The sequence below is a fragment of the Scyliorhinus canicula genome, chromosome 2, assembly GCF_902713615.1.
Source record: "Scyliorhinus canicula chromosome 2, sScyCan1.1, whole genome shotgun sequence".
Taxonomy (NCBI): Eukaryota; Metazoa; Chordata; class Chondrichthyes; order Carcharhiniformes; family Scyliorhinidae; genus Scyliorhinus; species Scyliorhinus canicula.
In genome coordinates, this window is record NC_052147.1 from 89,446,012 (window position 1) to 89,511,715 (window position 65,704).

The 65,704-nt window shown below is 50.2% G+C and overlaps 1 long non-coding RNA gene across 1 annotated transcript; it reads left to right on the forward strand.

Moving 5' to 3' along the window:
* The first annotated feature begins 11,973 nt into the window (after nucleotides 1-11,973).
* LOC119962384 lies at nucleotides 11,974-42,273 on the forward strand. Its single transcript, XR_005459854.1, has 3 exons — nucleotides 11,974-12,103; nucleotides 31,793-31,884; nucleotides 42,059-42,273. It is a non-coding gene; the product is annotated as an uncharacterized LOC119962384 (long non-coding RNA).
* The last annotated feature ends 23,431 nt before the right edge of the window (nucleotides 42,274-65,704 follow it).

Genomic DNA, 65,704 nt, shown 5'->3' on the forward strand with positions numbered 1-65,704 from the left:
CTTAGTGTTGGGTGGGGTTACTGGGTTATGGGGATAGGGTGGAGTTGTTGACCTTGGGTAGGGTGCTCTTTCCAAGAGCCGGTGCAGACTCGATGGGCTGAATGGCCTCCTTCTGCACTGTAAATTCTATGATCTATGATCTATAATGAGAGTGGTACTGAGCCATGGCTGACAGGATAAAGAGAACGATGGACTTGTTAAACCAGGAGCACCGGAAGGAAAGTATGAGTGAATTAGGTGACAAGTCAATTGCCTGCTGAGTTTTCACTTCCTTATAAATAACCTTGTTGTTCTGACTGACTGGGCACCATTTTGAGAATTGGTTTCGGTCCCTGTGCCAGGACTGAACATTCCACTCTGATTTTTCTGTGGATAATGAAGAGTAGCTGCGTTCAATTGAAGCAGTCGGCATGTCCACATATGGAAGAAAAAGTCTTTGATAAAAGTTATTTGTGATGGGAGTTGCCCAATAGAACCCTGGCACAGAACAAAATAGAGTCTCGAGTGGGTTACAATAATAATAATCTTTATTGTCACAAGTAGGCTCACATTAACACTGCTATGAAGTTACTGTGAAAAGCCCCTAGTCGCCACATTCCGGTGCCTGTTCGGGTACACAGAGGGAGAATTCAGAATGTCCAAATTACCCAACTTTCGGGACTTGTGGGAGGAAAGCGGAGCACCCGGAGGAAACCCACACAGACACGGTGAGAACGTGCAGACTCCACGCAGACAGTGACCCAAGCTGAGAATCGAACCTGGGACCCTGGAGCTGTGACACAACAGTGCTACCCACTGTGCTACCGTGCTGCCCTCATAATAAGCCTGATCAAAGGCTTGGAACATAAGAACAGTGATGGACAGGTAACAATCTCTGCTCCATTCAGCCTGCCCACACAATCATGTAACCCTGTCTGTGGACTCAGCAGCCCATCTGAAACCAGGCCATCTCTTAGGAGAGCTGAAAAACTAAATTGAAAACATTCATGCTGAAAATTTTCTCTCAGAACCCTTGAAATGATTATAAATTCATTCATGTTGTTCTGGCTTTTCTTTTATACTTGGACTTAGGAGGTGAGTCCTCACTCCCAGTTTCACTTCCAGAAATCTAAATAAATTTGTTATATGCTCAGTGGTCAACCAGGAACCCTATTCACCCTAAATAAAAGCAAATTATTGTGGATGCTGGAATCTGAAACGAAAGGGAAAATGCTGGAAAATCTCAGCAAGTCTGGCAGCATCGTTAGGGAGAGAAAAGAGCTAACGTTTCGAGTCCGATGACTCTTTGTCAGCACTCTTTCCCCTTGGTTTCTGTGACCATTAGCACCCGGTTTCCCTGGGTTTCTGTGGCTATGACTCATCTTTCATTCACACTCCACAGTATAAATATTTCCCACTTTCTGTCTGTTAGCTTTGACAAAGAGTCATCGGACTCGAAAATTTCGCTCTTTTCTCTCCCTACAGATGCTGCCAGACTTGCTGAGATTTTCCAGCATTTTCTCTTTCCTATTCATCCTAATCAAGGCCTACTAAATTAGGAATTTTTATTGAACCATCATGATCTTCCTCGACTTCCGAAGGTGGTAAAATAACGCTTGACTAAGTTTGCCAACTCTGGCTGGACGGGTTCATGGAGGCTTCCTCTCATAGCTCCCTGCGCCCCAGCAACCTCTCCACCCAGTCAAACATTTCTCATTCTCTATCTCCAATATTCTTAGAATAAACAAGAGTTTGGAAAGGAAATTTAAAAAGAGGCTCAATTTCTTTCAATACTCCTGCGATGTTTCAGTTGGGTTGCTCGCTAGCATCCGGAGAATTAATCTTCAATTTCTGGAGGGTCTATAATACTAATTTCAACAGGTTGGAGCTTGAGCTTCCCCTGCCAAACAAATCTATCGAATGATAATGTCAGGCCACACAATGTGCACAGTTTTGGTTTCCATATTTCAGACGGATATTGAGGAAGCACAAAAAATATTTTCAAGAATGATATCAGTGGTTTGTGATGCAGAGCGAAGCCAACACTGTGGGTTCAATTCCCATACCGGCTGCAGTTATTCATGAACCTTCTCCAGCTTGCCCCTCGCCTGAGGCGTGCTGATCCTCAGGTTGAATCGCCACCAGTCAGCTCTCCTCATCAAAGGGGAAAGCAGCCTATGGTCATCTGGGATTGTGGCGACTTTACTTTACCAGAACTGAGGGCCCTCAATCCAGTGCTTCAGGATAACGTTGAGGCCCTTCCCCTACAGAACCCTTACCTACACGCTCAGAAGGAAGAAAAGAACAGTAAGACAGGGAAATACGAATACTGGTCTTGTATACTTTAAAATGGAACACCAGTAAAACAGAGGAGTGGAAAATTCAGGTCCAACCTGTTTTTTCCTTCTGTGTAGCTACAGCTGTGGCTGCAGATCACCCATTTGAGTAATTTCCCCTCCACAATGAAGGTCTGGCAACTGAGGCCATTTTTAATTTCTATCTTTAAAATGTTGAGAGGGCACCTCAAGATGGAGGCGCCCTCTCTCTCACATACCTGCAACAGTAGGCTGCCAGCTCCTTCCGTGCTGGAGGCCCCCCTATTGGCCCTCTAGCTTTGAAAGCCCACTTTCTGTCCTTGATTTGATGATGAGTGTACACCCTGGCCATTAATTGGCCAACCCAGCAAAAATCAAATGAGCTGACTGCTGCCAACATCAGGCAGAGTCGAGGCCTACATCTTAGGTCCCAATGCAAAATGGAAAATCCTGTCCTGGGTGTCAGCACAATCCAAAAGCAGCTGCAAGGCTGATTCCTTTTTGGTAGCTGGGATATTAAACTGATGTTTGTCTCCCAGAAACAAGACTAGGCCAATGAAATAGCATAGTAGGAGTCAGGAATGTGAGACTAAATTCAATTCGGCTTTGGCATAACTTGCTGATAGAGGAATGTGACCTGATGTAAATGTAACTCATGGAGACCGTCAAAATAGTTCTGGAAATAGGTATCTGCACAGATTTGTGGAAAAGGAAGACTCGCTCTCTCCGAGTATGTGTACTCTGGTAGCAATGAATGCAACATGGCTCTGTCATTTGATCAGGGCTGTTTTTGGAGTGGTGAGAATCCTCTTTTCTTACTTTCTCCCTTCATTGCTGCACTATTCCACTCTGTCCCTCAGTGCCTCAATGGTGCGTTAAACCCGAGGATTAGTATAGCTGATTAATAGTCTGCTTCTCTGTTTTGTATAAATGCAACTACGTTACCCGAGGTTTCTCTGGACACAATATGCTGGAATTACTGCTGGCTGTATCTGCAGCATAGTGTATCAAACTCTGATTGTACATCCTTCAAATGTTAATGACTTATGGACTGTGGCAGATAATCAACCATACTCGTATTGCTTCCATTTATTGGCATATCTCATGGAATTATACCTGATAATTTGTGAATATGCATGTATGTTTGTACATTCATAGGGTTTTGAATTAGTCTGGCCTCCTTATAACCTCTGAGAACTCTGCACTCCTGCAACCCTGCTCCCTTTTCCAACTCCCCCCCCCCCCCCCCCCCCCCACCCCCCACTCATTGCCAAGGCCCTCAGCCCTGGAATTCCCTCCCTAAACCTCTCTGCCTCTCTTCCCTCTTTTAAGGCGCTTCTTAAAATCCTGCGTCTTTGACCAAACCTTGGTCATGTACCCTATTATCTCATTGGCTCAGTGTCAAATTCTGTCTGCTTACACCACTGTAAAGAGTGCTGGGATGTTTTCCTATGTTGAGGCTGTATAAATTCAAGCTATTGTTGTATTATTCAGTGTGAACTTTCATCCGGAAACACAATGCCAAATGGTGATCAGTTGTCAGGTTTCCACCCCAATTTGCAGTACTAAGGAATGGATTTCCTGGTTTTACTCGGTTTGTGACATGGGACAATAATTTAATCCATGTTTACAAACTCAGTGGAAACCTCCTGGCAGGAAGCTGTTCCTCACTTTTGCCGGCGCTTTCTACAAGGAAATACTGAACCAAAACTGAGTCATAGAGTTTTACAGCAGCAAAAAAGGCCCTTCGGCCTATCGTATCTGTGCCAGCCATCAAGCACCTATCTATTCTAATCCCATTTTCCACTGTTGGTCTGTAGTCTTGTATGCTATGGTATTTCCAATTCTCATCTGGGCTGGGTTAGCTCACTGGGCTAAATCGCTGGCTTTTAAAGCAGACCAAGCAGGCCAGCAGCATGGTTTGATTCCCGGACAGGCGCCGGAATGTGGCGACTAGGGGCTTTTCACAGTAACTTCATTGAAGCCTACTCGTGACAATAAGCAATTTTCATTTCATCTAAATGTTTCTTAAATGTTGTGAGGTTTCCCACCTCTACCGCCCTCCCAAGCAGCGGGTTCCAGATTCCCACCACCCTCTAAAGGTTTTCCCTCTCATCCCCTCTAAGTCTCCCATACCTTAAATCTGTGGCCCCTAGTTATTGACCCTCCCCACCACCACTGCCCCCCCCTGACTAATGGGAAAAGGTTATTCCTATCCCCCCTATCTTTGTCCCTCATAATTTGTACACCCAAGTCATGCCCCCCCCCCCCCCCCCCCCCCCCCCCTCAGCCTTCTCTGCTCCAAGGAAAACAATCCCAGCTTCTCTTCATAACTGAAATGCTCCACATCAGGCAACGTCCTGGTGAATCTCCTCTGCACCCTCTCTGGTGCAATCACATCCTTCCTACTTTTCCCAGTTCTGATGAAGGATCATCAACCTGAAACATTAACTCTGCCCTTACCTCAGTTAAACACACCAGGAAAGATCGAGCAGAATGGGACATTTTCCAGAAAATAAAAGACTGAGGGTTACCGACCATGGAATGGATAGAGAATAGAGGAAAGACCTTCAGTGCATTGTGTCCATGCTGGTTCTGTGCAAGAATAATTCACATTGTCCCTCTCCCAGCCTTTTCCCTGCAGCCCTGTAACTATTTTCTCTTCAGGTGTGTCAGGAGATAAGAACGTAAGAACATAAGAACTAGGAGCAGGAGTAGTCCATCTGGCCCCTCGAGCCTGCTCCGCCATTCAATGAGATCATGGCTGATCTTTTGTGGACTCAGCTCCACTTTCCGGCCCGAACACCGTAACCCTTAATCCCTTTATTCTTCAAAAAACTATCTGGGCGAAATTCTCCGCACCCGCGGAAAATCGTAAAACCGTCGTAAAAATCGGGAGCGTTTTACGACGGTCGCGAAGGCTTCATTTCCCGACGGATTCACTTCCGGGAAATGGGCTAGTAGCGCAGCCGCGTCAATTACGTGCGTGATGACGACGGAACGCGGCGACGACACGATCACGCCCACGTGACGCCTCCCGACGCCGTAAAAAGGCAGGACCACAGGGCAGGATGTCGGAGCCGAGGAGAGCTGCTCCTCGCTTCGTTGATGCGGACGTCGAGGCGCTGCTCGATGCCGTGGAGCAGAGGAGGGGCATCATCCGCCCATGGAGAGGGCATCGCCAACCTGCCAGCGTGGTACGCCAGGTCTGGCGTGACGTGGCTGCTGCCGTCCGTGCTGTGGGGCAGACCCCTCGCTCAGCTGAGCAATGTAGGAAGAAGCTACACGACCTCACCAGGGCTGCCAGGGTAAGTGCCATGAGGGAGCCCCCTAGTCACAACCATCCCTCCCCCTTAACTTAAGCCCCCCCCCCCCCCCCCGCCCCGGCACGGGAGGGGGTGGAGGGGGATTGGGGCAGAGTTATTTGAGGGTGGTTCACAAAGTTGTCGCAGACCCAGCGCTCTTGCCCCGAGGAGAGATGCAATCGTCTTATGATAACTTGACCCCCCCAAACTGTGCCAGTATCTGAACGGACTGCTGATACCTTCCGTTTTGTAATGATCTACCTATGTTCCCTCCCCCAACAGGCCAAGGCCGCTCACAACCACCGTGAGCGGCACAAGACTGGAGGGGGTTCGCCCAACCTGCACCCCCTCAGCACCTTTGAACAGAGGGCCCTGGACCTTGTTGGGGGGTCTGCCACCCGCGATATCGCGCTATGCGTGGTTGGCGGAACTGCAGCAAGTGAGACAACCCTCCCTGACAAACACTCACCCCTTCCCCATCCTCTGTCCCTTCACACACCCTGCCCACTGGGACACCTCCCCCATCCTCTGTCCCTTCACACACCCTGCCCACTGGGACACCTCCCCCATCCTCTGTCCCTTCACACACCCTGCCCACTGGGACACCTCCCCCATCCTCTGTCCCTTCACACACCCTGCCCACTGGGACACCTCCCCCATCCTCTGTCCCTTCACACACCCTGCCCACCGGGACCGTCCAGCGGCCTGCCGAGCAAATCTAAATAACCCGTCTCATTCTCTTCCCTAGGACGTGATGCCGAACGACCAGGGCCGTCTGCCTCCAGACGGAGACAGGAATCTGCCGCCACCTCACCCGGGGCCTCACAACAGAGGGTGCCCGATCAGCGGGCAGCCCTATCCGCCCCAACCCAATCTGCGGACCAGGACGCACAGAGGGTTCGAAGTCCACCACCACCACCAGAAATGGCCAGGGACAACCCTCCTGACGCTGAGCAGCCCCACACCCTGGAGGAGGGCCTAAACATTGAGAGCGTTGGGCTTGCGGCACTGCTTTCTCCCACCACATCCATCATCCCAGAGACACACACCCCGGCGGGCCTATTTAGTGATGAGTCTCCTGGGGCACAGTCTGGTTGGCACATCACAGCTGAGCAGGTACAGCAGGTGGAGGTCGGAGCAACAGAGGGCCCGGACTCGCGGAGAACAGACCAGGCCCAGGATGCAGCTGGCTCCCAGACGTTTTCTGAGTTCCTGGAGTTTATCAACCCACCCGCACAGCCGATGCCTCAAGAAACCCAGCGAAACAATGACGGGAGGAGGGCAGCCTTCCTGGCTCTGCAGACGCTGTTAGAGGAGTCGAACCGCATCCAAGAGCAGGGAGTGGTGCCGCTCATGGCAGAGACCCAGTCCGACACCGCACGGGTGGCATCCGCGGTGGAGGCAATGGGTCAGGTTATGCAAGACGTTGGGGTTAATGTGCATGCGTCATCCTCGGCCCTGGACAGGGTTGCCCTCTCACAGGCAGCAATGTGCCAGAGCCAAAACGACATTGCCGGCGCCCTGCGGGCCATGGCCGAGTCTCAGCAGGTCATGGCCCAGTCGCAGCACGCCATGGCACAGTCCCAGCAGTCGATAGCACAGTCCCAGCAGTCGGTCGCGGAGACCATCAACCGCCTGACACATGTGCTGGATGGCGTCGTGCACACACAGGTTGAGGTCGCACAGTCCCTGGTGGGAATGTCTAACTCCCTGGACTCCGTCTCTGCAAACCTTCGGATCCTGGTGGATACCGTTGCAGGCCTCCAGGACTGGCAGCGCCAGGTGTCGGTAGTGCGACGGGGCACCTCCCCGCTCGCACCTCTGTCCCAAAGTGAGACCCGGGGGCCACCGGGCTCCCCGAGGGAGGAGGAGGCTTCGGGGTCCGTCCCATTAAGGCCATCACGGGACGTCCCGGAATTCTCGGCCTCCCCCCGTCCCATCCATGGTGCATCGGGTGGGCAGCAGGCAGAGCAGGGTGGCACAATGTCACCCGAGACGCCCGCAGTGCAGCCTGGCCCATCAAGGCCGGGTCGCCCCAGGAAACGCTTAGCCAAGGAGAAACGAGTCGAGGGGGGCGATTCACAGCAATCCTCCTCCACTCCTGCTGTATCATCTGGGGAGTCACTTAGACGTAGTGGTAGGGCCCGTAAGGCAACTAAGATAGACACTGAGTAAGTTGGCATGGGTGAAGGGCACAGTTTAGTTGTAGGGGCTAGGGCACCTGTAAATAATTGTTAATATTAAACGCACTGTTCCACCTTACTTGTAATACCGTGTGATTGTTCCACAGCCACAGGAATCGTGATGGTGACCGAGTGTCGCTGGGGTTGACGGGTGGTGAAACCTCGGTGCCGGGTGTGCAGTCCCTGCCCCTACCCCCTCCCACAGCTAGCCCACGCGGGCACGCGATGGAGTGTCAGTGACGAACTCAGCGGCCACCAAGGTGGATGGTTCAGCTATTGCCATGGGTCAGACTCTCTCTAACGATTCTGAGCTCACAGCTCTTCGCAGAGCGGGCTGTCATCATTCCACATGGCACTGATCACACCCGCTGACACTGCCATCAATGTTGTACCATACCGTCTGGACCCAGTGGTAAGGGTGATGTCTAAGTGGAGCAGTGTACACTGAGAGGGGGGTTGGGGGGGGGGGGGGGGGGGGGTTGTGGTGGTGGCAGTTGTGTGGTGACCCTCTGCATGACTAGCGATGCAGGTGGTGGTTTGGTGTTCATCGGGGACGTCACATGCGATGCGTGAACCGTGCTGCCACCAGGGCGTCGCGTGCCCGCCGTCCTTGCCGGGTCCGTCGTGCTGCCTCCTGGACATCACCAGCACCTGGGTCGTGTCTGCGTTCTGCGCCCGCCACTCCGCCAGCCTCCTCCTCCTCCTCCTCCCTCGCCTCCTCCTCCTCCTCCTCCTCCTCCTCCTCCTCCTCCTCCTCCTCCTCCTCCTCTGTGCTGGCACCACTGCCACTAGCTTCTCCCTCCGCCTCCTGCAGCAGGTCATCTCCCCTCTGCATCGCGATGTTGTGCAGCGCACAGCAGACCACAACAATGCGAGCGACCCTGTTGGGCTGGTACTGCAGGGCCCCTCCGGAGCGGTCCAGGCACCTGAATCTCATCTTCAGGAGGCCAAGGCAGCGCTCCACCACACCCCTGGTTGCTGCATGGGCCTCGTTGTATCGTGTTTCCGCATTGGTCTGAGGCCTCCGTATAGGCGTCATCAGCCAAGACCTCAGCGGATAACCCCTGTCGCCTAGCAACCAGCCCCTCAGCCGGGGGGTACGTCCCTCAAACATCGCAGGTATGAATGACTGCGCCAGTATGTAGGAGTCATGCACACTCCCTGGGAACCTTGCACAGACGTTCATGATCCTCATGTAGGGGTCGCATACCACCTGGACATTAATGGAGTATGTCCCCCTTCTGTTTGTGAACACTTCCTTGTCCCCTGCAGGCGGGCGCATGGGGACGTGAACACAGTTGATTGACCCCTGAACCCTCGGTATCCCGGCCACACTGGCAAATCCACGAGCTCGTGAGTCTTGAGTTGGTCGGTCCTCGGGAAAGGTGATGTAGCGGTCCGCGATGGCATAGAGGGCGTCGGTCACATCCCGGATGCACCTGTGCACCGATGACTGGGAGATCCCAGAGACGTCCCCGCTCGGAGACTGGAAGGAGCCGGTAGCATAGAAGTTCAGAGCGACCGTCACCTTGATGGCAACCGGGATCGCGTGTCCTCCCCCCGTTCCACGTGGGGCGAGGTGCGACAGGAGTTGGCAGATATGAATCACCGTCTGCCTACTCAGCCAGAGTCTCCTCCTGCAGGTGATGTCCGTCATTGTTAGGAAAGAGACCCGGATACGGTACACCCTCGGCCTTGGTCGTCGCCTCTGGCGCCGTGGCTGCACCCTCACTCTCTCCTCTTCCTCTTCCTCCTCCTCCTCCCCCCCACGCTGCTCGACGACTGGCAACTCCTCGGCCCTTCCCCCTGCTGCTGCAGCTGGCCCTGCATCCACTGCGGGTTGTGGCTGTGGATGCTGCTGCATCTCCAAATCCAGTAGAGCGGCCCCAACCACTGCGCAGAACATAGCCGTTCTGTTCACAGACATTGTGCTAACCTACAGAAGGGTGGTGGGGGGCAGAGAAACGGGACATGTTAGACGGAGGTTAGTCAACACCTCGGCAGCCGCCAGCCACGGGATACCTGTGTGTCCCGGTGGCCTGGTCGCGCTGCTGACACGCGGGCAGCCTAACCCCTGGTCACTTTCTGCATCCAACGGCCAGTAAACTATGTCCTCCTCACGGGTGCGTCAGTGGCCTGTGGCCGTAAGCCACAGGGCAAACAGCGGCCGTGTCCTCGTGACCGGCACGCCATGGCATGGTGGCAGACATTTTGTTACGGGGTTGGACGGCTCACTCTCGACCTAACCCCCCCCCCCCTCCGTCGCCCCCCACTGCCTCCCCCGTCGCCCCCCACTGCCTCTCCCGTCTCCCCCACTGCCTCCCCCGTCGCCCCCCACTGCCTCCCCCGTCGCCCCCCACTGCCTCCCCCGTCGCCCCCCACTGCCTCCCCCATCGCCCCCCACTGCCTCCCCCGTCGCCCCCACTGCCCCCTCCGTCTCCCCCACTGCCCCCTCCGTCTCCCCCACTGCCCCCTCCGTCTCCCCCACTGCCTCCCCCGTCGCCCCCACTGCCTCCCCCGTCGCCCCCACTCCCCCCGCTCTGGACCCCCTCCCGTTCTCAGGGATGCCTTCCCCGTTGTGGCCAGACTCGAGCGGTGCGCTGAGCGGTGCGCTGAGCGGTGCGCTGAGTGGTGCGCTGAGCGGTGCGCTGAGCGGTGCGCTGAGTGGTGCGCTGAGCGGTGCGCTGAGCGGTGCGCTGAGCAGTGCGCTAACCTCCTCCAAGCTGTCGTCAGCCAGGCCGACTGGTTGACGAATTTAAAAAGCAGGTGTGTTTCACGACGTGCAAACAGGGCGCCATGACGTCGGGACTTCGGCCCATCCGGGCCGGTGAATAGCGGGGGGGGCTATCAGTGGCGATTCTGGTCGTGTCAGGGGCGGGAAGGAGGCGTTTGTCGGGAATGGCGACTTCGACATTTTGCGGGGTTCGGAGAATAGCGGGAGGGCGTCGGAACAGCGTCGCCGTAAAAATTTCCGACGCCCGCTATTCTCCGAACCGTCGTGAGTCCGGAGAATCGCGCCCTCTATCTTTACCTTAAAAACATGTAATGAAGGAGCCTCAACTGCTTCAATGGGCAAGGAATTCCATAGATTCACAACCCTTTGGGTGAAGAAATTCCCCCTAAGGTCAGTCCTAAATCTACTTCCCCTTATTTTGAGGCTATGCCCCCTAGTTCTGCTGTCACCCGCCAGTGGAAACAACCTGCCCGCATCTATCCTATCTATTTCCTTCATAATTTTATATGTTTCTATAAGATCCCCCCTCATCCTTCTAAATTCCAACGAGTACAGTCCCAGACTACTCAACCCCTCAACCTACTCAAGATGTTTAAGATGATGGAAGGATTTTATTGGGTACACATCGAGAAAATCCTCCTGCTTGCGGGGCAGACCAAAACTGGAGGCCGTAAATTGAAGGTCACTAAGAAATCCAATCAGGAATTTAAGAGAAACTTCTTTCCCAGAGAGGGGTGGGCATGCAGAGCTTATAAAGTGCAAGGGGCGTGATCTTCCCAAAAGGGAACAAAGTCCCTGAGCGAGCGCGTTTTACCGCGTGTTTCCCGAGTGCTGAGAAACACTATTCAACGTGACTCACTTTGAATAAGAGGCCTCAATGGGGAACAGGTGGCCGAGGTTGCACATAGCCCTGGTTTTACAGTGGGGAGCTCCACTCACCGGAACTCCCCGTTGGAGATCGGGACGCCGTTTTTAAATGCGTCCCTATCTCCAAGGCCCCATAAAAAGTCCCTGACCTCCCACGCCGAGTCCAAACACAACATGACCCTCCCCCCTCCCCCACACACACTCATGCCAGGCACCCCGGTCCAATCGCATGCGCGCACAAAATGCCAGCTTGGCACCTTGGCAGTGTCAACCTGGCAGTGCCACTTCCAGCTGGCAGTTCCACCTGGGAACCTTAGCAATGCCAGGATGGCAGGCCAGCACTGCAAGGTGACCAGTAGCACTGCCAGTGTACCCAGGTGGCCACAGCAGTGCCTGTACACCATCCTGCCCAAAGGACATGCAGATGGGGGCCTCCACTCCCAAAGCCTCAGGTACCTCGGGAATCTGCACATTAGAGTGAGGCTTACTGCCTCGCTTTGATATGCAGATTTGCCAAAATAACTTGCCAAATTGTGGGCGGGATTCTCTTGCAATGTCTCGTGAGATTCCGTTGAATCTTGCGAGGCTTCGCGAGCAGGGATGATCTCGGGAGCGTGGTCTCCCGGCTTTCACTGGCCACGCTGTGCCACAACAAGCTGCTTTCCGGTGAAGCGTAGCCGGAAGATCGCGCCCAAGGAGTCATTGGCTCAAGTCGCATAGGTACATTTATGGCGAAGTTAGATAAGTACATAAGGGAGAATGGAATAGAAAGATATGCTGATAGATCGAGACGATATACAGCAAGGAGAGGATTGTGTGGAGCATAAACGCAAGTTTAGATGAATTGACTTGTCTCTGCGTTGTAAATTTAACGTCATTCTGTTGTATAACAAATGTAATCCTTTAATCTAAAGTACAAAGGATGGTTATGACTGGACATGGTATCTGTGCTGAAGCTGAGCCCTGCATGACCCCAGTAAATAGCAAGATAACCACAGACTTTAGAGTAGTGAAAGCGCACAGTGACTAGCATGGGAAGAATTATGTGATGGGTACTTCCCAGAGTCTTGATTATGCATGATATTTGTATTTCATCTATTATGAGTGTTCTCTGAATGCATAGCATAAACAGAACCGATGTTTGCATAGGGATGATGCCAACTTTACAACGAGGCCCGTTCTGCCAAAGGCATTTTCAGAACGCATTTTTCCCTCCAGAGATTAGTTTCAACGGCACATTTCTGGAACAATCCTGAACTTTAATCATCCCACAAGTCAGCTAAACACTGATAAATGTTATTTATACAGTGGCTTTGAAGTGGTAAAACATCTTCACAGCAGCCCAGTCAAACAAATATTCATTGAGTAAGTGGATGTTACAAGCTTTAATCAAAGAGGTAGGTGTTACGTTTTTTTGACTATTTTTTCCAACAAAGGGGCAATTTAGCGTGGCCAATCCACCTACCCTGCACATCTTTCGTTTGTGGGGGGGGTGAAACCCACGCAAACACGGGGAGAATGTGCAAACTCCACACGGACAGTGACCCAGGGCCGGGATCGAACCCGGGTCGTCGCCGCAGTGCTAACAACTGCGCCACCCTGCCAACCTTAGGTTTTAAGTCTTAAAGCAGGAGTGAAAGGTGGAAGGGCTTCAGGACGGAATTCCAAAACTTAAGATCAAGACGGCTGGGTTCCAACTGCCGATGATTGGGTGGTGTGAGTGAAGTGGGGGTGGAGGGGGCAAAGAGAGCAGAATGGGAGGAGTCAGCTAACTTGGAATGTTGGAGGGGTTATAGGTTACAGAGATAGGGAGTGGGAAACCAGTGGGGGAGGGAGGGGGATACCAAAACCAGGGGGGTGGAGGAGGGAGGGGATACCAAAACCAGTAAGGGGGGGGGATACCAAAACCAGTGGGGGGAGGGGGGAGGGGATACCAAAACCAGTGGGGGGAGGGGGGAGGGGATACCAAAACCAGTGGGGGGAGGGGGGAGGGGATACCAAAACCAGGGGGGGGGGGGGGAACTTGCACATTCTCCCCATGTCTGCGTGGGTCTCACCCCCACAACCCAAAAATGTGCAGGCTAGGTGGATTGGCCATGCTAAATTGCCGTTTTGTAGGAAAAAATAGTCAAAAAAAACGTAACAACTACCTCTTTGATTAAAGCTTGTAACATCCACTTACTCAATGAATATTTGTTTGACTGGGCTGCTGTGAAGATGTTTTACCACTTCAAAGCCTGTGTATAAATAACATTTATCAGGGGGGGAGACCAGTGGGTGGGGTGGCAGTGGGTATGGGGGACAAGTGGGGGGAACCAGTGGGTGGAGGGGGTGAGGGGGGAGAGAGGAGGGGGTAGGAGAGAGTTGGGAGAGGGAGGGGAGGAGAGGATTGTGTTTTCCAGGAAGTTTTATCTAAATATAAAGATGCATTCCGGAATTCATTGGGTCGAATAAAGGGAGTAAAGACATGAGACCTGTCTCTTATGCCTTATGCCAAAAAGTAGAAGCTGAACCTGAAAGACTGGAAGAATTGGGAATTATCAGACCTGTGCAGTTTTCTGAATGGGTGGCCCCATCATCATCTTTGCTAAAACCGGGGAGCTCAGTTAGAATATGCAGGGATTACAAGCTTGCAATAAACCAACCAGTCCAAGTAGACAAATATCCAATTCCACCATATGAAGACCTTAATGGGGAGTTGGCTGGATGGGCCTCATGTTCATCACCTCTGTCATGTCTACTTGCAGTGAGAACTGGGTGAATATTCTCGAAAGTGTGCAACAATAAACACATAGGGCAGCACAGTGGCACAGTGGTAGCACTGCAGTCTCACGGCGCCGAGGTCCCAGGTTCGAATCCCGGTTCTGGGTCACTGTCCATGTGGAGTTTGCACATTCTCCCCGTGTTTGTCTGGGTTTTGCCCCCACAACCCAAAGATGTGCAGGCTAGGTGGATTGAACACACTAAATTGCGAGTCAACCAAGCCTACGTCCTCCATGTGGAGTTTGCACATTCTCCCCGTGTTTGCGTGGGTTTCACCCCCACAACCCAAAGATGTGCAGGGTAGGTGGATTGGCCACGCTAAATTGCCCCTTAATTGGAAAAAATTAATTAGGTACTCTAAATTTTTTTTTTAAACAATAAACACACAAGAAGGCCTATTTTAGGGCAGAGCGGTGACGCAGTGGATTAGCCCTGCTGCTTCACGCGCCGAGGTCCCAGGTTCGATCCCGGTTCTGGGTCACTGTCTGTGTGGAGTTTGCACATTCTCCACATGTTTGCATTGGTTTCGTCCCCACAACCCAAAGATGCGCAGCTAGGTGGATTGAACACACTAAATTGCCCCTTAATTGGAGAAAAATGAATTGGGTACTCTAAATTATTTTTTTTTAAATGAAGGCCTATTTTAATACACAAGATTACGCTTTGGCACCTCCTTGGCCTGTGCGATATTCCAGTGGACAATTGTGAATCTGTTCCAGGACATTGTGACGGTTGTGGTCTACCTTGATGACGTTCTAGTAGCCGAAATATCACACGAGGAGCACCTAGCACCTCGAAGAGGTCCTGAGAAGATTTAGAGATGCAGGAATCTGACTGAAGCATGAGAAACACATTTTCCAAGCTAGTGAGGTCACTTCCCTAGGGTTCAAAGTGGACTCAAAAGGCCTGCACCCACTCAAAGACAAGGTGAGAGCCATAAGTGAAGTCCCAATACCTTAGACTGTGGCAAAATTTAAGTCCTTCCTGAGGATGGTAAACTAGTAAATTCAGTTTGTCCCCAAACAAAGCAACAACGTTGGCGCCATTACACTTGCTCTTCAGAAAACACCAGTGTTGGAATGAGAAGGAACCATGGGAACAGCCCTTCCAGCACGTCAAACAGGCCTTACAGACATTGAGCCTATTGGTTCACTTTGACCCGGGTAAGCCAATCATTTTAACTTGTGATACGTCGCCATTTCAACAGGTCTTCACTCTCTGGCTCCAAGGTCCATTCTGCCCAGGACCCAGCTCTCAGGGCCCCACGCTTTTTCCCCATTGGCTGAGGCCCACACACTGCTGTGCGATAGGCTACAACAGAGGGGAACTTGCATGTGGTGGTTTTCCCATGTGTCTGCTGTCCCAGTTCTTCAAGTTTGCAGAAATTGTGCGTTTGGCAAGTGCTTTCAAAGAATTATCATTGAGTTGCTGCAGTGCACCTAATAGATCAGGGTATTTCAAACAGCGGGTCACGACCCGCGAGTGTTGGGTCATCGGCGGGTGTCGGGAGGGTCATGGAGCGATCGCGAGAGAAGTGCCCAACAGCCACGACCAGCTTCTAAGAATGCCAGCCGCAACCGACCTTTAAACGTGAACAATCAGTCTTCCCGCCAGAAGCGGCGGCAGAGAGCAGGTCACGTTCTCGGCACGTACACTGACATCACGCACTATGTATATCCGTGCTTTGGGCGTGATATAACGGAGGAGAGATTCCTCCATATTCTACCCGTGAGTAAGCAAGCAACAAGACTGAAGATGGATAATCTTGTTATAAGGAATAGAAGGCCAGAGACACAAACAGGCCAGGACATCACAACTGAATCTGCTGGAGAGAGCTGCACAGCAGAGTCCACAGCAGAACAAAGCAGTACCAGTGTGAACTGCTCAGGAGAGTCCACGCCAGGACAAAACAGTGCTAGCGTGAGCTGTATACAGAGCTCCAGGGTCTCTGGTGAACAGCCTACTGGGAAGAAACTGAAATCAGGAACAAAGCAGTATAATGATAATTTCCTCAGGTATGGCTTTGTTAATTGTGCCAATGCAAATCAGGATGCAATGCCCATGTGTATTATATGCAGGGATGTGCTAGCAAATGAAAGTTTAATATCCTCAAAACTTCAAAGGCATTTGAAGACTAAGCATGGTGAGTTTGAAGACAAACCTCTTGATTTTTTTCAAATGATGCAGCGAGAAATTAAATAATCAGCTGAAATCCTGAGCAGAAATGTAATATTGAATGACAAAGCAAGTGAGATTATGAAGATCAAGCAAGCTGACCTGTCGCATTAAGGGTAAGCGAAAAGGCCGGTGTCACAAAGGTCAGCTGGCATGGGTCGTAAAGGTTGGCCAGCATAGATCCCGAAGGTTGGCTGGTTGGTAAAAGTGGGTCCCGGGGAAAAAAGTTTGAAGAAGGTACACACTGCTGACACTGGACGTCAGCTGAATATTTAAGGTGTTGGATGGGCTGCTTAGTGACAGCATCGAGCTTCTTGAGAGTTATTTGAGTTGCAGTGATCCAGGCAAGTGGAGAGTATTCCATCACACTCCTGACTTGTGCCTTGTAGATTGTGGACAGGTTGGAGGAGTCAAGAAGCTAGTTACACCCCTTTCAGTTTCTGATCAATGCTTACCCCAGGATGTTGACGGTGAGGGATTCAACACTGGAAATGCTGTTGTACATCAAAGGGAGATGGTTAGATTCTCTCTTAATGGAGAATTTAATTGTCCAACAGTTGTGAGGCATGGGTGTTACTGGCAACTTATCAGCCCGAACATGAATGTTGTCCAGCTCTGGCTCCATGTGGATATGGACTGCTTCAGTACTGAAGGAGTTGCGACTGGTACTGAACTTTGTGCAATCATTAGCGACCATACACACTTCTGACCATATGGTGGGAAGGGCATTGATAAAACAGCTGAAGAGGGCTGAGCCAAGAGTATTGCTTGAGGAACTTCTGTTATGATGTCTGGGGCTAAAATGATTGTCCTTTTCACCTTCCTTTGTGCTAGGTATGATGCCAACCGTAGAATCATAGAATCCCTACATTGCAGAAGGAGGTCATTTGGCCCACTGAATGTGCACCGACCCTCTGAAAGAGCGCTCCTTTGTGGCCCACTCGCCCTTCCCAATTCTGCAACCCCACCTAATCTTTGGGCATTAAGGGGCAATTGTAGTATGGCCAAACCATCTACCCTGCACATCTTTGGACTGTTGGAGGAAACCAGAGTACCCGGAGGAAACCCATGGTTGTAGGGAGAATGTACAAACTCTACACAGTCACCCAAGATCAGAATCAAACAGGGATCCCTGGAGAAATTTCCCCAATTCTTATTAACTTCAATTTTGTTCTGGGTCAGAATTTTGTCACACTCGGGGAAAATGGTTGTCTTGATCTCAAGGGCAGTCAGTCTCCCCTCAGCTGTGGAATTCATCTCTTTTAGTTCATCTTTGGAGCATGGTTGGAGCTGTGTGACTTGGCAGAACCCAATCTGAGCATCAGTAAACAGGTTATTCTCTCTCCGTTCCAAAGAATGGAGTTATATGCAACTTCAAACAGAACTCTGTTTCTCTTTCCACAGATGCTGCCAGAGTTGCTGAGTTTTTCCAGCATTTCCTGTTTATAATTTCAGATTTCCAACAACTGCAGCTGTTCCCTTTTATTTTAGCTTCTGCTCTTGTTGAGCTTGCCATTTTATTTAATTTTTTTAAATTTAGAATACCCAATTCAATTTTTTTCCAATGAAGGGCCAATTAAGCGTGGCCAATCCATCTACCCTGCACATCTTTGGGTTGTGGGGGTGAAACCCACGCAGACACGGAGAGAATATGCAAACTCCACACGGGCAGTGACCCAGTGCTGGGATTGAACCCGGGTCCTCAGCGCTGTAGGCAGCAATGCTAACCACTGTGCCACATGCCGCCCCTGAGCTTGTCGTTTTAGACAGTGATGGTTGTATGAGTCCCAGCTGCAATGCAACAGCTAAATGACAACTCAATATTCAACCAAAGAAGGAACCGCCATTTGTAGCCGCCTGGGGTGGCCACGTCCCGATTCCAAAACGGATACTCGCAAAGAGTACAGGGAAAAATGGACAGCACTAGAAAAACAAGAAGGTGCAATGTTTCCTGTGGATTGGAACCTGCAGAACCCAGACAGAACTGAAACTACAAACCATTAGCATAGTAATGAGCTATCTCCGGGGACAAAAAGAAACATTGAAACAATCGGTACCAGGACAGACACCCCGGCGCCAGTGGAGGCTAAAACAAAGGCAGGCTAACGGTTACCTAGAGCCCGACCAACGATCAGGGAACAACTCCGGTATTGGAGAGAATCAATACAAACGATTGGGACATGGTCCAATTAATTGGCACCAAGCCCAGGGTTCCGCCCAGAAGGGCGCGAAACCCTGTGGACTATAAAGCAGAGTCTCCAAGGTCAGAACGCTCTTATTTCTCCATCTGCACCTTGGCATTTGGCTCTCAGCGACGAGAGGCCCGCCAAGCACCAGCCAAGTAAGTCTAAGGTCAATGCACGCTACGAGATAGGCGCTCCTAGCTACTATTCCATACCAGTTCGAAGCCAGCAGTATCAGAACCGGACAACAGTGGGCCACTCGAAGCTAAGTATAGGCTTTTAGTAGTAGTTGTAGTTTAGCGAGTAGAGCTTATGCATGAGTAATAATTGACAGTGTGTGTAAATAAACGTGTATTGATTTCAAACTTACTAACTGGTGTGTCGAGTTATTGATCAGTACTTGGCTTTGAACCCTGTGGTGGTATCAGAAAGATACCCGGCGACTCTTGAGCAAAGGTAATTAAAACAGAGCAAATTAAGGGAAAGCATAACGAGCAACACATTAAACCTGACACGTGTTTCACCGACAAACACACACATTCCCAGGCCAGCTCTATGGATAGCAATCAGGAGTGAGAAGCAAGGTTTATTCCCGACAGCCCGCCCTTTCTCTCCTATCTCGGGGACACAGAAGCAAATTGACCAGTGCGCATCTCAGCAAGAGTAGACCGTTCACCATATCGAACTGTGATAAACCCAATCACTGGGGAAGATGCCTGTCAGGGTTAGTTGACCAGCATTGGCAGTTCAGAACATTGACAATAGGCTGTTGGACATCAGCACCTTCAACAATATCTGTGTGTATCATTTTTAAATTTTCTTCCTTATCTTCTCTTCATTTTTATCATGATTTTATATTTTCTGTTCTATTTGTTTTTTCTACACTTCATCTGGCCCATTTCCTCCATTAGTGTAACTACTTTGAATGTACTTGAGTGATTATCAAGTCTCTTAGTGATGTCCTGGGGTTGTGAAAGGTGATATAGAAATAGTCTTTCATATTTCCTTCTGCAACTTTTACTGCTGTACCTTCTTAGTTTTAAGGTGTCAGCCCGAGCTCACTGGGTAGTACTCCTCTTCATATTCATGGGTCTGCTCCAGGGTTTCAGCACAGAAATTTAGGCGTACATTTCAGTGTTTGTTGAATCTGCGGTAAGCAGGATACAGACGCAATAGTAGAAATTACCGAACAAGATTTATAACAATACAATTCAAAACACTCCTCCACTCCCCTAAGGGTCTCGTTCCCCCAAACTACAACCAGGCTGGGGTTTTATGCAGCCGCCGCTCTCCTTGTTAAGGGGATGCCCGTTCCCTTAAAGGAGAATTTCATATTCCAGGAAGATCATGGAAAACCGTAGGGTCCTGATCCCGGGACCTCCATTTGGGTTATAACACCCCACCCCCGTCAAGTCTCGAGCAACGCCCACATCCATGGATAAGTGCGCTGGGCCTTCCGACCTTTTTGCCTGTGGACCCGGTTTCCCGGGTCACTGTCCGTGTGGAGCTGGCACATTCTCCCCGTGTCTGCATGGGTTTCGCCCCCACAACCCAAAGATGTGCGGGTTAGGTGGATTGTCCACACTAAACTGCCCCTTAATTGGGGCATCAGGAGGCGTATAACAGACCGGGAGTGCCGTTTGTGTGACGTGCGGCGGCGGCATTACAGGTGCAGTTAGAAGAGTCGAAACGGTGCCTCCGATGGTGGCAGAACGTTCTTCTCAGTTTCCGAGTTGGAGCTAGGCGGTTCTTCATGTGGCATCTCGATGTCCTCAAAAATGACCTCTGTATCCTTGACAACCGGCGGTAACAGGGCTGGCAGTGAAGATGTTGGAGCTGGAACGCCCAAATTAATCGGCAGTATGACTGGAGTTTCTGGCATGAGGCTTCGGAAAACTCGGTCCGTTTTCGCCAACACGGCACCCGGTATCGAAACGGCCCTGTCGCTAAAGTTCCCGACGTGTACCGCGACTCCTGGGTGAACTCACGCAGGGGTCTGCGGCGACCTATTTTGCTTCGGTTCAGTCCTGAGCACGGCGGACCTTCCCACCAATATCCAGAAAAATGAGACTCAAACGGAGGAGGTGACCCTCAACATCTCGGCCGGCACAATTCCCGATCATGGCACGCAGGGTTGTCCGAGAGCAGAATAAGAACCTGGCTAAGTGGCTCTCCCAGAATCCCGATATTTGCTTTTTCATTCCGAGCTTAAATGTTTGCACCGCCCACTTGGCCAAACCATTCAAACTTGGATGGTATGGGACAGTCCTCATATAACAGATCCCATTGACAGACACGAATGCTGTAATTTCGTCACTCGTAGCCGCCGTACCATTGTCTGATACCAGCACCTCGAGTATGTCGTGGGTGCTGAAAACGTGCCGGAGTTTTTCTATGGTGGTGTGGGCCGCCCTCACCTGTATCTTGAGTACCTCCATCCATTTGGAGTGGCATCGACAAGGATGAGGAACATTGCGCCCTGAAAGGGAACCGCAATGTCCATATGGACGTAAGATCATGGATGTCCTGGTCATTCCCAGGGGTAGAATGGAGCTGCAGGTGGCAACATCTGTTGTGCCTGACACTGGATGAAGCGCTGGGCCACCCGCTTGATGTCTGCGTCGATGCCGGGACACCGTGAGCTAACATTTTCATCTTGAGTCTCTATTGGGGAGATCCAATAGGAGCAGGCTGTGTCCACGTTCAGAGACCACCACGTGAGTACCCCAAAGAAGCACGCCGTCCTCTATGCTAAGCTCCTGCACTTTTGTGCTGGAGGCCTTCAGGTCCTGCAGTAAAGCCCTGTGCTGAGCCCCATACTGCACCATGTGGTGGACGCGGGATAGCTGGGAGTCAATCTGTGTCCACCTGTGGATGCGGGACATGGTGACCGGTAACAAGTCCATAAAACAGAGGGTGGCAATCACCTCGCCGGTCCAGCCGCTGGTGTAGGTGGCCTGGCCAGCAAAGGTAGGTGGATTAATGTGTCGGCGTGGGGAATCTTGGCCCTGGAGCAGTGCTCACAAAATTAGACATATGCTGCGAGCAGCTATGCCCACCGCTGGATGCGGGCAAAAGCAGTGGGGAGAAATTGCTTGATCTCCCTTGAAGAGGCCTAGGCTTGTGGTGCATGAGAATGGTAAAGTGATGTCTGTAGCCATATTGATGACATTTATTGACCCCTATATGACAGCCAAACCGTGCTTCTTGATCTAAGCATATCGATCGTCTACATTGGCCAACGTCCTTGAGGTGAAGGTGATGGGACGTTCAGGTCCGTCATCCATTATGTGGCCAGCACAGCGCCAATGCTGCATGGAGAAGCGTCGCAAGTCACCAGGAATGGTCAGGACAGGTAGAAGTGGGTTAGCAGGGGCAGCACAGTGGCGCAGTGGGTTAGCCCTGCTGCCTCACGGGGCCGAGGTCCCAGGTTCGATCCCGGCTCTGGGTCACTGTCCGTGTGGAGTTTGCACATTTTCCCCGTGTTTGCGTGGGTTTCGCCCCCACAACCCAAAGATGTGCAGGCTAGGTGGATTGGCCACGCTAAATTGCCCCTTAATTGGAAAAAATGAATTGGGTACTCTGAATTTAAAAAAAGAAGTGGGCAGCGGCCCTCCCGGTAATTCTCCGGGCCCCGATGGGCCGAGCGGCCATCCGTTATTGCCAGTCCCGCCGGCATGGGTTAGGCATGGTCCCACACGGCGGGACCTGGCAGGTACGTCGGCTGGGGCGGTCTTTAGGGGGGCGCGGGGGATCCAACCCCGGGGGGGCCTGTCCCGCGAACACTCACCAATCTGCGGGCGGGCCTGTGCCATGAGGGCACTCCTTCCTTCCGCGCCGTCCCCTGTAGGGTTCCGCCATGGTCGGCACGGAGAATATGCACCAGAATAAGCCGGCCGGCCTGCGCCTGCGCGGAAGCATGCCAGCGGATCTGCGCATGTGCAAGATCACGCTGGCCCTTAGGCGCATGCGCAGTCCCTTCGCCACCAGTTGGAGCCGCGCCAACCCCTCCAGCGTCCACCTAGCCCCCGGAAGTGCAGAGAATTCCACACTTTTGGGGGCTGTTGACGGCGGAGTGGTTGGCACAGGTTCTCCCACCGGCGTGGGGACTTAGTTCCCGGAAAGGAGATTCCTACCTTAGAAAATAGTGGCAGGATTGGTTTGAGTCAGCATGGATTTACAAACTGGAAATCATGCGCGACAAATCTACTGGAATTCTTTAAGGGTGTAACTAATAGCGTTGATGAAGGTGGGCCAGTGGATGTAGTTTATCTGGACTTGCAAAAGGCTTTTGACAAAGTCCCAGATTTTTTTTAAAGTTTAGAATACCCTGTTATATTTTTCCAATGAAGGGACAATTTAGCATGCTCAATCCACCTAACCTGCACATCTCTTTTGGGTTGTGGAGGTGAGACCCACGCAGATACGGGGAGAATATGCAAATCCACACGGACAGTGACCCAGGGCCGGGATCAAAGTGCTAACCAATGGAGCAGTGCTAACCAATGCGTCACCGTGCTGCCCTGACAAAGTCCCACATAAAGAGGAGGTTTACCAGACTGGTTCCTGGGCTGGTAGGACGGATGTATGAGGAGAGATTGAGTCGGTTAGGATTATATTCGCTGGAGTTCAGAAGTATGAGGAGGATCTCATAGAAACATATAAAATTCTAACAGGACTAGACAGGGTAGATGCAGGGAGGATGTTGCTGATGGCGGGTGTGTCCAAAACCAGGGGTCACAGTCTGAGGATACGGGGGTGACCATTTACCAGAGAGCAATGAGTATGTGGAATTTGTTACCACAAATGTAGTTGAGGCCAAAACATTGTGGGCTGGATTCTCCGATTTTGCGGCTTTGAGGAAGCGTCTAGTCTTACTACCAAAATGTCAGCGCCGTCCTGTACCGATGCTCTGCCGGGTGGGGAACCAGCAGCCGCGCCACGTAAAGCCCCCAGCTTTACCTGCAGACATGGACGGATAATGGTCGGGTCCGTGGGCGCACATGCACACGGCGTCGACCCGCGCCGGCCGTGCCGTACAACATGGCACCGGCCGCGCGTGGACCTGGCCTGCCAGAACGTGGGTTGCCCCCGTGAAATAGCCCCCTGTTACCCTCCTCGCCACCCCTGACCCAGCCCCGCAGTTCCCCCAGCCCCCGCCGAAACCCCCCTTGCCAGCGGAATGCCCCCCCCCCCCCCCTACTGTGGCAGCACTGGACACAGTCCGCAGCCGCCACGCCAGGTTCACGAAAGTTGAGAGGACAGGTGTCCCACGCCATCGGGAAGTCGGCCCATCGGGGGCAGAGAATTGGGGGAGGGCCTCAGGTGACGTCCTGAGGCCATCGCAACGGCGTGTGGCGTACCCCTCGAGTACGCCGTTTTTGAGGGGGTGGAGCATCCAAAAAATTTCGGCATAAAACCGGATTCTCCAGCCAATCGCCGAACACGATTCCGGCGTCGGCAATCGAAGAATCCCGCCCTGTATATTTTCAAAAAGCAATTAGAAAAGGCACTTGGGGCAAAGGGGAACAAATGATATGGGGGGAGGTGGGATTAGGCTATTGAGTTGGCTGATCATCCAACTCAATAGCCTAATCCTGCTTTCTCCCCATAACCTTTGATCCCATTCTCCCCAAGTGCTATATCCAGCCGCCTCTTGAATATATTCAATGTTTTAGCATCAACTACTTCCTGTGGTAATGAATTCCACAGGCTCACCACTCTTTGTGTGAAGAAATGTTTCCTCATCTCTGTCCAAAATGGTTTACCCTGAATCCTCAAACTGTGACCCCTGGTTCTGGACAGACCCATCATTGGTAACATCTTCCCTGCATCTACCCTGTCTAGTCCTGTTAAAATTTGATAAGCCTCTATAAGATTCCCCCAGATCTTGCTGTAGGATCCCTGCATCCTCGTCACAGTTCACCCTCCCATCCAACTTGGTATCATCTGCAAACTTTGAGATGTTACATTTTGTTCCCTCATCCAAATCATTAATACATTGTGAATAGCTGGGATCCCAGCACCGATTCCTGTGGTACCCCACTGGTTACTGCCTGCTAATTTGAAAAGGACCTATTAATCCCTACTCTTTGTTTCCTCTCTGCCAACCAGTTTTCTATCCACCTCAATACATTTTCCCCCAATTCCATGTGCTTTAATTTTACAGAATAATATCTTAGACGGGACTTTGTCAAACACCTTCTGAAAGTCCAAATATGCCACATCGACTGGCTCCCCCTTGTTGACTGTATTGGTTACCTCTTCAATGAATTCCAATAGATTTGTCAAGCATGCTGACAAATCCATGCTGACTCTGACTGATCCTGCCACTACTTTCTAAATGTTCCGTTATAAAGTCCTTCATAATGGATTCAAACATTTTCCCCACTACCGATGTTAGGATTATTGGTCTGTAATTCCCTGCTTTCTCTCTACCTCCCTTTTTGAATATTGGAGTGATGTGAGCTACCCTCCAATCTGCAGGGACAGTTCCAGAGTCTATAGAATCCCGGAAGATGACCACCAATGCATCCACTATTTCCAGAGCCACCTCCTTAAGCACTCTGGGATGCAGATTCTCAGGCCCTGGGGATTTATTTGCCTTCGATCCCATCAATTTTCCCAGCACCATCTCTCTACTAATGTTGATCTCCTCAGTTCTTCCCTCTCATTAAACCTTTCATTCTCCAACATTTCTGGTATCTGATTTGTGTCCTCATTTGTGAAGACAGAACCAAAGTATGTATTCAATTGCTCAGCCATTATGTTGTCACTTATTATGCATTCCCTTGTTTCTGTCTGTACATTTCTCTTTACCAATCTCTTTCTCTTCACATCTATAGAAACTCTTAGTGTCAGTCTTTAAGTTGCCTGCAAGCTTACTTTCGTACTGTACTTTCCCCTTCTTAATCAATCCCTTCGTCCTTCTTTGCTGAATTCTAAACTGCTCCCAATGCTCAGACCTATTATTTTTCTTGGCCAATCTGTATGCTTCTTCCTTGGATCGGATACTATTTCTAATTTCCTTTGTAAACTATGGATTGGCCCTCTTACCCCCTTTGCTTTTGTGCCAGACAGAATAAACAGTTTGCAGTTCCTCCTTGCTTCCTAATTACTGAATACCTTGCGTTCCTTGAATGTTTGCCATTGCCTATCCACTGTCATCCCTTTAAGTAACTCTCCCCAATCTATCAAGGCCAACTCATGCCTCATATCCTCATAGTTTCCTTTATTAAGATTCATGACCCTAGTCTCCGAATCAACTACTTCACTCTCCATCTTGATAAATAATTCTATCATGTTATGGTCGCTCATCCCCAAGGGATCTCGTACAACCAGATTGGCAATAATTCCCTTCTCATTGCACAGTACCCAGTCTAAGATGGCCTGCTCTCTAGTTGGTTCCTCCATATTGGTCAAGAAAACCATCCCGTATGCACTCCAGGAATTCCGCCTCTATGGCATTGTGGCTAATTTGATTTGCCCAATCTGTGTGAAGATTAAAATCACCTATGATCACCGATATTCCCTTATTACATGCATCACTAATTTTGTATTTAATGCCATTCCCAACATTACCCGTGCAGTTTGGGGGTCTATATATGACACCCACTAATGTTTTTTCCCCCTTGGTATTTCTCAACTCTACCCATACAGACTCCAAATTGTCAGAGCTAATATCTTTTCTCACAACTGTGTTAATTTCCTCTTTAACCAACAGTGCCTCGCCACCACCTTTTCTTTTATACCTGTCCTTCCTAAATACTGAGAACCCTGGGACATTCAGTTCCCATCCCTGTTCATCCTGTAGCCATGTCTCCGTAATCCCAATTGTATCACACCCATTTATACCTATTAGTTCATCCACTTTATTGCAAATACTCCGTGCATTAAAGCACAGAGCAAGTTTGCCTTTTTCATATTGTTTGTCTTGCTCCCAATATTTTTCTCTGCTGCCCTGTTTGAATTTTGTCCTTGGTTTCTCCACCTATCACTTTTCTTATTCACTTTTCTACTTTTGTTTTTGTCCTTGCTCCATCTTTCTCTGACTCCTTGCATAGGTTCCCATCCCCCTACCATATTAGTTTAAACCCTCCCCAACTGCTCTCAATCTCCCCGTGGGCTTCATGTGGTATGAGTTCCCATGGTAACAGGCGGAGGCCCACCCAGGAGTTTAGCTCAGTTGGCTGGATGGCTGGTTTGCGATGTGGAGTGCTGCCAACAGTGTGGGTTCAATTCCCATACCAGCTGAGGTTATTCATGAAGGCCCACCTTCTCAACTTTGTCCCTCACCTGAGGTGTGGCGATCCTCAGGTTAAATCACCACCAGTCAGCTCTCCCTCTCAAATGGGAAAGCAGCCAATGGTCATCTGGAACTATGGCGGCTTTACTTCATAATACGCACATATTCCAATGTCACTCCTTATTCATCTATCGGCCAAAAATACTCCCTTCGTCCTTCATGGGACAAACAGAGTATTTTCAAGTTGGCAGGCTGTAACTAGTTTGCCCCAGAGATGCTGAGGCCTCAACCACTTATAATCGATATCAATAACTTCGATGAAGAGACAGATGGCCCGATTCAATAGAAACATTTCGGTTCTAGGCGCACTTGGCGGAGTGTTTCACGTCCCTGAATGCACAGTGCCAAAAATGAGCACCCACGTGATTCTCGCCATTCCTGGCTCCCTCGCTGCCTGAATCACCTGACTTGCACTCAGCAGCTCACCGCTAACAAGAGGGAGCTGCTTTTGAACGCTCCCTCACCACTCACTCCCAGTCAACACACAAACATGACAGCGCACAGACCTGCTCCTCACTTTGGGGATGCCGACCTCACCAGGCTTCTTGACGCTATGAACGAGAGGCAGGGCACCTGTTCCCACGAGGGGGTCAGAGAAGCAGCAGCAGAGTCAGCAATGCCACCTGGGAGGCAGTGGTAGCAGCAGTCTGTGCGGGCAACATGACCAGGAGGACCACCATCCAATATAGGGAAAAGACCAATAATCTCCACCGAGCTACAAGGGTAAGTTACCACCTCTCTCCTGGCATCATTTCCACCTACCACCCTTCAAATTCCCAACCCCCCCCCCACCCCCACTCTCCAATTCACTGGCTGACACCTTGCACCCTCCCCACATCTGACCTTCGAGCTTGTTCCTCAGCACCCGCAGACACAACCCCTTCATGTCCAGGCGCGGTGCTCACACATGCCATCTGCTATAGATGCCTCAACCCATCAAGCAAGCGGCTCATAATGCACTCTCTTTGTCCCTGCAGGAGAAGATATCCCATAATAAAAGGACCAAGATGTGGGGACAGAGTCCCAGAGATTCGAGTCCTCACTCCCTATGAGGTTCGGGCCCTGGAAATCGTGGGGTTGATCACGGAGAGAGCAGTGACTGGCACTGAGGTTGGCCTGCACCACAGAGGTGAGCATCCACTGCCCCTTCACCCAGATGACCTGTCTCAAGTGAGTTATTCGTGTCAGACAAAATAATCCTTCCCTCTCATTGACCACATGTCAATTGTCTCGCAGGATCTCCACTTGATGAGGCCAGGCCACCTGGAGTCATTCCCCCCACCCCCACCCCCAGCCCCATCCCTCCCGCCTCCACCACCACCACCACCCAAGAGACCATGTCGGAGGAGAGCTCCGACAAGTCAACCAGCAAGACATCACAGCTGTCACCTGAAACTTCCACCACTGCAGAGACACACACCTCGGTGGGTGACATGACAGGTGGTGCTCACCACAACCTGGTGAACACCACACAGCTGCCGATGCACATCAGGTGAAGGCAGGAACATCCAAGGGAGGCAGCAGTCGGAGGTCTGCTGGACCCAGGACTCAGTTAGATGTCGAGCCTGTGGACAAGGTTCTCCCAGAGCTGATGCAGATGATAGGACACAGCCGTGAGATTCAGGAATGGGGGTCAGTGACATTCCAGCGACGGCAAGGCCGATTGGAGGAGACAGGACCGCTGCTGGGGGCCGATGCCAACTCACCCGTGTGGCCCGGTGGAGGTCGTTGAGCTTCTGGTGGCACTGGCTGGCGGTCCGCCGGGTGACACTCCCTGCAGACGACCATTGCCACTGCCTCCCAAGCGGCACTGGCTGCCCTGTGGCTGACCCTCTGAGATCCTCGGGGGTACAAGCTATCCCACCTGGACTCCACCCCATCCAACCGTCTGGCCAGGTCAGCATCTCCGAATCGTGGGACTGGCCTGCACGGTGGCATGGCTGTGTGCTGTCTGGGGTTAGCTCTCCAGGATCAGATTAAGTGCTGCTCCCCTAGTTAGCGGGAGGTCCAAGCGAATCAGCTAGCAGGACAGTCTTTTCTGGCATGAAGCTTGTAGGGCATCATTAAGTGTCCTAATTAACGTTAGATAGCGGTGACAGCCTCACCGGTTCGGCCGCCAGGAAACACCCGGCTGTTCCCGCTCACTCCCACACTGAGAAACCTTTCCGTTAGATCGCGCCCACTGTTTGCAATTTGGGTCATCATATTTAAGGAAGTTATTGCATTGGAGATATGACAGCAAAGACTCATTAGACTGGCCTCTGGGGTGAGAGGGGTGTTCTATGATAAGAGGCGGAGTAAATTGAGTTTATACTCTGGAGTTTAGACGAATGAGAGGCGGTCGCACTGAAATATACAAGATTCTCAGGGTACTTGACAGGTAGGAACTGAGAGGTTGTTTCACCTGCCTGGGGAATCTCTAACATGAGGGCACAGTTCCAGGATAAGGGGTTGATCATTTAGGACTGAGATGAGGAGCAATTATTTCACTCAGTGTAATGAATCTTGTGGGTTCTGGATGCACCATTGTTGAATATATTCAAGGCTGAGATAGACAGGTTTTTGGTCTCTCAGGGAATTAAGGGGACAGGAAAGTCGAGCTGAAACTGAAGATAAACCACAATCATATTGAATGGCAGAGCAGGATTGACAGGGCACATACTCCTGCTCTTATTTCTTGTGCTCCTATGGTCGAATGTAATTTGTCCAGAATCAATAATACAAGCCTTAGGATATTTTGAAGCTCCTTTTCCTTTGTTTGACTTTGAAAGGAAGGGTGAACCTTTGCAGAATGGAGATGGTAAGGAAAGTAGGTTTAGTATAGTGTGGAACAAAAGGCTGAAATGGCCTTTTGTTTGTTACTGTATTGCCATCTCGTCTTACAATGGGATCTTTCATTAGTAACTGAGGGAGCTAAACAGAAACTTAGCTCTAGGCAAACTGTACACAATAGTATGATTAAAACCATCTTGAATTGTAACCTTCCTGGAAGAGCTAACCATACTCATGTTAACAATGGAGCTAGGCTATTCAGGAATGAATTTAGTAAACACTTGTTTACAGTCATAAAGAATAGTGGAAATCTGGAACTTTCTCCTCCAAAAACCTGTGGATTCTGGCAGTCAATATCAAAGCTGAGAACACGATCAGGAGAGGAGGAACGAAAACAAGGAAGATTGAACGAATCGGCACCTTTGGGAGTGGTGAGGAAACAAGACCCGTGTCTGTGTGGGTTTCCTCCGGGTGCTCCGATTTCCTCCCACAGTCCAGAGATGTGCAGGTTAGGTGCACTGGCCATGATAAATTGCCCTTGGTGTCCAAGCATAAAAAAGGTTAGGTGGGATTGCTGGGTTACGGGAATAGGGTGGAGGCGTGGCCTTAAGTAGGGTGCTCTTTCCAAGGGCCGGTGCAGACTTGGGCCGAATGGCCTTCTTCTGCACTGTAAATGCTATGATCTATGAAGTCGATCTGGATTTTCTCTGGGTGAAGATCCGATGCAGAAGTGGGGGGTGGGCATAGCCAACTATTAACCCAACCCATAAATCACTCTCACACGCAGCGATCAATCAGGGAGTGGGAATTTGGGCATGACGCACCCCTTTCTCTCTCGTGGCAAAAAATGGAGCATAACTTGAAGCTGCAGGATCTAACCCAAGGGGAAGAAGTTCACCTGCATGTTATAAACCTCAAGGTGAAGACAGTGATGGCCATTATGAGAAAGACTATTGTTGAGCTTGTGGGCCACCATGGGGCTGAAACCATTGAAGATGAGACTGTCTCTCCACCTGATCCTCCTCCTGACATTCCGTTTCTCTCTCATCCTACAATGTCCTCTCTCCTGTTGGCGTAATCAACACTTCAGATTTCCTGCTCTTGCCTCACCACAATTCAAACCTTGTCCCTTTTTCATTTTAAAGCTGCAACCTGCCCTGACAGTAGAGGATGAGTACGAAGGATGAGTACAATGAGCTGCTTCACAGCTCCAGGGTCCCAGGTTCGATTCCCAGCTGGGTCACTATCTGTGCGGAGTCTGCACGTCCTCCCCGTGTGTGCGTGGGTTTCCTCCGGGTGCTCCGGTTTCCTCCCACAGTCCAAAGATGTGCGGGTTAGGTGGATTGGCCATGCTAAATTGACCATAGTGTCCTAAAAAGTAAGGTCACTCGATTTTGCAGTCACAGCCATCAGTTCAGATTCTTGCACTGTCCATAATTTAGAGAACAGGATCGAAACAGGGTCTGCATGTGGTGAGACGCCAGGTATGGTGGGTTTAATAAGGACTGAGTGGAGTAAAGAACAAAGATTTATTTACAATACTGCATTTATACTGCCCGATAGATCCCTACCGGTGCTGCCCAGTCTGCGAATTTAACCAGCCTGATCATCCCCAGGTCTTCTTTTTAAAAAAATTTAGAGTACCCAACTGCAAACCTAAACATGTTTGTTTACTACCCCGAATTTCACCTCCATTCACTAATTCTTCACAACCACTTTTACAGGACTGAATCTGCGACTGCACAGGGCTTTCAACAGCGCTGAATATCACCCAAAATAACTGTAGCTAAATGAGCCATTGCATTGGCAACCCTCATTATGCTTGTCCTGCGCCAAGGCTTTGAACTCCTGGATGTCCGTTTGATGTCTCAAAGCATTTTGCCTGAGCATATTCTACCACTCCTGTCCGCTTTTAAAATTCCTTTTCTTCTGCAGGAATGTCCCTCATTCACTTCATACTCCTGAAGTCAGCTTATCAAAGAGTTATCTGCACATTCTTCGACACTATTGCATGCACAATGTTCTCCAGCTGAGTTCAGAACATGTCAGGACAAAATCGTAATCTTGTGAGCTCAGAATGTTCTGTAAAATTTGTCTATTTCGTGTCATGAAAAATTGGGAGTACAAAGTAGCCAACGTACAAGGATTTGCCAACATCATTTCACAACTTGAGACTAATTGTATATATTTGCCTTCCTTTTATCTTGTTAGTGATGCATCTCGCTGCTTCCACCAGTATACTGTTTCTCTTGGGCTGGACTCCATACAGGTCCATGATTGTCCAGGTGCCAGATGCCCCTTTGGTAAGTCATCTGTAATACTTTGTGTCTGAGCCTGGACGGTGAATATTCTCTGGCCATTTAAACATGGGGAGGGGCAGAGAGGAATGCCGGGAGAGCCAGTATGTATTCCAGCTAACTTCCCAAAGAGAAAGCAAAGCTTGCACTCCAAAAGCACCTTTCACAACACCAGGATGCCCTAAAGCACCAATGCCAAATATTTGAAGTGTAGTGATGGTGTCAATTTTTTTTGAAAATATCTTTATTCAGTTTTTTACATTTTATACATAAAACCAAACACAAAACAAAAAAAATAACAAAATCCACCCCCCCCCCCGCCACCCCCCCCCCCCCCCCCCCCACATCCTACCAACCAACCCATCTATGACTCAAGAAACCCCCCATCCCTGCACCGCACTCCCCCAAATCTCCCCCCACCCCCTTGGCAAGCAACTCTTTAAAGTGCAGAATGAACAGACCCCCATCTCTTCTGGAACCCCTCAGTCGCCCCCCTCAATGTGAACTTCACTTTTTCAGTATACAGGACCTCCAGCAGGTTCCCCCCCAGCCACACTGAGGCACCAGGTGGAGAAGCTGACCCCCACCCCAACAGGACCTGCCTGCGAGAAATCAGCGAGGTGAAGGTTAAAACATCCAGCCTCGCCCCCAGCTGCTGCTCTGGCAGGGCCAACCCCACCCCCAGGGGACTCGACACCAAGTCCAGGAGCATGATCGCCAACATGGTGCTAAAAAGAGACCTCCAAAATTTCTCCAACTTCGGAGAACATATGTACATGGTTGGCTTGACCTCTCCCACACTGCTTGTAGATATCTTCCACCTCTTCAAACAACCGGTCCATCCTTGACCTCATCAGGTGAGCCCTGTGCTTCACCTTTAACTGTATTAACCCGAATCTCACACAACTTCACCCTCCGCAACACGTCACTCCACAACTCCTCCTCCAGTGCTACCCCCAGCTCCTCCTCTCACTGCACCATATCCTCCTCCAGAATCCTCCCATAAATTGCCGAGATGACCCCCCCCCGCACAAACCCCCCACCACCAACAACACCCCCTCCAGCAATGAGGAGGACAGCTTCACCAGGAATGACGGGGAAACCTTCTTCACAAAATCCTGCACCTGCATATACCTAAAGGCCTTGCCCCGTGGAATCCCAAACTTCTCCGCCAACTCTTCCAAACTCACAAACCATCCTTCCAAGAATAAGTTCTTCACTTATGCCACCCCACACTCCTCCCATCCCCAAAACCTAGCATCCAATCATGCCGGCTCGGACCAGCATGAGCCTCAACTCCGCCTCTAACTTAAAATGTTGCTCGCAATTGCCTCTATATCTTCAGCTTGGCCACCACCACCGGACTGCCCAGATATTTCCCTGCCAGGGCCCGCAACCTTGGCCCCTACACAAACCTGCCTCCACCCTCGCCCTCCGGCTCCCTACCCCAACCCCGCACCTTCTCGGCACCCAACAATAATACATCAGATTCGGAAGAGCCTGACTGTCTCCCTCTCTGAAGCACCATTTTCCGAATCCTCGCTACTGAACCTGCCCAGACAAAACCAAAATCAACCGTTCCAATACCATAAAAAACGCTATCGGCAAGAAGATCGGTAAACACTGGAATAAAAATAAAAACTGTGGCAAAACCTTTACCACCTGCACCCGGCCTGCCAGTGACAGGGGGAGGCTGTCCCACCTCAACAGATCGGCCTTACCCTGCCTACCAGGTTTGTAAAATTCAATTTACAGAGTCAGACCCAATCCCAAGCCACCTGCACCACAGACACCTGAAGTGAGTAGTCACCACCCGAACCGGCAATCCTCCCAAACCCGCTCCCACCCAATGGCAGGGAGACCAAAAAGCACTCACTCTTTTCCAAATTCAATTTGTATCCCGAAAAAGGCCCAAATCACTTAACCAGCCCCATTATATTCCCCACGGTGGGACCCGGGTTGGAAATATACAACAACAGTCCTCAGCATACAGGGACATGTGGTGCTCCACTCACCATCCCCCCCTCGCCTCACGATCCCCCTCCACTTATCTGAATTTCTCAGGGCAATGGCCAAGGGTTCTATTGCCAGCTGCCAGCACAAACAAAAGGGGGGAAATGGGGCACCCTTTCCTCGTTCCCCTATGCACCTGAAAATACCCGAGTTCACCTTATTCATATGAACACTCACCTTTGATTCCTTATTTTGTTTTTATTCGTTCATGGGACATGGACGTCGCAGGCTGGGCCAGCATTTATTGCCCATCCCTCATTGCCCATGAGGGGGCAGTTAAAAGTCAACCGCGTTGCTGTGGGTCTGGAGTCACATGTAGGCCAGACCAGGAAAGGATGGCAGATTTCCTTCCCTAAAGGACGTTAGTGATCCGGATGGATTTTTACGACAATCGAATGTGGTTTCATGGTCTTTTACTTTTACTTTCAGATTTTTTTAAAATTGAGTTTAAATTCCATCACCTGTCATGGTGGGATTCGTACCCGGGTTCCCAGAGCATTACCCTGGGTCTCTGGATTACTAGTCCAGTGACAGTTCCACTATGTCACTGCCTCCCCATACAGAACAATTTGACCCACGCCACAAACTTAGGCCCAATCCCAAACCGCTCCAACACTACAAAAAAATAACCACACTCTACTCAATCAAACGTCTTCTCCCCCCCCCCCCCCCCCCCCCCAGCTACCACGTACTCAAACATCTCCCTCAACAGCAGCAGCAGCCTATACAAAAACTTCTTATAAAATTCCACTGGGTACCCATCCAGCTCCAATGCTTTATCATTTACATCTTCTCTACCGCCGGCCGAATCTCCTTAATCCCCACTGGCTCCTCCAACCCTATCCTATCTTTCTCTTCCACTGCGAGACACTCCAGCCCCTCCAAAAACTCCCTCGTATCCGAATCATCCGCCGGAGGCTCCGAATGAACCAATCTCGTATAAAACTCCTCAAATGCCCTATTCACCCGCTCCGGCACAGCCACCAGCTCCCTCACCCTGTCCCGAACCTGACAATCTCCCAGGAGGCCGTCTGCCGACAGAGCTGTTCCGCCAGCAAGCGGCTGGTCTTCTCCCCGTACTCTTAAACCACAGGCTTTGCCTGCCTCACCAAGTGTATTACTTTCCCTATAGACAAAAGGTCAAACTGTGTCTGCAGTTCCTTTCTACTGGCCAAAGGTTCCGGACTGGGATCTTCCACATACTTCCCATCCACTTCCAGAATTTTGTCTACTAACCACTGCCACTCCTCACTTGCCTTCCCATCCACCTGCACCTTAAATGAGATGATCTCGCCCCTTACCACCGCCTTCAGCACCTCCCATACCACCGACGGTGAGACCTCCCCATTTTTATGAACCCCACATAATCGTAAGTCACCTTTGCCATCCTCACACAAAAACCTGGATCCGTGGGCCGCCCCACATCGAACCTCCACACCAGCCTCTGTGCAAAAGGCCCCTTCTCCAAGACCAAGACCACATCCAACCTCCATACTGGCCTCTGTGCAAAAGGCCCCTTCTCCAAGACCAAGACCACATCCAACCTCCATACTGGCCTCTGTGCAAAAGGCCCCTTCTCCAAGACCACATCCAACCTCCATACTGGCCTCTGTGCAAAAGGCCCCTTCTCCAAGACCAAGACCACATCCAACCTCCATACTGGCCTCTGTGCAAAAGGCCCCTTCTCCAAGACCACATCCACACCTGCCTCTGTGCAGGTGTTCTCCTCCCCAACAATTTGCCGAACATCCCCAAAACGTACCCGGCCTTGGGCCCTCCAACCCCTCAGGCTGTCCCACCATCCAAAGATTCTGCCGCCGTGACCTCCAGGTTCTCCAGGTCCTCCATTTTGGCTCTCAGTCCCATGTTGGTCTCCTCCACCGTCTGCAGCTCCTCTCCCATCGAGGCGAGCTGCTCACTGTGCCATGACAATGCCTCCTCCACCCCCTTCAACTCCTCTTCCTGCTCCCGCACCGTCTCCGATATCTTTCCAAGATCCTCATTTATCGGGGCCAGCGTGTCGTCCACCAACTGTTTGAGCATTCCCATCATCTTCTTCCGATCTTCTCCCGATGCCTGTCAAAATGCTTGGCAAACTGCCACTCAAACTCGCTGCCATCGCTTCAGCCAGCGTGACCACCATAATTGACGCAGCCCCGCCCGGCGAGCTTGCTCCCGCCATCTTTCCTCCCACAGAACTCCGCACTGAACTCGATCCCTCAGGTAGACTAGCGCTCATTCCTCTTCATTTCGTATTCTTCCTATGGGATTTTCATTTCCTCTAATTCCCACAACTTTACTGCGGACAGCTCAGGTTAGTGATGTTAGTTGAGGGATAAATAGGAGACCGCGGAGAACTAATTTTCTCTTCTTCCAATACTGCCAAGGGATTTTTAGCATTCACATAAGACGGCAGATAGGGCCCCAGTCAAACATCTCAACCGAAGGACAACACCTCCAATAGTGCAGAGCCCTCTCAGTATCGTGCTGGAGTGTCCACCTGGATTTTGCATCTACCATCCTCGATGTGCTTAGCTTTCCTAGCTCTACCGCTGCATCTAGGTGGTTCCCCAGGATGCACATCAGAGGTGGAGGCAGTCTACTGTTTACCATGTCCCTTGATGCACATCCTCTGGGGCTCTGGGGCCAAAGGACCCCGGCGTACTTGCTGGCGGCTCATGCACAGCTGTGTCGCATTGTACTGGGTGCTGCCTGTGATACGCGGCTTTGTCAACTAGGGGGAGTTGGTGGCCACCATTGCCACTCCATAGGGTGTGTCCAGGTTGGCAACCAACACCCCTTCCTCCCGGTCGGTGCACACTGGGCCTTGGGGGTCACCTCGGGACAGAGGGGCAGCTGGATTGAGCCTCCGTCATCTGGCCCCACCAGCCCTGGCGGCTCCCCAATGTCTGCAGCATGGTGTCGACGCCCTCGGCAATGCTCCTCAGTGACTGGGACATGCTCGCCAGTACCTCGGCAGGAGAATGGACATGTGATCAGTGGGAGGGATGGGTCAGTCTGTATGGCATTAAGAACTCATGTGGGGAGAAAGCAGGAGAATGGGGTTGAGCAAAATATCAGCCATGATTGAATGGCGGAGCACACTCGATGGGCCGAATGACCTAATTCTGCTCCTAAGGGCGTGGAATGCCCTGCCTGCAACAGTAGTGGACTCGCCAACACTAAACGCATTCAAATGGTCATTGGATAGGCATATGGACGATAAGGGAATAGTGTAGAGGGACTTTAGAGGGGTTTCACAGGACGGCGGAACATCGTGGGCCGAAGGGCCTGTACTGCGCTGTAATGTTCCATGTTCTATGTCTTATGATCTTATGGTCTTATGTTTGACAGCCCATCTGGGTGGGTCCGGTAGATCCTCACCTCTGCAGCGTGGGTTGATCTTCACTTTGGTGACCGCTCTGTCCACGGCCACCCCTGTAACCTCCAGAGCTCGGTCCTCGAAGGTGGTGAGGATTCGGATGTCCAACACCAAGCCAATGGCAGGGCCCTCTCCCGACGGATGTGGGACAACATCTCCTACGGGGTCACAGATAGGGCATTATTAGCCCACGCATGGTTCTCCGCATTGGAGGGAGTTTGGAAGGTGGCAAGGGGTGAGGGGGATGGTTCACATGGGGGGGGAAGGTCTGCGGGGGGGGCGGGGCAGTGTGGGCGGCATGGGTGGGCCAGGGCATGGTAGTGCCAACTCATCCACGTGGCCCAGTGTAGGTCATTGACCTTCTTACGGAACTGGGTGCCGGTCCTCCTGGTTATGCTGTCCAGGCTGACGGCTGCTGCCATTCCTCCCAGGCGGCACTGGCTATGCTGTGGCTTACCCTCCGGGACTCCCAGGGAAACAGGACATCCCTTCTGGCCTCGACCGCCTCTATAGGAGCCTCCCCAGGTCTGCACCCTGAATTTTGGGGCCAGTTGTCTTGGCGCCTTGGCTAAGAATGGCTGTGCCAGAGCAGTTTAAGTGCTGCTCGCCCTTGTTGGCAGGGGGCTGGCGAGCACAGCCCCGGTGAATCAGCTGGCAAGCCATGATTTGCGTCGTGAAGCCCGTGAGGCCTCCTTAAGTGGATTGCAGGGCTGGCTCTGCCGGGCCGAGCGCCGGGAAGCTCACGGCAGTTCCCACTCGCTGCCACACTTAGAAACCTTTTAATTGCATCGTGCCCATCGTCTCCCAAATGGAGAATCCATCCCACCATTTTAGAACTTTAAAAAAATTAATTTATGGCATGTGGATGTTGCTGGCTAGGCCTACTTGCCCTTGAGAAGGTGGTATGAGATGCCTTCTTTAACTGCCGCTGTCTATGAGGAATAGATACACCCACAGGGCTGTTAGGGAGGGAGCTCCAGGATTTGTACCCAGCGACAGTGAAGGAAGGGCAATATAGTTCCAAGTCACGATGTTGAGTAACTTGGAGGGAACCTCCAGGTGGCGGTTGCAATGATCTCTATATGTGCAGGTACACTAGGGATTAATGCGTAATCAGTAGCACTACATAATCACTAGAGGGCTGGACCAACAGGGGTATAAAAGGCAACCACATTGTGTCTCTGGCTCTCTCGGGGGTGCACTGTGACCAGGGCAATAGCAGAGTAGTTCAGATGGCTAGTGGAGTTATGTATAGTTACCGTAGTTAGATCTTGTTAACCTTATCACTAGTATCAAAGTTAAAGTAAAGAACTCATGCAATTATTGTTATAGTTATTCAATAAACCTTTTGTTACTACTGGACGAGTTTGAGTCTTCTTCATCGAGATTCAGAAGACCTCTGTCTTGTTATGCTCTTGACGTAGCATAAGCGGCTTCCTTGATGTGCACTCTGACAAAGGAAGGTTCAGACGTGGAAATAACTTCAACACGTTTATTGAACGATTTACAATTCTCCTACTCGGGTTCGCCACTACTGTTAATCCTTCTATAGCTACACAGACTGACAAACCAGTCTGCTACAATCCACGTGGTGGGTGTGATGTTGAATCAACCCTGTGTCTGTACTCACTGAGTGCCTCCACTGGAAAGAGGAAGATCATGTGTGCTGTGTCCTTTATATATGGGTTGGTGTAATGCCACGCTGTGGTAGTGTCACCTCTGTGTGTATCGTGAATGCCCATTGGTCGTGTCCTATCTTACTGACCTATTAGTTGAGTGTCTGTGTGTCATGTCTCTGGTGCTCCCTCTAGTGTCTAGCTAGTCTATGTGTACTTACATTAACCCCTTGTGTATTTACAGTGATGCATGTCACCACATCCCCCCTTTTTTGTGTTACATATTTTCTCTACACTTAAAGAAAATTGAACAAAAACAGGTAGATAAGTGATGCTATGTACAAGTCATGAGAACCGTGATTAAACAATAAGTCCAAATCATATGTGTGAGTCCAAAACCCATTATCATGGTTGAATGTCTTTCTTGTTGGGTTGCTGAGTTCCTGATTTTGACGGTGGCATGTCCTTGTGAACGCCATCAGTGTCCCTGTGCATAAGGAACCAAGAAGTGGTCAAATCACTTTGTTTTCTGATTTGGAGACTTTTTTTCTTCCGATGCTTGTGATAGCGATAATGGATAGCATCTGTCCTGAAAGCCAGGTTGCCTGTTGGTAGCGCAGCACACGTGACTTGGGAAGATGCATCTTCCAGCCATGGTATGTCATTGTACTGAAACCTCTTCATTAACCAAGGATTGAGTAGCACATGTTACCTACCACACAGGTAACAAAATAGTGGTGTTCCCAGGTATCTGCTGCTCTTGTCCTTCTTGATGGTTCTGTGGAGTGGGTGAATGTTTGTGGGAGGGGGAGCAATAAAGCGGGCTGGTGTCAAGCTTCCTGAGTGATGTTGGAGCTGCACTCATCCAGGCAAGTGGAGAGTATTCTATCACACTCCTAGCTTGTGCCTTGTAGATGGTAGACAGTTTTGAGGAGTCAGGAGGTGAGTTACTCGCTGCAGGATTCCTAGCCCCTGACCTGCTCTGGTAGCCACAGTATTTATATGCCTAGTCCAGTTCAGTTTCTGGTCAGTGGTAATCCCCAGGATGTTTTTAAAAATATATAAATTTAGAGTACCCAATTATTGTTTTCAATTAAGGGGCAATTTAGCGTGGCCAATCCACCTACCCTGCGCATCTTTGGGTTGTGGGGGTGAAACCCACACAAACATTAAGAGAACATGCAAACTCCAGATGGACAGCAACCCAGGGCCGGGATCGAACCCGGGTCCTCAGCCCCCTGAGGTGGCAGCGCTAACCACCATGGCACCCTACTGGCCAATCCCCAGGATGTTGAGAGTGGGGGTTATAGTAAAACCAGAAGACAGGTTAAAACTTTATGAATCACTAATTTGGCTAAGGCCACAAACCTCTACCACCACACTGGCACCAAATCTTCTTCATCCACCATGTCCACGTTCGCTTACCTAGGCTGATTCCCAGTCCAGCAATGCCTTGATTTTAAAATTATGACCCTTATTTTCAGATTGTTCCCTGGCCTTTCCCTCCCTCTCCCTGTAATCTCATTCAGCCAAAAAAAACCACTCCAGGCAGTCTTCCCATTTTGGCTTCTTAAACATTCCTGAATTTAATTGTTCTGCCATTGTTGCCGTGCCTCCAGCTGCCTGGGCCCTAAACTGTGGAACTCCCCGCGGAAGCCTCTCCACTTCTTTTTTCTACTCTAGGTGCTTTTTAAAACCTGTGAGCAGAATCTAACCAGATGTTTTTCAAAGTGTCAGTTCCAGTGAGAAAACGAGTCTGAGTCCGGCCAATGCCAGTGGTGGGAAATTGCACGTAATACTGAGCCATTTTAAAATAAATTATAGAACATAGAACATAGAACAGTACAGCACAGAACAGGCCCTTCGGCCCTCAATGTTGTGCCGAGCCATGATCACCCTACTCAAACCCACGTATCCACCCTATACCCGTAACCCAACAACCCCCCCTTAACCTTACTTTTATTAGGACACTACGGGCAATTTAGCATGGCCAATCCACCTAACCCGCACATCTTTGGACTGTGGGAGGAAACCGGAGCACCCGGAGGAAACCCACGCACACAGGGGGAGGATGTGCAGACTCCACACAGACAGTGACCCAGCTGGGAATCGAACCTGGGACCCTGGAGCTGTGAAGCATTTATGCTAACCACCATGCTACCCTGCTGCCCCACGTGAATCACACCATCCTCATGGAGGCTTGCCGCTGATTTGCTCGCCCTTGGACAACTTAGTCCCTGCAATCAGTGGGCAGCTCCATACAATGCTTCCCCAGCACTTGTTCCAGATCCAGTTGGGCAATGGCTGCCAGGAAGCCAGCGCCAAGATTCTCCGAGGGAGCCCTGACCAAACTCCTGGGTGGAGTGCAGCAGAGACAGGATCTCCTGTACCCACTCCTGTCCCTGCCTGGGGGGCTGTGCTGAGTGCCAGCTCGTGACAGAAGAGGACGGGGCAACAGTGCAGCCAGAAGATGAATGTCCTTCTTCGTGCAGCCAGGGTAGGTCTGCCTGCACAAGGCTGTACCCTTTAGCACTCCCTTCACACCTCCATGGTGATCTCCCGCCCAACCACCTCATAGGTTCCCAATACAAGTCATGCAGGCCTCTCCCATCAGTCCCTGTCCCCCAACTCCCCCAGTAGCTAATCTGCTCCTCACATCCCCGCTCACACTCATGTCCCACGCATGCCAGATTTCAGCACTATCTCAGCTGGGAGAACTCCTGCCTGCGCTCTCTCTGTGGTATTTGTAAAGGATGGGCTTGCAGACCATGAAGGTACAAACAAACAGAAGCTTTATTGGAAAGGTGTTTACTCCACAGACTGTTGGGATAGACTGCCCATTTGTCTGTGCAAACGGCTGATGATCTCATCAATATGTCATGTGGACCCTTAAAGTGGCCTTGTTCCAATGAGGAAAACACATGCCACCATGAGCAGACATAGCCAGCCAGAGTCTTGTCCGAGCTCAGATGCTTCACGTCCTTTGAGGAAAGACCCTTGAGTTGGTCAGCGAGGAACAGCGCCGTGCCTGTGCAGAAGATGAAGTGGGGGCACAGACAAAACTGAGAACCCTTAAGACACGCAGTCATAGTTGAAGGCCCACATGAGTAACCTTTCTATGCTCAGTTACCCCCAACAATGCACTAATGCCATCTCCATTCCCTTGCAGGGCAATCAGTCAACCAGGCCGGATCATCCTCGTGCCCTCTGGACACCACTGACCCGAGCAGCTCCGAGCAAGACATCTCAGAGATGAGTATAGAAGAGGCATTGCATCTTACACCCACGCCCTTCACCCAGTGCAGATGCTCATTCCTCAGTGGGATTCCTGGAGGTCACCATTACCAACAGTCTGTCCTGGTTGATGCAACAGTCAAGAAAGACCAACAACGTCTCTATTTCCTACGGAAGCTAAAGAAATTTGGCAGGTCTACATCGACTCTCACAAACATCTACAGATGTGCGATAGAGCACCCTATCCAGCTGCATCACAGCTTAGTCTGGAAACTACTCAGTCCAAGATCACAAGAAACTGCAGTGTCGTGAACTCAGCCCAATGCATCACACAAACCTGCCACCCCCACATTGATGCTGTATACACCGCCTGCTGCCTCAGGAAGGCAGACAGCATTATCAGAGACCCCTCCCACCCAGGCATTGCCTTCTTCCAGACCCTTCCATCAGGCAGAAGGTACAGAAGTCTGAAGACCCTTACATCCAGACATAGGAACAATTTCTTCCCCACAGCTACAAGACTCCTCAAGACTCTCCCTAGGACTGATCTGTTCCCTGTAAGAACACTATTCACGACGCTCTATGCTGCTCGTGCTCATGTATTTGCTTTGTTTGGCCCCTTGTTCCGCACTGTAACCAGTCACTGTTTGTCAATGTACTCTGTTGATTATTCTTTTTATCTACTATGTACGTACAGGTTCCCTCGACCGCAGAAAAATACTTTTCACTACTTCAGTACATGTGACAATAAATCAAATCAATCAATTAATCAATTAAATAATAGTCAGGCTTCTGGGTCATTCACTGGTGAGCACCTCACACTTGATTGTCCGTAGCTACAGAGGCAGGAATGTCCCAGGGAACCAGCACTCGGAGGAATGTTGGAGCCCAGGACTGCTGAGTCCAGCCCGATGACGTGCCCCTGTGTCCGGTCATCCCAGAGCTGTTGGCGCTGCAAAGACAGAGTGACGAGCATCGGGAAGGGGTGACAGCATCCATCCTTAGACTGGAGGAGTCCCTCACCTTCTATCAGACCAGATGGTGCCGTCACTCCCAACACAACAAGGCCACAACTGCAGTGGAAACCTTGGTGCAGGACATACACTCTATGGCAGGGGCTGTCCGGCTCATTGCCCTGCATGGAGGGCTTGAACTCCATGGTGCAGGCACTGGTGGGAATCCATGAGTGTCAGCGCCAGAGGACAGCAGAGCACCTGAACCTTACTCCAGCTACCCCTCTATCCCATGGAGGAGCACAGGAGCCCTCAGGCACCCAAAGGGAAGAGAATCGCCAGGAGTGCAACCAGACGACCCTGGGGGTGTCCAGCCCGTCTGACATCTCTCTCCCTATGACCGGCACACCTCCAGAGCGCACACCGAGAAAGGTAGCACTGCAACACCCGTACAGCCTGAAAGTAGGCCCAGACTCTCAAAGTCCGAGCCCCCACAGGGGATGCCTGCCAGGCAATAGGGCATGGAAGTCAGCAGATCACCTCAACCTCAGCTGTGAATCCTGGGAAACACCTGGATGTAGCTGGAATGGAGGGTTTACCCCTTATTCTCAAACTATTCTAGTTCTGGACTCCTCCACCATCGGGAACATTCTTTCTGAATCCACCCTGTCTAATCCTGTTCGAATTTTATATGTTTTTGTGAGATCCCCTCTCACTCTTCTAAACGGCAATAAATATAATCCTAACTGACTGAGGGCGCGATTCTCTGGAAAGAATTCCAAGTGTTGTAGCGAGCGGGAATTGCCGCGTGTTTCCCGGCACTCGGCCCGGCGAGGCCAGCAACGCTGTTCAACGTTAATTGGTCCACTTAACGAGGCCTCACGGGCTCCCTGACCCGAATGCTGGATCACCAGCTGATTCGCGGGACCGCGCCGCCAGCTCCCCCCCCCCCCCCCCCCCCCCCCCCCCCCCCCGCTAACAGCGTCAAACTGCACTTAGGCTGCAGTTGCTCAGCCCTCCCCAGCCAGCTCGCAATAATGGTGCTGAGGGGACCAGCCCCACGATTCGGGGATGCTGACCTGGGGAGGCTCCTGGACATGGTGGAGGCCAGGAAGGATGTCCTGTTCCCCTGAGGGTCCCGGAGGGTGAGCCACAAAGCGGCCAGTGCCACCTGGGACGGGGTGGCAGCAGCTGTCAGCCCGGGGAGTGTGACCAGGAGGACTGGCCTCCAGTGTCGGAAGAAGGTTAACGACCTGAGTGGACACCAACGTCCCACTCCCCAAGGGAGCATCGCCTCAGGCAATTCCCAACCTTCCCTCCATCCCCTTCCCCTTCAGCTTTTCCTCCACCCACCCCTTCAGCCCCCCCCCCCTCCAACCCCCTCCCCCTTCAGCACTCCATCCACCCACCCCTTTAGCCCTCCCTCCATCCCCCTCCCCTTCAGCACTCCCTCCACCCACCCCTTCAACCCTCCCTTCACATACCCCCCTCACAACTGTGAACCACGGGTGTGGCTAACGATCCCCTCTCTGTGTCCCCTCAGGAAAAGCTCTCCCATAATCGGCGGGAGAGGGCCCAGACTGGTGGTGGGGTGCCGGGCTTGAGAATCCTCACCTCCTTCAAGGAGCGGGCCCTGGAGGTGACTGGTGTGGCCGAGGACAGGGCGGTCACCAACGCGGAGGTTGGTGGATGCCGCAGAGGTGCTGGACCACCAGGCTCCATCCGGAGGACATGTCAAACATGAGTAATGATTACCTTACTGATTGACCCATCCCTCCCACTGACCACATGTCCATTCTCCCACAGGTCCTCCAGCCGACGGTGCCGGCCCATCCCGGGCGGCACCCTCTCCTGACCCCGAGGAGACCACCTCGGAGGAGAGCTCCGAGGATGCCACCATAATAGTCGCGGCACAGCTGTCATCGTCACCCTCCACCAGCGCAGATACACACACCTCGGTGGGAAATATTAGGGGTCAGGCTTCTGGGGCACAATCTGGTAATCACCACACTGCTGCTGATGTACATCAGGTAGAAACAGGAACCCCCAGGTGAGAGTCGGAGGTCTGCTGGATCCCAGGACCCAGCTGGGTCCCAGCCTGATGTTGAGCCTCTGGAAGGGAGTTACCCGGAGCTGATGGAGATGTTAGGGAGTGGTCGGGACATTCAGAGGGAAACGTCAGTGTCGCTGCAACAGATCCATAGCTGATTGGAGAAGTCCCAGAGGCTAAGGGTGCAGGAGATGTCACCGGCAGTGAGTGACACTGAGGCCAACACTGCCAGGGTGGCGACCGCAGTGGAGAGCCTGGTGCACGATGTCGGCACCATTAGTAAAGGAGTTCAAGGCGTTGCGCGGTCGGTGGCAGCCATGGCTGAGGGTCTCGGCAGTATGTCTGCCTCGCTGGGGGATGGCACCCAGTACCAAGCTGACCTTGATGGGGTTCGGCAGGACATGTCCCACTCTCGGATGGGCATGGCTGAGGCGCTGCAGAGCATGTTCCAGTCACTGAGGAGCATCGTCGAACGCATCAACGCCAAGGTGCGGACCAGGGGGAACCACCAGGGCTGGCAGAGCCAGGCAATACAGGAGCAGCTGGGGCTCAAATCAGCTGCCCCTCCATCGCAAGGACTCCAGGACCCTAATGCCTTTGATCGGGAGGAGAGGGCGCTGGGTGCCAACCCGGACTGCAATGAAGTTACTGTGAAAATCCCCTAGTCACCACATTCCGGCGCCCGTTCCGGTACTCAGAGGGAGAATTCAGAATGCCCAATTCACCAAACAGCACGTCTTTCAGGACTTGTGGGAAGATACCCGGAGGAAACCCACGCAGACACAGGGAGAACATGCAGACTCCGAACGGACAGTGACCCTGGGATCCCGGAGTTGTGAAGCAACAGTGCTACCCACTGTGCTGACGTGCTGCCCATCCTGGGGAAACACCAAGACGTGGTAGTAGTAGTGGTAGCTAGGAAGGCCAGGCACATTGGGAGATCCATGGGAGTGAGTGCTCTTCCGGTTAAGCGGAGGATCCCGCCAACGGAGAATCCAGCCCGTGGTCTGTGCGGTGCCCTGTATACCATGCCAGATATATGTGGTGTGCGATGCTCTACGCACCATGGTCGGGATTCTCCAAAGTCTCGGCTAAGTGTTGGCGCCAGCATAAACACCGAAGTGTTTTACGCCAGCGTCAACAGGCCTCTTGGCAAAGGGATGCAGTGGCCCACAGGGGGCCAGCATGGCGCCGGAGTTCTCCACACGGCTCCGGCACCGACAAGCGGCCCTGCAATGCCGGCGCGGGTCCGCCCATGTACGTGGTGGCTGTTTCCGCGCCAGCGCCGCGCAATATGGCATAGCGACACAGCAGGCCCATGCGGAAGGAGGTAGGCCCCCCCCCCCAGATCGCGCCCGCCGGCCGATCGGTAGCCCTCAATCGTGGGCCTGGTCGTTGTGGAGGTCCCCCGGGGTCTGGTCGCCCGCCCGCCCCCCCACCCCCAACCAGGACGCCCTCGTGGCCGCGGGTCCGAATTCCCGCCAGGTGATACCATATATGAACCACGCCGGCGGAACTCGGCCGGTCGATCGCGGAGAATCGCCGCAGGGACCTCTTTCAACGGCCCCTGACTGGCACCGCGCCGACTGACTGGCACCAGCGTCGGAAAGGCGTGGCGGGAATTTTCGGCATCAATGCCGATTTTCCGACCCGGCGCAGGCCCGGAGAATCCCGGCCGATGTCAGGTATACGTGGTGTGCCATGGCTGTGTACCATGTTGGGTATGTGTGGTGTGCGGTGCCCTGTGTACCATGTCAGGTATACACAATGTGCTGTGTACTATGTGGGCTATTTTATGATGTCTGTGGATACCGTGTGGATACACGATACCGTGTGGGGTATGTGGGGTTCTATGTCCTGTGACGCGATGACAATGTGTGAGTGCATCGACCAATATAATTTGATGGCGAGGTTATACCTTTCTCAACCTTGGCCTAAACATACTGTCCAACCAAGCAGAGAAATTTGCTAGCTCTGTAAGCTTTAATGTCTTTATCTTCATGCCTCAGGGTCATAGTGGATTGATCCTTCATTTTGAGGTCTGTACTCCCTGGGCCCTGTAGTTTTATTTTAGACAGCTGAATTTCAACTTCCTTAAACCAGTCCTGTCGCTAATCCAATTTGTCCAATAATACCCCAGCCCCTGTGAATTATTCCAACTCTGAGATCAGAACTGCTAATTGAGATCTTTAATTTTTCCTATGAAATGTTGCATTTCCAATACCCTGCACTTCAAAGTGGCTGGATGCTTGCTCCATCCTTGTTCCTTCAAATTAAACTTCTCTGCAGAATTGTTCAAAATGTCTGGACTTGCCACGAAGAAAGCATTCAGCTCCCCCTGCTGGGCATTCTCCACGGTGCTGCTGCTTTTTGGTGCTGCATTCGGATCATTTAAAAATACCTGGAAAGGTTCTTCCTTCCCCTTAGGCAGTTTTGGCAGGCTTGCTCATTATTTTGGGCCTACATTCTGAATTAACCCCTGCAGAACCTTGATGTCTCCCCAAAGTACCCATGATGTGGCGATGCCGGCGTCGGACTGGGGTGAGCACAGTAAGAAGTCTTACAACACCTGGTTAAAGCCCAACAGGTTTGTTTCAAACACTAGCTTTCGGAGCACGGCTCCTTCCTCAGGTGAATGAAGAGGAATGAGGAGGACTCTTCATTCACCTGAGGAAGGAGCAGTGCTCCGAAAGCTAGTGTTTGAAACAAACCTGTTGGACTTTAACCTGGTGCTGTAAGACTTCTTCCTGTGCTCTCCAAAGTGTACCTTGATTCTGCTGTCACAGCATCACTGCCTTGCACACTGTTCCACCTTTTCCAACATTAAAGCCTCCCTGGTTTGCAGGAAGTCTGACCGCACACAGACTGCAATACGGTTGCGAATTAACTCATGCTTTGAAGATCCACAGGAGCAATTATTGCCAGTTGATACAAGTTGTTAATAAATAAATCCTTGGATTCACCCATCTTTGATTCCTGTGATTAAATGTCACCTTTTCAATGGCCAGATTCTTCTTAGAGCTGAAGTAATGATCGAAGGCCTTCAAATTCTCATGGGACACTGAGGTCCCCTTGACTCCTTGCCTTGCCAGGACATAATCAGCATATCGCCTCGATAGAAGGGTACTGACCTGATGTTCATGTGTTGTTTCTTATAAGCCCGAAACTGGTCAATACCTTTCAAACTCTTGGCTTCAGAGCTCTCACCTTTGCCCTCGCTTTGACCCTTGGAAGAGCTGTGGATGGGGTAGCGACAGTTCAATGGCTGCTGACATTGTCTCCATAAAGTCAATTGTATCGTAACCATTTAATTCTATTGGTGCTATCAATTCATCCATCTTATTACAAGTACTGTGTACATTCAGATAAATAACTTTTAATTCTGTTCTTTTACCGATTTTGCCTACTCTGAACTTATTTGGTGGTGCATTCTTGTTTATGTGTTTTGTCCCTCCCCGTCGCACTCTGTTTATCATTCCCTGTATCGCTACCCTGCACTATTATATTGTCCTTTCTTGTTAAAAGTTGCACAGTGGTTAGCACTGCTGCCTTACAGCTCCAGGGTCCCTGGTTCGCTTACAGCCCCGGGTGACTGTTGGTATGGAGTTTGCATTTCCTCCCCGTGTCTGCGTGGGTTTTCTCCGGGTGCTCCGGTTTCCTCCCACAGTCCAAAGTTGTGCAGGTTAGGTGGATTGGCCACGCTAAATTGCCCCTTAGGTCAAAAAGGATAGGTTGGGTTATGGGGAAAAGGGTGGAGGTGTGGGCTTACGTAGGGTGTTCTTTTCCAAGGGCCGGTGCAGACTCGATGGGCTGAATGGCCTCCTTGTGCACTGTGGATTCTCTGAAACTCTCTTCGCTATTTATCCCAGGTGCTCGCGGGAGTTAGAAACATGCCCACAGACAATTAAGCAGACAATTAAGCACATTAAGAAGGCAATTGAACAGAATTTTAAACAAGCACAGAGGATGCTGGGTAAACTCAGCAGGCCTGGCAGCATCTGTAGCGAGAGAAAGCAGAGGTAACGTTTGAAGTCCGCACGATACTGTGCTCGTTGCATGGGCAACATGAAGAGGCAGTCATTCTGTTATGTTGCACTTTTCATCCAAGGGTGGAATTAACAGAGGCCAGAGAAATAGCAGTGTGAGTGGTTAGGGATTCAGGTAAGATTTTGCTGCTGGTTTATTGCTGATATTTCTCAGCTTCTCCTGTGGTTTCTGCTGAACTCTGCATTGGAGCTTTTTTTTGAAGACTCTTGGCCGGGATTCTCCGCTACCCGGCGGGGTGGGGTGTACCGGCGCCGAGGAGTGGCGTGAACCACTCCGGTGCGGCGAAGGGCTTGGGGCCGTGCCAATCGGCGCCAAAGAACGTCCGCCGGCCGGCGTGGGTTGGCGTATGCGCGGGAGTGCCAGCGTGTACTGGCGTCATCCCAGAGCATGCGCAGGGGGGTTCTTCTCTGCGCCGGCCATGGCGGACCGTTACAACGGCCGGCGTGGAGGGAAAGAGTGCCCCCACGGCACAGGCCCGCCCGCGAATCGGTGGTGGCCCCCGATCGCGGACCAGGCCACCGTGGGGGCCCCTCGCGGGGGCCAGATCTCCCCTTCCCCCCCACCCCCGAGGACTCCACAGGCCGCCCGCTGAGCCAGGTCCCGCTGATAAGGACCTGGTCTCATTTACGCCAGCGGGACCCGCCAAAAATGGGCGGCCACTCGGCCCATCGCGGAGTGGAGAATCGGCGGGGGGGGGGGGGGTTCGCTGCCAATGGCCCCCGACTGGCACGGCGCGATTTTCAGTCTCGCCGAAAAACCGGTGCCAGAGAATCCGGCAGCCGGCGTCGGGGCACCGGGGCGGGATTCACGCCCCCCCCCCCCCAACGGCGGGTCGGAGAATCCCGCCCCTTATTCTTCCAACTCTCTAGGAGGATTTCTGCCAAGTGCAGAAATTGGAGTGGAACTGATAGGTCACCGTACCCCCCAGTTAAGAACAAAGGACAAAGAACAATACAGCGCAGGAACAGGCCCTTTGGCCCTCCGAATATGTACCAGTCATGATACCAACCTTTGCCAAAACCCTCAGCACTTCCTTGTGCCGTATCCCTCTACACCCATCCTATCCATGAGTTTGTCGAGATGCCTTTTGAACGCCGTTAGTGTATCTGATTCCACAACCTCCCCTGGCAACGCATTGCAGGCACTCACCACCCTCTGCGTAAAATACCTGCCTCGCACATCTCCTCTAAACTTTGCCCCACGGACCTTAAACCTATGCCCCCTGGTGACTGACCCCGCCACCCTGGGAAAGTGTGCCTGCCCATCCACTCTCTCCATGCCCCTCATAATCTTCAAATACTTACTGGTTTTGCCTTAGAATCACATGACTTAAACTTTTAAGATGCACATTTGGAACAGCACAAGTTCATTCTAAACCCCTGCGGATTCCTTAATGAACAGCCGACTCAATGATTTGACTCTTGACAGGTATAAATACGCCCCGATTCCAAATCCACTCCCTACCCTGAGGTGCGCATGACTCTTGTTCACGGTAGAGAATCCAAAGCATTTTTATGCTTCTGGGGAAAGACTTATTGGGTTCAGTCTGGATTTGGGAAATTGAGCATCTATCACCCTTGCTTTTTCACAATTTAGCTCTTGCATCAATTTATGGTAGCGATCCAGTGGATGTCTGCACCTCTTTTAAACAATGGCTTCACTGGTGCCACAGGATAAAACGAGAAACCCTGTTATATAATCTTTATAATCTTTTGATTATTGTCACAAGTAGGCTTACATTAACACTGCAATGAAGTTACTGTGAAAAGCCCCTAGTCGCCACATTCCGGCGCCTGTTCGGGTACACAGAGGGAGAATTCAGAATGTCCAATTCACCTAACAGCATGTCTTTCAGGACTTGTGGGAGGAAACCGGAGCACCCGGAGGAAACCCACGCAGACACGGGGAGAACGTGCAGACTCCACACAGACAGTGAACCAAGCCAGGAATCGAACCTGGGACCCTGGTGCTGTGAAGCAACAGAGGTAACCATTGTGCTGCCAGCCATGATTCTCGGTAAAAATGTTGCCGGGTAACCCAACCCCCTTTAAGGAAACTATTAGTTGGGGGAATCCAGTATATGCCACTCAGTAAAGCTAAGTATTGGAATGATAAAATACATCTGTGCTACTCATACATGGCACATCCGGTGCACATTTTAAATATAGTAGCTGTAAAGAAATTCAAAGGGCAGGATTTTCCCACCTGAAAATGAAAATCGCTTATTGTCACGAGTAGGCTTCAATGTAGTTACTGTGAAAAGCCCCTAGTCGCCACATTCCGGCACCTGTCCGGGGAGGCTGGTATGGGAATTGAACCGTGCTGCTGGCCTGCTTGGTCTGCTTTAAAAGCCAGCGATTTAGCCCAGTGAGCTAAACCAGCCCCTCCCTCTCACGCCTTGTTTCTGACGGTGGAGGTGGCTCGCCGTTGGCCGCAGGCAGGATATTCCTGTCCTACCGAAGTTTACGGTGCTCTGTGTGGCTCACCTATCCCGTCGCCATGGAACCCACCACAGCGTGTCACCTTCGGCAGGACCGGAAGATCTCACTGGTAGGTCCCACCCAAAGGCTTTATATCGGAACGCATGTCGCCTTCATAACAAAGTAAATGAATTGATAGTGCAAATTGAACAAAGTAAATATGATCGGACAGCCATTACAGATACATGGCTGCAGGATGGCAAGGATTAGGTCCTGAATACTGAGTGGGATATGACATTCAAGAAGAATAAGACGCTAGGTAAAGGTGGAAGGGTAGCTCTGTTAATCAAGGATGGCATTGGTGCAATAGTTACAGATGACCTTGGTTGAGGAGGTCAGGTTTAGAAGTGGTTCGGGTGGAGTTGAGGAACAGTAGGGGAAGGACGAGTGGGAATGGTCTGACAGTAACATAGAACATAGAGAAATACAGCACAGAACAGGCCCTTCAGCCCACGATGCTGTGCCGAACTTTTCTCCTAGATTAAGAACAAATTAATCTACACCCCATCATTCTACCGCAATCCATGTACCTATCCAATAGCCGCTTGAAGGTCCCTAATGTTTCCGACTCAACTACTTCCACAGGCAGTGCATTCCACGCCCCCTGGGTAAAGAACCTACCTCTGACATCCCCCCCCCCCCCCCCCCCCATACCACCATTCACCTTAAATTTATGTCCCCTTGTAATGGTTTGTTCCACCCGGGGAAAAAGTCTCTGACTGTCTACTCTATCTATTCCCCTGATCATCTTATAAACCTCTATCAAGTCGCCCCTCATCTTTCTCCGTTCTAATGAGAAAAGGCCTAGCACCCTCAACCTTTCCTCGTAAGACCTACTCTCCATTCCAGGCAACATCCTGGTAAATCTCCTTTGCACCTTTTCCAAAGCTTCCACATCCTTCCTAAAATGAGGCGACCAGAACTGCACACAGTACTCCAAATGTGGCCTGACTAAGGTTTTGTACAGCTGCATCATCACCTTACGGCTCTTAAATTCAATCCCTCTGCTAATGAACGCTAGCACACCATAGGCCTTCTTCACAGCTCTATCCACTGTCATAATATACACCAGTATATCATGGTGCAGACACATACTGATGGACATACACTGGGACCAATCAACATGCACAAACACCGCAGCCAATCACCAGTTAGAATACACACACTATAAAGGCAAAGGGCACCACGGTTCCTGCTCATTCTGGGTGCTGCCTCTCAGTAGAACAAGAACTCATGAAGTATAACACAGACTCACACCGTGTGCTGAGAGACTCAACTGGTTCGGACAGGCTTAGGTCTCTAGTTTAAACTAGCATCGTTTAAACCCGCAGTTCTCGTATATCGATTAGTTAATAGTTAGGTAATAAAATAGAGTTGATCCTTCCTCAGTGTTGGTGGTATATGTTCACCTCGCAAGCCTCCACTATCCAACACTTCATTCACTTGAGTGGCAACTTTCAAAGATCTATGAACATAGACCCCAAGATCTCTCTGCTCCTCCACATTGCCAAGAACCCTGCTGTTAACCCTGTATTCCGCATTCATATTTGTCCTTCCAAAATGGACAACCTCACACTTTTCAGGGTTAAACTCCATCTGTCACTTCTCAGCCCAGCTCTGCATCCTACCTATGTCTCTTTGCAGCCGACAACAGCCTTCCTCACTATTCACAACTCCTCACATTCCCTCTAAACCTCCTGCCACTTACCTTAAATCTATGCCCCCCGGTCATTGATCCCTCCATCAAGGGGAAAAGTTAGTTCCTGTCTACTCTATGCATACCCCTCATAATTTTATACATCTCAATCATGTCCTGCCTCAGTCTCCTCTGCTCCAAGGAAAACAACGCAGTCTATCCAATCTCTCTTAATAGATAAAATTCTCCAGCCCAGGCAACATCCTGAAAAATGCTGAGAAGGAAAGATGGCTAACATTGTGCTGTGAGGCATGATGGTAAAATAGAACAACGTATTTATCCATGTGAAAAACTGCCACACTGCAGAATGAATTTTGTGGGAACAGACAGAACGACAGTTTACAACTGGACATTTTGCTGATAACACTGTTGCTTTGAGAACAAGGCTCTTTCAATAAGGCCTGTGGTTAGTGTTTTGTTGTGCTCTTGACATAACATAAGCTGCTTCCTTGATGTGCACTCTGACAAAGGAAGGTTCAGACTTGGAGATAGCTTTAACACATTTATTAAACTGTTAACGACCCTCCTACTTGGATTCCACTCTCCTGTTAATCCTGCTATAGCTATTCAGACTGACTAACCAGTCTGCTACAATCCACCTGGTGAGTGTGATGTGTTTCAATCAACCCTGTCTGTACTCACTAAGTGTTTCCACTGGAAAGAGAAAGATTATGTGTGCTGTGTCCTTATATATGGGTTGGTGTAATGCCGCCCTGCGGTAGTGTCACCTCTGTGTGCGTGTCTTGAATGCCCATTGGTCGTGTCGTATTTTACTGACCTATTGGTTGAATGTCTGTGTGTCATGATGTCTCTGGTACTCCCTCTCGTGTTTATCTAGTCTAAGTGTATTTACATTAACCCCTTTTGTATTTACAGTGATGCATATCACCACAGATACAGGAGGTGCAGAGAAGTGGGGCTGGTCAAGGTGATGGATCTGTATTTGGAAGAAGGGTTCGCCAGTCAGGAGGAGCTAAGGGAGAGGGTAGAGCTGCCGAGGGGGAGCGAGTTCAGGTATCTGCAGGTTAGGGACTTTGCGCAAAAGGTCTAGGTTGCCAGGATAAACCCTGCTGGAGCGACTGCTGCTTCCGGATGTGGAAGGGGAGGGAAGAATTGGGGATATATATAAGTGGCTGGGGGAGAAGGGCGGCGAGTGGGTGGTGAAGATCAAGGAGAAATGGGAAGGGGGTTTGGGAGGGGAGATCAATTGGGGAGTATGGAGTGAGGCACTGCGAAGGGTAAACGGGACCTCCTCTTGTGCAAGGATGAGCCTGATACAGTTCAAAGTGGTGCACAGGGTGCATATGACTCAGGCAAGAATAAGTGGGTTCTTTCAAGGGGGTAGCAGATGAGTGTGAGAGGTGTGGGCGGGCGCCAGCTAATCCCGCACACATGTTTTGGAGTTGCGAAAAATTGGGAAGATTCTGGGTGGGAGTGTTTGCGGTTTTAGCCAGGATAGTGGAGGAGGGAGTGGACCGGACCCTTTGGCGGCGATATTTGGGGTTTCAGAGAAGCTGGAGCTCATGGAGAGGAGGAAGGCCGATGTCCTGGCCTTCGTCTCTCTGATTGCATGGTGGCGAATTTTACTGGAGTGGCGGTCGGCATCGCCACCGGCGGGGGTAGTGGCTTGGTTGGGTGACCTGTACGACTTCCTGCGGTTGGTGAAGATAAAGTATGATTTAAAGGGTTCTGCAGAGGGGTTTGAGAAAAGGTGGGGGATGTTTGCGACCGTGTTTGAGGGGCTGTTTGTCGCGAAGGTGGGGGGATGAAAAATGGGGGAAAAAAATCGTACAGACTGTATAATTGGCTGCTGGGAACTATGTTTCCCGGGGTGCTTATGTGTTATATCCTGTTTTGATAAATGTTTGTAATAATTACTTTTTAGGACAAAGCCGGGAATCGAACCTGGGACCCTGGGACCCTGGAGCTGTGAAGAATATTATAATAAAATACATTTTTTAAAAATAAGGTCTATGGGCCGCAGGATTTTTTATATGAATGAAATATAAACTATGAGCTAAAATGTTATAAAATAACAGGTGGTTCCTAAATTTCAGTGGGCGGGAACTCCGGGATGAACATTCGCAAGACAAGACCTGCGTTTGGCAGCTCACAGTGCACACCCTCCAGAGTATGCCTGGCCAAGGGCTCTCTAGTGGGGAGTATTTTTGTTCATGTTATGAGTTTTGAAACTTACGTAACTTTAAAAAAACACATAATTGAAGTCTTCAGTGAATTAAATAAAAGTTGAATTAAATCAAGTTGTTACGGAGTATGATTTGTCTGTTCTGTCAGTTACCACCAGCAGAGGGCAGCAACACAAATCTCCTCTGTACCCTTTCCAGTGCTGTCACAACCCTCCTCTAATGGTGATTCCAGAACTGCACACAACATACTCTAGCTGTGGCCTAACCAATGTTTTATACAATTCCAGCATAACCTCCCTGCTCTTAATCTCTATGCCTCAAATAATAAAGGCAAGTACACCGTATGCCATCTTAACCACTGTATCCACCTGCCCCCTTACCTTAACCGACTGGTACATACACACTGCACCGTCAGGGCAGAAGCCTGCTCAAAAGCAATTGGACCACAAAAGGCAAGGCCCCAACCCCAGCCCCTTCCAGCCGCAATGAAAAAGCGAGGATTTAAACATTCTAACTCGGTTCTATCAAGCAGAAACACCGACCAACAATTTTCGGGACATTTTTTAACCTTCCTGGTTTCAAACATCGCTTCGACTCATCTGCTAACATCTTAGTGCTTTTGCATGTCATTCTGCTTAACTACCTCTGACTCACAATTCATATCCAGAAGCTTTTCCGCCATTGTGTCCAAGACAATTGTGTTCAATGCTGACTGTTGAGGATAACTTTTCTAGTTTGGGTCGCTGCCTGACAATATGCAGTGATTCACTTCAAACAGGCTTTTGGGGTTCCCTCACTCTTTCCAATTCTGTACCTGGGCTTCAGTGTGCTGTATCAATGAGTTTCTTCATGTCCATTCAGCTTTATCTTTCCACCCATAGACCCTACTTTCTACGACAGCCCTATGCGTGGGTGGGCTAACTTATTCCAGTAGCCAGTTTGTGGGATTTCTTTGTAGCACTGACATCCAGTGATCTCCTTGAAGAGTTTTCCATTGAATTCCTTGTTGTTTGGACTTTTCCAGGAGACTCATCCGGAGTGAGACTCATACAGAGTGGGAGATTGAAACTTGGTAATTTGGTGCAGTGAGGTAATTCAGTGCAGAGTGTGAGGAGGTGCTTTTTAACCCTGGTAAGTAGTCTCTCTTTTTCTTTTCATTGTCTAATTTATTTATTTTATTTTGAAATTCTAGTTGTTTAAGTTTACCAAGGGTTTAAGACATGGCAGGAGATCCCAGACCCGTGTCATGCTCCTCGTGTGCGATGTGGGAGCTCAGGGACACGTCCACTGTCCCTGGCTCCTTCACGTGCAAGAAGTGTGTTCAGTTGCAGCTCTTGTTAGACCGCTTGACGGCTCTGGAGCTGCGGATGGACTCACTTTGGAGCATCCGCGATGCTGAGGAGGTCGTGGACAGCACGTTTAGCGAGTTGGTCACACCGCAGGTGAAGGTTACTGAGGGAGATAGAAAATGGGTGACCAAAAGAAAGAGCAAGAGTAGGAAGGCAGTGCAGGTGTCCCCTGCGGTCATCTCCCTGCAAAACAGATATACCGCTTTGGATACTATTGAGGGAGATGGCTCACCAGGGGAAGGCAGCAGCAGCCAGGTTCATGGCACCGTGGCTGGCTCTGCTGCACAGCAGGGCAGGAAGAAAAATGGCAGGGCTATAGTGATAGGGGACTCGATCGTAAGGGGAATAGATAGGCGGTTCTGTGGACGCACTCCAGGACGGTATGTTGCCTCCCTGGTGCAAGGGTCAAGGATGTCTCGGAGCGGCTGCAGGACATTCTGGGGGGGGGGGGGGGGGGGGGGGTGAACAGCCAGCTGTCGTGGTGCACATAGGCACCAACGATATAGGTAAAAAATGGGATGAGGTCCTACAAGCGGAATTCAGGGAGTTAGGAGTTAAACTAAAAAGTAGGACCTCAAAGGTAGTAATCTCAGGATTGCTACCAGTGCCACGAGCTAGTCAGAGTAGGAATGTCAGGATAGATAGGATGAATGCGTGGCTCGAGAGATGGTGCAAGAGGGAGGGATTCAAATTCCTGGGGCATTGGGACCGGTTCTGGGGGAGGTGGGACCAGTACAAACCGGACGGTCTGCACTTGGGCAGGACTGGAACAGATGTTTTCTAGAGCTGTTGGGGAGGGTTTAAACTAATGTGGCAGGGGGATGGGAACCAATGCAGGAAGTTGGAAGGTAGTAAAACAGGAACAGAAACAAAAGGAAGTAAGGGGAAAAGTGCAAGGCAGAGAAGACATAGTCAGAAATCCATAAGGGCGACAGTACAAGGTACAGTGACTGAGGGGAGCACAGTGAATAGGCCCAGTAATAACAAAAGGAATAAAACTGGAGATGTTAAGATTCAAAACAGAGGTAAAAAAACCAACATAAGTGTACTTTACCTGAATGCTCGTAGTATTCGGAATAAAGTAAATGAGTTGGTGGCACAAATCATCGTAAATGACTATGATTTAGTGGCCATTACTGAAACATGGTTAAAGGATGGTCACGACTGGGAGTTAAATATCCGAGGGTATCAAACTATTCGGAAGGACAGAGTGGATGGTAAGGGAGGTGGTGTTGCTCTGTTATTTAAGGATGACATCCGGGCAATAGTAAGGGATGACATCGGTGCTATGGAGGATAAGGTTGAATCCATTTGGGTGGAACTCAGGAATAGTAAGGCGAAAAAGTCACTGATAGGAGTAGTCTATCGGCCACCAAATAGTAACGAGATGGTGGGGCAGGCAATAAACAAAGAAATAACTGATGCATGTAGAAATGGTACAGCAGTTATCATGGGGGATTTTAATCTACATGTCGATTGGTTTAACCAGGTCGGTCAAGGCAACCGTGAGGAGGAGTTTATAGAATGTATCCGCGATAGTTTCCTAGAACAGTATGTAATGGAACCTACGAGGGAACAAGCGGTCCTAGATCTTGTCCTGTGTAATGATACAGGATTGATTCATGATCTCATAGTTAGGGATCCTCTTGGAAGGAGTGATCACAATATGGTGGGATTTAAAATACAGATGGAGGGTGAGAAAGTAAAATCAAATACTAGTGTTTTGTGTTTAAACAAAGGAGATTACAAGGGGATGAGAGAAGAACTAGCTAAGGTAGACTGGGAGCTAAGTCTTTATGGTGGAACAGTTGAGGAACAGTGGAGAACCTTCCAAGCGATTTTTCACAGTGCTCAGCAAAGGTTTATACCAACAAAAAGGAAGGACGGAAGAAAGAGGGAAAATCGACCGTGGATATCTAAGGAAATAAGGGAAAGTATCAAATTGAAGGAAAAAGCATATAAAGTGGCAAAGATTTCTGGGAGATTAGAGGACTGGGAAATCATTAGGGGGCAACAGAAAGCTACTAAAAAAGCTATAAAGAAGAGTAAGGTAGAGTATGAGAGTAAACTTGCTCAGAATATAAAAACAGACAGTAAAAGTTTTTACAAATATATAAGACAAAAAAGAGTGGCTAAGGTAAATATTGGTCCTTTAGAGGATGAGAAGGGAGTTTTAATAATGGGAAATGAGGAAATGGCTGAGGAACTGAACAGGTTTTTTGGGTCGGTCTTCACAGTGGAAGACACAAATAACATGCCAGCGACTTGATAGAAATGAGGCTATGACAGGTGAGGACCTTGAGAGGATTGTTATCACTAAGGAGGGAGTGATGGGCAAGCTAATGGGGCTAAAGGTAGAGAAGTCTCCTGGCCCTGATGGAATGCATCCCAGAGTGCTAAAAGAGATGGCTAGGGAAATTGCAGATGCACTAGTGATAATTTACCGAAATTCACTAGACTCTGGGGTGGTCCCGGTGGATTGGAAATTAGCAAACGTGACGCCACTGTTTAAAAAAGGAGGTAGGCAGAAAGCAGGAAATTATAAGCCAGTGAGCTTAACTTCGGTAATAGGGAAGATGCTGGAATCTATCATCAAGGAAGAAATTGCGAGGCATCTGGATATAAATTGTCCCATTGGGCAGACGCAGCATGGGTTTGTAAAAGGCAGGTCATGCCTAACTAATTTAGTGGAATTTTTTGAGGACATTACCAGTGCAGTAGATAACGGGGAGCCGATGGATGTGGTATATCTGGATTTCCAGAAAGCCTTTGACAAGGTGCCACACAAAAGGTTGCTGCATAAGATAAAGATGCATGGCATTAAGGGTAAAGTAGTAGCATGGATAGAGGATTGGTTAATTAATAGAAAGCAAAGAGTTGGGATAAATGGGTGTTTCTCTGGTTGGCAATCAGTAGCCAGTGGTGTCCCTCAGGGATCCGTGTTGGGCCCACAATTGTTCACAATTTACATAGATGATTTGGAGTTGGGGACCAAGGGCAATGTGTCCAAGTTTGCAGATGACACTAAGATGAGTGGTAAAGCGAAAAATGCAGAGGATACTGGAAGTCTGCAGAGGGATTTGGATAGGTTAAGTGAATGGGCTCGGGTCTGGCAGATGGAATACAATGTTGACAAATGTGATGTTATCCATTTTGGTAGGAATAACAGCAAACGGGATTATTATTTAAACGATAAAATATTAAAGCATGCCGCTGTTCAGAGAGACTTGGGTGTGCTAGTGCATGAGTCACAGAAGGTTGGTTTACAAGTGCAACAGGTGATTAAGAAGGCAAATGGAATTTTGTCCTTCATTGCTAGAGGGATGGAGTTTAAGACTAGGGAGGTTATGTTGCAATTGTATAAGGTGTTAGTGCGGCCACACCTGGAGTATTGTGTTCAGTTTTGGTCTCCTTACTTGAGAAAGGACGTACTGGCGCTGGAGGGTGTGCAGAGGAGATTCACTAGGTTAATCCCAGAGCTGAAGGGATTGGATTATGAGGAGAGGTTGAGAAGACTGGGACTGTACTCGTTGGAATTTAGAAGGATGAGGGGGGATCTTATAGAAACATTTAAAATTATGAAGGGAATAGATAGGATAGATGCGGGCAGGTTGTTTCCACTGGCGGGTGACAGCAGAACTAGGGGACATAGCCTCAAAATAAGGGGAAGTAGATTTAGGACTGAGCTTAGGAGGAACTTCTTCACCCAAAGGGTTGTGAATCTATGGAATTCCTTGCCCAGTGAAGCAGTTGAGGCTCCTTCATTACATGTTTTTAAGGTAAAGATAGATAGTTTTTTGAAGAATAAAGGGATTAAGGGTTATGGTGTTCGGGCCGGAAAGTGGAGCTGAGTCCACAAAAGATCAGCCATGATCTAATTGAATGGCGGAGCAGGCTCGAGGGGCCGGATGGCCTACTCCTGCTCCTAGTTCTTAAGTTCTTATGTTCTTATGTTTGACAGAGCGGAATGATACTCACTGATGAAGCTATATTCTGGGAGTTTCTCAAATTTCCATGGCTGATGGTGCAGTTGGAGGTCAATTACCAAGCCCAGAGGGTTGGCTGGGAGTCTCTTCCACTTACTTTGCTCATAAATGGAGCACAATGTAATGTATCAATATGAGACTCATTGTCTGCACATGTTTCTCCAGAGAACTCACAGAAACTGCTGCAGAATTGCCTCGTGCTGGCCAAGGGAAGTCTCTGGTTGGAGTAATCTATAGGTCCCCAAACAGTAGTCCGCGTGGGACACAGTATAAGCCAAAAAATATTGGGAACTTGTAATAAAGGTATGGCAATAAATCATGGGTGATTTGGGCCTACTCTCCTAACCTATACATATCCATTTGTAAGGTTCTTCTTTCCTCATTGCAACTTACTGTCCCACCTATTTTTGTGTCATCTGCGAATTTGGCTATAGAGCCTTCTATCCCTGTATCCAAGTCGTTAACATAGATTGTAAATAGCTTTGCCCGAGGACTGAACCCTGTGGCACACTACCAGTTACATCTTGCCATCCAGAAAAAGACCCATTTATCCCGACTCTGTCTCCTGTCCGTCAGCCAGTCTTCTATCCAAGCTAATAAGTTACCCTAATCCCATGTGACCTCACCTTGTGAAGCAACCTTCGGTGCGGCACCTTATCAGACGCCTTCCGGAAACCCAGATATACTACATCTACAGGATCCCCATTGTCCACTTTGCTTGTTACATCTTTAAAGAAATCAAGCAAATTAGTCAAACATGATTTACCATTCATAAACCCATGCTGACTCTGATGGATAGCACTTTGGCTTTCCAAATGTCCTGATATTACTTCCTTGATAATTGATTCTAACAATTTTCCAACAACAGATGTTAAACTAACTGGTCTGTAATTTCCCACATTCTGCCTCCCTCACTTTTTTGAATAAGGGTGTTATGTCAGCATTTTTCCAATCCGCTGGAACCTTTCCCGTGTCCAGGGAATTTTGGAATATCATAACCAATATATCCACTATCTCTGCTGCCACTTCCTTGGATGTAGGCCATCAGGACCTGAGGACGTGTCTGCCCTCAATCCCAAGTTTGTTGAGTACCGTTTCCCTATTGATGCTGATTGTTCCAAGTTCCACCCTTTGTATTACCTCTGAATTGCCTGTTCCTATAGGAATGGTACTAGTGTCCTCCACCAGGAAAACTAAGGCGAAGTATTGATTTAGCATCTCTGCCATTTCTGTGTTCCCCACTATTAACTCACCAGTTTCATCTTCCAAGGGGCCGACATTCACCTGAGTGACTCTCTTCCCGTTTATGTACCTGAGAAGCTTTTGCTTTACTTTTGATATTCTGTGCTAGGTTTTTTTCATAATTTATCTTAGCTTTTTTAAATTACTTTTCTAGTATCCCTTTGTTATGTTTGAAAGTTTCCCAATCTGCCAACCTGCCACTAGCCGTTGCAATATGATATAAATGAGTGGTGACAGATGAGAAGAGAGATTTACCCTGACAAAACCGAGGAAGTCATTCATCTACCGTGGCAGCACGGTAGCATTGTGGATAGCACAATTGCTTCACAGCTCCAGGGTCTCAGGTTTGATTCCTGTCTTGGGTCACTGTCTGTACGGAGTCTGCACATCCTCCCCGTGTGTGCGCGGGTTTCCTCCGGGTGCTCCAGTTTCCTCCCACAGTCCAAAGATGTGCAGGTTAGGTGGATTGGCCATGATAAATTGCCCATAGTGTCCAAAATTGCCCTTAGTGTTGGGTGGGGTTACTGGGTTATGGGGATAGGGTGGAGGTGTGGACCTTGGGTAGGGTGCTCTTTCAAAGAGCCAGTGTAGACTCGATGGGCCGAGTGGCCTCCTTCTGCACTGTAAATTCTACGATTATTTCTATGATCTTCTTCCTGCACTGGATGCCTGCCCTCCACTGTAGGGAGCTGGAGCTTACCAGCACAGCCATCGCCTCCCATGCTGGGTGGGTCACATTGCTGGAGGGTCTTCTCCCTGCCTCAGGGTGCAGGATGTCCCATCTCTCCTCCACAGCATCTAGCATTCTGTTCGGGGCTCCTACAAAAGGCCCCGGGGAGTCTTCCCAGCAGCTATCCTCCTGACTGGACTTGGATCAAGTGATGGGGAGGTGTTTAAATGGAGCGCCCCGCTGATTGAAGTTATTGGGCCAATCAGAGTCTACCCTCCACAGAGGTGGCATGAAATCCATGTAAAATTAGGGGCGAAATTCTCCATTCCTGAGGTTAATTGCCAGCGCAAACGGAAAATCCGTGGAAGTTTCACGACGGGAAAAGCAGCATAAACTCCTCACCGATTCCAGCACCGGTGAGGGGCTATCACCGGTGCCGCGTGAAACGCCTGCCGAAAACAGCCAGAGAATGGCCGAGTCACAGGCCGCGCATACGCAGGGTTGACGGCCTACACCGGTCGCGCCAGGAAACATGGCGCCAACCGTGCTGGAACCTTAACCCGCCCACACCGACCCCACAGTGGCTCAGATCCTGTTTGAGTGTGGCGGCACTGGACACAGTCCGCAGCCAGCACGCCAGGTTCCCGACTGCTGGGACCGCACGTGGCCCGCACTGTTGGGAATACAGCCAATTGGGGGCAGAGCATCAGGGGCGGGCGGCTGATGATGCACCAACGGTGTTGTGGCTGTACGCGGCATACATCCCGATGATGACGAATTGGAGGGGGCGTGTTGCCACTTTACTATCAAACCACAAGCAGCGAGTATGTTTCTTGTATTGACCAAATGACCACAAAACCAATATTTTAGTTCAAAAGACAGTTTATTATTAAACACAAGACTTATCTCTCTGTGCAATGATACACACGGCTACGGACTAAACTACACCTATCAACTAAGGTGACCTTTACTTAACTTCTGGGTGACCGGCTCTGTGCAGGTAGATAAGGCCTTTATCTGAGTCTCCAAGTGTGTCGGCTGGAAGTTGTCAGGTTCGTCTCGACTGCGGCTCGTCTCTCTCAGGTAGCGATCGTGGTCTTGAACTTGGCTGGTTGTTATGCTACGATTCGTGTGGCACAGGCCGGTCCCAAAAGAAGCCGATCTCTAGTGTGCAGGGCTTCTTATCCTTCTCCTCTTTTGCCCCCTTTTGGGTGGGGTTAACTCAGGATCCAACGGATCAATAGGGTCTCGATCACCTGAATCGATACAGGCCAATTAGGGGTGGGTCCTTGATGACTGGGCGGGTACTAGTCACCATTGTCCCATGTATGTAGGCCTTTCCAAATAAGGAGAGGCGAAGCCAGTGAGTCTGCTGCTGCTGCTATTCCTTAATTTGAGTCTATTGTCCTGGGGAAATCGGTGATTGATCTTTAACGGGTACAAGTTTCAGTTCGGTCGGGATTTCCTTTGCACAATACACAGGGGCTGTGTGCAGTCTGTGTCCCAACTTGACCACAATTCCCTTTCTCCTTTGCGGGCGACCATTTTAGAAGTCCACAGGTGGAGCATCACAAACTGCCATCAAAGCGGCGCCTACCCTGGATCCAGCGTCGGAAGCCACTCTTCACAGGATTGCCGATTTTGGCGTCGGGCTATGGAGAGTCCCGCCCAAGATGTTTTCAAAGTGCCTAAAAATACGGACGCCACGGAAACCGGCCGATGGTACCAGCAAGGTACTTACCACTTTTCGCGCCCAAAACAGCGCTTAGCCAATAAAGCAGAAAATTCCAGTCTGTACCTGTACAAAACACGAGTTAGGCTACAATTAAAGTACTGTGTAGAGTTTGAGTCACTGCATGTAAAGACGGGTGTGATCTCACGCGAGAGGATACAGGGGAGATTGTTTTCTATAGAACAAAGGAAGCTGAGGGTATGTTTAATTGAGGCGTATAAAATTATGAAGGACCTAGACAGAGTGGATAAGAAACAAAAAGGTCAATAATCTGGGGACATAGATTTGAAGTAAATGGCAGAAGGATCAGAGGAGTGTTGAGTAGAAATTCTATTACCCAAAGAGTGTTGGAGGTCTGGAACTCACTGAAAGGGGCAGAAACTCTCATCAGGTGTAAAATATCAGGGTAAAGTCCAAGAGCTGGAAAGTGGGATTTGGCTGGACAGCTCTCCTTTGGCTGGTACAGACATGATGGACGAAGGGTCTCCTGTGCTAGAAATGTTCAATGTTTCTATGTTTGAATTTAATATTGCCCATTTTATGTCATTTCCCAGAGTTAAAATAGCCCTTTTCTCTGAGGATCATTAGGACATACTAAGCTGTGACATAGTTACAAGAGCTTTCTATCCTAATGTCAACACTCATCAAATCAGAGTGTACACGGGATAGAATATCTGGACAAGAATTGGGTTACACTGGAGCCAGGATGTCTGAACAAAGTGAACATTTTCAGAACAAGGTTACAGATAAAACAAATAGAGAGCGGGATGAGTAACAACAGCAAAGAACAGCAATTAGTCCATTCGAATTGTCAGCAGGGGCTGGTTTAGCTCACTCGGCTAAATCGCTGGCTTTTAAAGCAGACCAAGCAGGCCAGCAGCACGGTTCGATTCCAACTCAGTCTAAGAATCAACACAGGATAGTTTAATGATACATCTTTTCAAACTGTCCACATATAACTTTGGGGCTTTTCACAGTAACTTCATTGAAGCCTACTCGTGACAATAAGTGATTTTCATTTCATTTCAGAGACAGCTCAAGAAAAATCACTGGAACCAAAGGCGAGGACCAACGAGGAGAGGAACACTGTCAGCACAGACCACCAGCACAGTGCTGGGACAGGGAGAGCTGTCAGCACAGACGACCAGCACAGTGCTGGGACAGGGAGAGCTGTCAGCACAGACCACCAGCACAGTGCTGGGACAGGGAGAGCTGTCAGCACAGACCAC